The following is a 72,089-nucleotide window of genomic DNA, read 5'->3' on the forward strand; positions in this document are numbered from 1 at the left end:
CGAGGTCTTCGTCCTGAGCAAAAACGAGGGCCAGAAGTGGGAGAGACCCCCAAGCCAAAAAGTGACGGTGACACGAGCGATCTTGTGAGTACCACGGCCACACACCGCCATTTAACCAACGACTAGCCATCCGAAGAATGCCATAGAGGAACTGATCCGGAAGGGAAGCCTCGGCAAGTACGTTGCAAAAGGCCAAAAGACTGACGCCGGCAGTTCGGATAAGAAGTCCGTCTTCGAGCGGATAGGAGTGATTCATGTTGTCATCGGGGGCAACGAGAACGGAGGGTCCGCTCATGGGCACAAACGACACCTAAACGAGCTATATCAGGCCATCAACTTTGTGCCCAACTCAGGGATCCCCTCTGCAAATATCCCCGATATGACCATTGGAAGAAAGGACTACGAAGGGGTCATCGCCCCTCACAGCGACCCGCTTGTAGTCAATTTGGACATATCCAACCACCTGGTCAAAAGGTGCCTGATTGACAGAGGCGCATACACGAACATCATGTTTAGAGAGTGCTTTCTCGGCCTCGGCCAAGATCAAGGACTTGAGCCCCCGCACCAACCCCCCATACGGCTTCTCCGGGGCGGCCTGGTGCCGCTGGGATCAATCAGACTCCCGGTGACGTTCGGCGAAAAGAACGCGGCTAAAAACGTCCTAGCTGAGTTCGTGGTCATTGACGGCTCGTCCGCCTACAACGTTCTCATAGGCCGAGTCACCCTGAGCGAGGCCGACGCAGTGATGTCCATCCGGGCCCTAACACTGATGTACGTCTCGGACCGGGGGGAAGCGCATAAGCTCGTCTCCAAAGACGAGAAGGATGAGGTGATCAACATCCAGATAGCTGCCCGAGGATGCAATATGCAATCCCTCAAAGAGGCAAGGAAGTCCGAAAAAGGAAAAGGTCCGTCCTTACAGCAGGAGGGCGACCTCATGGAGACAACTAGTGGCTGACTGGAGAGGTGTGCCTGTGATGAGCCATTAGGGGGTTGGTAGTCTTGTAAAAATCAATGTAGCGGCGGAGGTGTCCAAAACAGCTGTGGACACCCCGACGCATGCCTTTACCTAATAAAAATCATCCAAACCTTCCATCAGAGTGTAAAATTTTCCCACCAGTTATCTATCAAGAAACCGACGCTCACACACCGTCATACCGACAAGAGCGGCGATCGTTGCTGAAGAAATACAAAAATCGTCGCAGGTCACCCCAAGTAGTAGACGCCACGGCAGCCACCCCAAGAGGTAGACTCCGTCGCAGTCACTCCAAGTGGTAGACGCCACGTAACACGCTATCAAGAAACCGACGCCGCTCACACCGTCATACCGACAAGAGCGGCAGTCGTTGCGAAGAAATACAGCGCCGTCGCAGTCACCCCAAGTAGTAGACGCCACGGCAGTCACCCCAAGAGGTAGACTCCGTCGCAGTCACTCCAAGTGGTAGACGCCACGTAACACGCTATCAAGAAACCGACGCCGCTCACACCGTCATACCGACAAGAGCGGCAATCGTTGCGAAGAAATACAGCGCCGTCGCATTCACCCCAAGTAGTAGACGCCACGCAGCGATCACCCCAAGGGGTAGACTCCGTCGCAGATCCTCCAAGTGGTAGACGCCACGTAACACGCTATCAAGAAACCGACGCCGCTCACACTTTGTCATACCGACAAGAGCGGCGATCGTTGCGAAGAAATACGACGCCGTCGATCACCCCAAGTAGTAGACGCCACGGCAGTCACCCCAAGAGGTAGACTCCGTCGCAGTCACTCCAAGCGGTAGACGCCACGTAACACGCTATCAAGAAACCGACGCCGGCTCACACTGTCATACCGACAAGAGCGGCAGTCAATAACGAGGAACACTCGCGCCGATACCGTCACACCGGCAAGAATGGCAATCATCCTCAAGAAATAAATACCTCGACGTCGCTACCAAATGCATGTCGATACTATAAAGTGATCAAAACGCCTTAGAAGCGTCGCACAGTTGAGGAACACACTCTAAGACCGCCTCGGCCAAGCCAAGGCGGAAACAGAGGCAAAAAAAAAAAAAAAAAAATAATAAAACAAAAACGCTAAGTACAGATTGAGATGCTCAACTATTAGCACAAGGGAAAGGAAGATGAAATAAAGACCTCGGCCAGGCCGAAGGCGAAAGAAACGAACTATTATTAGAAGATAAGTTACAAGATTACAAGTGAAGAGAATACAGACGACGGCCGTCCCCACAGGGATGAGCCGAAACACAACCTACCAAAGTTGTACAAAAAAAGCAAAAGCTACAATTATGTTCATGTACCAAGAGATAGCGGGGAGGAAGGGCTGAATAATTGGCCCCGAACAGTGGCGACGGTCTGCTGTAAACTTGTTCTCATCAAGCAGCACATGGTAGTATGTGAGGAGCTGAAACAGATCTGCTGTAAACTTGCTCTCCTAAGCCTGTTGCTGCCTGCCATCAGTATCGGTAGCCGCATCTTCTTCAGTAGGCAACCCAGCAGCTTTTCTAGCAGCCTCAGCCTTGGCCTCGGCAGCCTCAGCTGCCCTCATCCTTTCGGCTTCTACCTTAGCCACCCTAGCCTCCTCAGCAAGAGCTGCTTTCTCCGCGGCCGCCTCCCTCTCCATCTTCGCCTTCACCGCCTCCTTGGCCTTCTCCACCGCGGCTTTCTCTTTGGCCTCGAGCTTGTCATCAAGCGGCCACGTCGAACTGCCGCCCCACGGAAAGAACCATCAAGAGGGAAAAGCTCCCCGATAACTTCCCTAGCAGCATCTTCGGCCAAATCCCGGAACTCGGCGCACAGTTTGGGGAGCATGACGGTTTAGAGCATCTCGATGTCCACCTCCTTTTGCTTGATGATGGCCTCTTTGCCCCGAACCACCTCCGCCTGAGCCTTAAACAGGCCCCTGGACTCGTTCCTCTGCTGGAGATAGAGGTCGGCGCGCCCCTGGACAAGGTCACATTTCCTCAGCAGCTTCGCAGCTTCGGCCTCCGCAGCCTCGGCCTTAGCCCTCTCAGCAAGGACCTCCTTTTCAGCGTCCTCCCTAAGTTTTCTCTCAGCCAAGAGCGCCTTCTCGGCTTCTCCCCTAAGCCTCTGCTCATTGAGGAGATCCAGCTTCACCGACGCGACCACACTTAGTGGCGTTACGCTCATGAAACGGCCGAGCCACGGCCTTCTCTTGCTCCATGAGACGAGCACCGGTAACCACGTTCCACCTCGCCGGCTCCTAATTAGCTTCGTGCCTTCCTCTATAAGCTCGGAGACGAAGCCTTCAGGGTGAAGGGACGGTGGTGACAACTTGACCACTAGCCCGCGGCTGGGAGACGAAAGCCTTCTGGGATGAAGGGTCGACGGTGGCGCCTTGGTCACCAACCTGCGCAGAGGACCCCACCGCCTGCTGCCCAACGTGAGCAATAGCCGACTGCGGCTGGTCTGCAGAAATTCAATTAAAACATCAGTATCAACATTGACTTATCGGAAACACCTAATGGCACGGCTAAATTTAAGCGACAAGCTAGATAGGTACCATGTTTGGCCTTTTTGACCGGAGGAGGCACTTCCTTGCCAGCGGTAGAAGCTGTCCCTTTCCTCTTACGGATAAGGGGAGATCCCTCTGCGTCAGAGTCCCCCTCATCGGGAATCTCAACAATCTCCACCTTCTTAGGGGAGGGGATGGGAGTTGGAGCCGGTGTCGACACCGTTGCCGCTGAAAGCTTTGTTTTCCGCGTCCGACGCACTACGCCGCTAACAACCCTCGCTGCGCCTCCTCCTTGCTCAAGACCTTGACCGCTTGTTCCATAAGATCATTCGGCGACGTCCTGCGGTCATGGGCTAGAGCCTTGGGATGCAAGTTAGCAACGGTTTTATCTTTGTGCAGCCCCATTCTCCGAAGGATATCCTCAGATAGGTCCGGTCCGAAGTGATCTGCAAAAGAAACAAAGAGTCAAGTAGAGGAAATAAATCGAGGTTCGAAAAGCAGGAACATTGAGAGCGGTGATGGGCCTCACACCGACCCCACTCACCCCGTGCTAGGGCCGGTATGAGGCCGACATAGCAAAGCGGCTCATCCTGAAGAATGATCTGCGTCGGAGGAATCCATCTCTTCGGCATCCCACTCTTGTCCACCTCAAAGAGCCTCATTGCCGACCTCTCATCCTCCTCTTGAGATGGACCTTGCTGGCATCCATTTTCGATGCTTCCGGTAACCCATCTGTCATGCTCCGCCCTAGTCTCACACCGCAAATTAACTTGGTGCTTTGGAAGGAGCGGGCGTGATAGTCATCCGGCACTTTAACGTACACCCACCGACCTTGCCAGTCCTTGCAAGAAGAAAGTTTGTCAACAGAGACATAACCTGCTCTTTCTGTTTGCACACTGTACCATCCGACGCGGCCAGAGATCGATGGTTTAAGATGATGAAGTCGGCGGAATAAATTCACCGTCGGAGCCTCTCCCTTAAAGAGACAAAGCCGAGACAAAACCGATTATGGTTCTCATAGCCGCGGTGCGGTTGGGCAACGGCAACGTTCATGGCTTTAATTATGGCCATAACGTACCCATTCAGCGGAAACCGGAGCCCGTACTCCAAATGCCGCATGTATACGCCCGATGTGGCCCGGTGGAGGACAACAGACGAATCGACCCTCCCGGGGATAACAATTTCGTATCCCCTACCAAAAAAAAAATGGCCCTCGAAAAATTTCTCGCGGAACAAGCGGCAAGCTTATGGGACCGAGGCACGATCAAGGCGAACCTTACGAGCATCGCCGTGATCCATGACGTACTGTCTCCCCTCACTAGGACGAGACCTTTCCTCCTCCTCACCGAAATCATCACCAAAATCACCATAAGAATCATCATCCTCCCATTCCTCCAGAATTTGAGGATCAACTTGAGAGAAGGAGACCTAGGGCCCCCGACGCGGGTTTACTAGGTCCGATCGGCAGAAGACATGATTCACAACAAATTACTTGCAAGAAAAATAAAAAGTTTGCTTGTTTACCTTAAAGAAAAACACTCGCCGGATCAAATACTCCGAAGGTTAAGAAGACGAAGACAACCCTTGAAAGTTTGGAAAGATGAAGATTTTGGAGAAAATTTTCGAAAATAAAATGGAGGCCAAAATCACGGAATAACGCCTATTTATAGAGAAAAGCCCATGAAGAAGGACCAATCGGGGCACGACCCATAAAGCGTCAACCAATCAGCGAACATACACGTGTCAAGCATGCAACCGCGGGATGTCAATCGTTGCAACAGTTGAATGTCAATCAATGCAACAGTGACCAAGCGTTTTCAACACGCCCATTCACATCTCTTCGACTGTTCATCTCCCTCAACAAATTCCTAGGTATCTAGTCTCCGCCGGCCACCCGATCAACCAAGCTAGGAAGCACCGGCCGGGGGCAATCAAAATCAACCGGCACTCTCAGCCCTGGTCTCGGCCAGCGTCATGTTCTTTTCCACATCGGATACCCTTTACGCATCCATGTGGAGGGGGGATATGGTGTATGATACGGCCTAACAAGAGCCACGCCGATGCACAAGAAGAGGCCGATACAGAAAATTTGTGAAAATTACTTGCACAGAATATACGCTCAAAAGTACATCGGAGCCCATACCACGGCATAGACTACGCTGGGGGCAAATTGATGGGGCATATTCTGCACCGCTGACCAAGTCAACACACTGAGCAAGGTCAAAGATATCCACAGCAAGTCAACGACTTAGACAGCCTAGCCGATGCATCCCATCGGCCTGTCACCCGGGTCTCGGCCTGACAACCTGCCAGCCGGGACACATATCCGCGTACTCACATCCAAGACCCTCGGCCGGCCTGCCATAGGTCCATCGGTCGAGGGTAGAACAGTCTTTCCACCTGATAGCCACTTGGCCACTTGGCCACTACGTGACAAAAGGTGAAAGCCTATAAATACTCCTCAACCTTCTTTGAGGAAAGGATCCCACAACTTAACCTAAATACACTATTCATCTGGTAATATCTCCCTTATCTCTCTACAATACATATCTAGCCAAGTAACACAGCTTAATCCTTTAAGTTTACTGACTTGAGCGTCGGAGTGAGTACGCTTGGCACAAAGCCAAGCCCTCAGTTCGTTCATTGTTGCAGGAGAGGCCGAGAGGGACGATAGAAGCAAGAAGGGTTCAACTCAAGACATTATTCTACAAGCCACGGGTGGTAACGATACTTGCTCTGGAATTACACCCGGAACAGCAATAAATCGAAAGAACAAATAAGCAAGGAGATCTTTATTCGGTGAGTGGCACCACCGGTTGACTGGGTGGTTTTGAATAGCGATGGTGCTTCAAAAGGCAATCTGGGACTATCGGGGGTATGAATTAGGAGGAATTTTCCGTAACTTAGCTGGCCAACTCATTGAGGCGTTTGCTGAAAAATTGGGGATTGCGACTGTCGCAAGAGCAGAGTTTATGGCGTTGAGATGGGATTTAATGATAACAATTGAGCGTAAGATTCCACGACTTATCATTCAAACAGACTCGGTAATTGTTGTTAATATAATGGAGATGGTCCAATCATACCTATAGGCACGTTCACATTCGATGCAAATTTGCAAGGCTTTTATGCGTATCAAAGAATACAGGTGGTATTGTGGAGGATTTCTCCCTCACCAAAAGGCATTCGATGCTATAGTAAGAGAAAGAGAAGGCAAAAGAAAAAAATAAAAGATTTTTTTTCATGCTCGCTACATATCTCTCGTTCGTTCCTTATTTTATTTAAATTAGATACTATGTTTCGTAACAATTTTTAAAGAGACTATGTTCTGCCCCAATTGTCCCTTGTTCCTTTAATCAGATCCCGTTTGTGATGCGTATTTTAAGTTCTATTCTTATTATATTTCATATGAAAAATCTCAAGTGCAAACCTATTTCTTAGTCATCGGGCGGAACAGTACAAAGAGATTAGACTCTCGGATGAGACTAAGCAGCTATCGACCGTTCCGACGCGCCCTTGACCTATCTTGATTAAGACCGAAAACCTATCTAAATGGCAATGAGTAAATTATTCAACCTGTTGTATGTAGTTCTATGATGTAGAATCCGAGCTATGTAGTAAAGTTTTCGAGTTTTGTTTAAAAGAATTTGAGCTATGCTATAAAGTTTTTGAACTCACACAATTAAACATAAAAAAATAAATTCTTACAAAACTCGGAAAAATTATACATAAGCTCAGATTAATGTATAGAGTTGTACAATGCTTAATATACAAATGGTTGTATAGTAGTATTTGTGTCTAAATGGAGCCTAGTCTAAGCTGTCAAACAAATGATAAAAAAAATAAGAATATAAGAATGGCGACGACGGCGTTGACGAGGGTCCATTTTGACGGTTGCTTTCTAGGAGCGGAGGGAAGGGAGGTTGAGAGTTGGTGAGAATGTGAGATGGAAAAGGGAATTTTGGGAGGAGGTGGGGTCTCAGGTGGAGGTAGAAGCCTAGGAGGGAAGATATTCGGCGAGGATTTCGAATGTGATTTTTTTTTCTTAAATTTCGGAAATAATTACATCCATTTTTTATTTTTTATTTTTACGGTGTGATAGGCTCGAAAACTAGAATGCCGAATGCATAGTTTCGCGCGATAAACACTTCACGAGATTACTATTTTGAAGGCTTCAAAGTTGAACCTGACAAGTTTTAACCAATAGGCTTCAACCTTGCGGGCCAGTTAGCAAGTTAGGCAATAGTTTTTTTTTTTTTTTTTACTATTTCATTTATGGATCGATTTTTATTTGGCATTAATAGCTTTTTTTTTCTTTTTTTTTTACTTATGTTTTATGTTTATGTGTGGTGGCTTTAATGTTGGAGAAATTGTAGGGTGTTTAGAAGATAAGAGGTCGTCCCAAGTTGATATATTCACGTTTGTTATACAGTGATTATGGGAGGTTATTAATGCAAAGAAAGTGACAGATCTTTGCAATAAATCGAAAGAACAAATAAGCACGGAGATCTTTATTCGGTGGGTGGCGCCACCGGTTGACTAGGATGGTTTTGAATATCAATGGTGCATTGAAAGGCAATCCGGGGCTATCGAGAGCACGAGGAATTATCCGTAACTCAGCTGGCCAACTCATTGAGGCGTTTGCTGAACAATTGGGGACTGCAACGGTCATAAAAGCGGAGTTTATGGCGTTGAGATGGGGTTTAATGATAGCAATTGAGCGTAAGATTCCACAACTTATCATTCAGACGGACTCGGTAATTGTTGTTAATATAATGGAGACGGTCCAATCATACCCATCGGCACATTCACATTCGATGCAAATTTGCTAGGCTTTTATGCGTATCGAAGAATACAGGTGGTATTGTGGAGGATTTCTCCCTCGCCAAAAGCTAAGGCATTCGATGCTATAGCAAGAGAAAGAGAAGGCAAAAGCAAAAAATTAAGATTTTTTTTCATGCTCGCTACATATATTTCGCTCGTTCGTTCTTTTTTTTATTTAAATTAGATACTATGTTTCGTAACAATTTTTAAAGAGACTATGTTTCGCCTCAATCGTCGCTTGTTCCTCTAATCAGATCCCGTTGGTGATCCGTATTTTAAGATTCTATTCTTATTATATATCATATGAAGAATCTCAAGCGCAAACCTCTTTCATAGTCATCGGGCGGAGCAGTACAAAGAGATTAAACTCTCGGATGAGACTAGGCAGTTACCGACCGTTTCAACGCGCCCCTGACCTATCTTGATTAAGACCGAAAATCTATCTAAAATGGGGCCAAGTCTAAGTTGTCAAACAAATGATAAAAAAAATACGAATATAAGAATGACGACGACGACGTTGACGAGGGTCCATTTTGACGGTTGCTTTCTGGGAGCGGAGGGGAAGGGAGGTTGAGAGTTTGTGAGAATGTGATATGGAAAAGGGAATTTTGGGAGGAGGTGGGGTCTCAGGTGGAGGTAGCAGCCTAGCAGGGAAGATATTCGGTGAGGATTTCGGATGAGATTTTTTTTTTTTTTGGTTAAATTTCGGAAATAATTACATCCATTTTTTATTTTTTATTTTTACGGTATGATAGGCTCGAAAACTAGAATGTTGAATGCATAGCTTCGAGCCATAAACACTTCACAATATTGTTATTTTGAAAGTTTCAAAGTTGAACCAGATAAGTTTTAACCAATAGGCTTCAACCTTGCGGGCCAGTTAGCAAGTTAGGCAATGGTTTTCTTTTTTTGACTATTTGGTTTGTGGATCGATTTTTATTTGACATCAATAGCTTTTTTTTTAACTTATGTTTTATGTTTATGTGTGGTGGCTTTGACGTTGGAGAAATTGTATGGTGTTTAGAAGATAAGAGGTCGTCCCAAGTTGATATGTTCGCGTTTGTTATGCAGTAATTATGGGAGGTTATTAATACAAAGAAAGTGACAAATCTTTGCAATAAATCGAAAGAACAAATAAGGAGGGAGATCTTTATTCGGTGGGTGGCGCCACAGGTTGACTGGGTTGTTTTGAATATCGATGGTGCTTCAAAAGGCAATCCGGGGCTATCGAGAGCAGGGAATTTTCCGTAACTCGGCTTGCCAAGTCATTGAGGCATTTGCTGAACAATTGGGGATTGCAACGGTCACAAGAGCGGAGTTTATGGCGTTGAGATGGGGTTTAATGATAGCAATTGAGTGTAAGATTCCACGACTTATCATTCAGACGAACTCGGTAATTGTTGTTAATATAATGGAGATAGTCCAATCATACCCATCAGTATATTCACATTCGATGCAAATTTGCAAGGCTTTTATGCGTATCACAGAATACATGTGGTATTGGTATTGTGGACGATTTCTCCCTCACCAAAAGGCATTCGATGCTATAGCATGAGAAAGAGAAGGCAAAATAAAAAAATAAAATATTTTTTTTCATGCTCGCTACAAATCTTTCGCTCGTTCGTTCCTTATTTTATTTAAATTAGATACTATGTTTCGTAACAATTTTTAAACAGACTATATGTTTCGCCCCAATCTTCGCTTGTTCCTTTAATCAGATCCCGTTTGTGATCCGTATTTTAAGATTCTATTCTTATTATATTTCATATGAAGAATCTCAAGTGCAAAGCTATTTCTTAGTTATCGGGCGGAGCAGTACAAAGAGATTAGACTCTCGGATAAGACTAAGCAGCTACCGACCGTTACGGCGCGCCCCTGACCTATCTTGATTAAGACCGAAAACCTATGTAAAATGGAGCCTAGTCTAAGATGTCAAACAAATGATAAAAAAAAATAACATAAGAATGGCGACGACGACGTTGACGAGGGTCCATTTTGACGGTTGCTTTTTGGGAGCGGAGGGAAAGAGAGATTGAGAGTTGGTGACAATGTGAGATGGAAAATGGAATTTTGGGAGGAGATGGGTCTCAGGTGAAGGTAGTAGCCTAGCAGGAAAGATATTCAGCAAGGATTTCGGATCAGATTTTTTGTTTTTTTTTTTCTGTTAAATTTCGTAAATAATTACATCCATTTTATATTTTTTATTTTTACGGTGTGATAGGCTCGAAAACTAGAATGCTGAATGCATAGCTTCGAGCGATAAACACTTCACAAGATTGCTATTTTGAAGGCTTCAAAGTTGAACCTCATAAGTTTTTACCAATAGGCTTCAATCTTGCGGGCCAGTTAGCAAGTTAGGCAATGGTTTTCTTTTTTTGACTATTTGGTTTGTGTATCGATTTTTATTTGGCATCAATAGGTTTTTTTTTTTAACTTATGTTTTATGTTTATGTGTGGTGGCTTTGACGTTGGAGAAATTGTAGGGTGTTTAGAAGATAAGAGGTCGTCCCAAGTTGATATGCTCACGTTTGTTATGCAGTGATTATGGGAGGTTATTAATACAAAGAAAGTGACAGATCTTTGCAATAAATCTAAAGAACAAATAAGTAGGGAGATCTTTATTCAGTGGGTGGCGCCACAGGTTGACTCGGTGGTTTTGAATATCGATGATGCATTAAAAGGAAATCCGGGGCTATCGAGAGCAGGACGAATTCTCCGTAACTCAGCTGGCCAAGTCATTGAGGCGTTTGCTGAACAACTAGGGATTGCAACGGTCACAAGAGCGAAGTTTATGGCGTTGAGATGAGGTTTAATGATATCAATTGAGCGTAAGATTCCACGATTTATCATTCACACGGACTCGGTAATTGTTGTTAATATAATGGAGACGGTCCAATCATACCCATCGGCACATTCACATTTGATGCAAATTTGCAAGGCTTTTATCAATGATACGCATTGGCAAATTCGAATTCAACATATATATATATATATATATATATATATATATATATATCGGGAGGCCTACTCTTATACTGATTGGATGGCCAATCTTGGAGTATAGCAACTATATAAGCTATGTCGATTCGATCATACTGTTTTGGTATTTTTTACCGAGTTAGTTGATTTAGGGTTAAAGCGGTCTAATATTGCTAATCATATGGTTGTGACGTGAATAGTAAAGAATATAAATAAAAAGATTTGACACAAGAGATTTGGTGATGTGGAAAAACCCAATGTGGAAAACGAGCGCGGGAAGGAGACGGTATCCTTCCAAGTATTCCACTAGCAAATTATGATTATCAGGTCACACATACAAGGGGACGACAATATTGCTAGTGTTAGGGTTGGTATGTGACTGTGAATGATCGCCCTTTCCTCGTTCTTCCATCTTATATAGGACTAAACCCTGGTAGGGTTTAGGTTGCTTGCTTCTCAAGGTAGCTGTGCTCCTCGTAATAGGCCTTTATTCTGCTACCCGTGGACTCGTGATTGTCCTTCTCCTCATGCTAAGCTAATATATCCACGGACCTATTCCATTTTATCTCCATACCCCAACTATCTTTCTTAGCCCAATATGCAAGATTTGGGCCAAACAGTTTGCCCCTAATTTCTTGCGAGACACACCTCAAAGCGACGAGCAGGAAATTACTCGACTAAATCGTGCGCCACGTTTTGCGTAGCTTCCCGTGTACTCATCATTGCTTCAACCACTCTCCTATTAATTTTCCTACTCCCCTCTATTTACTCCTCTCTCAATCGCCCCTTCTTCTTATTTAAACCACAACACCCCTTTTCTATTTCTTCGATCATTCAAAAACCCTTTCTTTTCCCCCCAAAACCCTTCCCCTTCCCCTTCGTCTTCTTCTTTCTGCACCGTCCATTTCCCGGAGATTACCTTCTTTGCTGGAGTTTCAATCCTTGCTTTTAGGTAACCTATCCCTCTCGTTTGTCGATTTTCTTTACTTCCTCTTTCAATGGGCAAAACTCATGAAGCTTCTCCCTCTTCTAACCCGAATAACTTGAAACCCGACGAATTTTTTTTCCTTCGAAAACCTTTTGAACCCCCCCCCCCCCCCCACAATTGCGACTCTTGCCTCACCACCGTCGACATTACTAGAATCAAGGAATGGTTGGGTTTGGGCGACGTCGTTGAGATCCATATTCATGCGCCTGGTCAGAAGGCCGGCGGTTAAATGAGGGGTTGAGTTTGCATGTACCTATACCCGTTTAAATATGGTCTTTGCTTCCCTCTTCCTGAGATAGTTCAAGAGTTCCTCTCTCTGAATCACCTGCCCGTGGCCCAAGTTTCTCCTAATGCATGGAGGATACTCCTTTTTGCTATGGCCATAAACCAGTCAATGGGAGTTGATATCTGCTTGGGGGACCTTGCTCATAAGTTTGAGGTCAGATCCCTGGGCAAGGGTCAGTATTCCTTCAGAGCTCGGTCGGGCTCTGACGAGTTTCTAAAACCTCAATCCAAATTGAAGGATGATAAATGGTTTGAGGAGTTCTTCTTTGTCAAAGTGGATTCACTGAATGTCCCTTCTGGGTACATCTACGAGATCTGGATTCAGGAGAAGAGTAAGCCATTCCCTTCACACTTCTATTCTCCTTGCCTTACTCACCCTCTTACCTCTTGTTTGTGCGCAAGTCCAAAGAATCCAGAGTTATCTGAGAACGAAGCTATTTCCCTCAGCAAACTACACTGCGTCCTTGCTAAACAAAAGAAGTTCCCTGATCTGCTACCTAGTTTCTCCTCTACCACCTCCTCACACACTACGTCTTTTGGTAAGTCAACGCCCTTCCGTCCCTTGAGTCTGATAATGCCTGGTTGTTTACTACCGACGAAGCCTGCCCCATTTTCTGACACCTGCCGTCTTAAACTTTGCAGGAAGTGCTAAGGGTGACCATTCGAAGCCATTTTGGCAAAAAAGAGGGCCCCTGGTAGTTCTTATGCCTCTGTGCCTGCTAGGGGGAGGGCTCATGTCCCTGCTCCCAAGTTTACTCATGTTGCCCTCAGCTCCCGTGCCACTCGCTCCTCTATCGAACCTATTGATGTTCCCACTCCTCTCGAACTCCCACTTCTATCCTCCATGAAGACATTATTGATGTTGCCACTCCATTCGTCTATAACTAGTTCACAAGTTGTTCTATAAGACCTAGAACTGACTAACTGGTCATTTGGGATGGGTCAATTCAGATTCTTGTTGTTCGGGTTTGCAAGAATTTAGGTCGGGTCGGTTCGGCCATTTATGACTCGAGGCATTTTCGGGTAGGTTGTTTTCAAGTAATTTGGAAATAACGATTAGTCTATGATAATAAACACTCAGGTTTAGTCGAAGTAGGTCGGGTTAATTTAGGGTTTGGGTCGGAATCGAGTCCCTAATTCGGGCATTCGGTTTTACGAGGTCTAATAAGACCAATTTTAGCAAAAGGCTAGCCCATTAGCACAAAACACAACTAAATAAATTAATAAACTTGTAAAAGGATAATTTATTTTGGTAACATAATATTTTATTTTCATAACCTGCATATTTAAATATGTCAATATTCATCATAAAGTATCAGGTAAATAAAATAAAACCAAAATCTTATCTTTATTAAACCAAGAACATTTAAAATAATTTCCTTCACTTACGTCATCATATACAACTTTTCCCCCCAAAAAAATTCAACAAATGTTGGATCCACATTGTTTGCATAACCGAAGAAACTTAGGGCATTAGCAATAGAGGTTTGTCAAAGGGTTTGTAGAATGATGTGTAAATTATTTTAGAGGTTTTTCTACAAACCCTCTATTGTTGGATATGGGTGTTGAGGTTCATGGATGAGAGGGGTTACAATATAGTATATAGGTTTGTGGAGAGAGAATGTGAGAGAAGAAATAGTATAGTGAGCCATATTATGAACCTTAAAGAGGTTTATCTATTGTTGATTTGAGGTTTGTAAGTAAATGAGTTATATATTATCTTATGTGGCATGAGAACAAACCTATTGAAGGTTCATCTATTGCTAATGCCCTTACTACTACCATCCTTATTTCTCATTTTCCCAATTTTTCAAACTCATCAAAATTAATTTGGCTAAAAGTTAATTTCAATGGGTAACATCGCATATAATTGGTGTCCAATTCCAATCAAAAATTGGTTCTTACCAACCAAAGAATTATGATCAAATTAATGTTTTTTTCATGTTTTCTGGAAGTTTTTGTTCGATTTAAGGATTTTGGTGAATTACTTATTTAATATTCCAACTGTACAAAAAGCAAACATTAATGTTGTTTATAATGATTTTGAAATAGGATGCCAATATTTGTACTGTCGTTAAATTATGTGTAAACTTTATTACTTTTCATTCCTATATGATACGAGTATTGGTTAGTACTTTAAAATTTGATTTTGTGGAATTCTGATTTCAATATTTTTGTAACTACGTTAAATTTTTGTAATAACAAATTTAATAACCAAACTCGTGCAATTTTGCACGGGGTAAAACTAGTACTCCCTCCACTTTTTTATATATGACGTTTTGCATTTACGAGGTAAGCCTTTGACTTTAATATTTACAAAAATATATTTGTTCAAAAAATATAAAAATGATACCATTAAATTCCTTACGAAAAACTCTTTCATATGAGTATACATATCATAATATTTAGTCTTATATTTTAAGAGATATTGAAGAGAGAAGGGAGTGTCTCGAAATGTGAGAAAGTCATATATAAAAAAATAGAGGGAGTATGTTTTATAACTAAGGGGGTGTTTGGTTCATTCACTAAAGGTATGAGGTATGAGTTTGGAATGAGCAAACCCATACCAAATGTTTGTTTTGCAAATTTGAAGGTTTCATACTAATACTCAAACTCATGAGGTATGAGTTTCTCATACCCAAGGAGGGAGGTGGGTATGAGATTGATTCCCCATGGGTATCAAACTATAATAAACAAAAATGTAAAAATAAATATTATAACATATTGTAAATGAAATATTTTATATAACTAGTTGATTAAATATTTATTTTCATTATTTATATGTTAAAATTGTTATTTAAAGTATTGGATTTTACATATTCAACTTTAACTCGGTCTCAAACCCATACCGCTTACAATTGAAATAAACACAAGGTATAAGGAATGGTGCTCCAATCCCGTACCACCCAGGTATAATTCGCGATTCCAAACCCATAACCATGCGCGAAACAAACACCCCCAAAGTGTTAATTTTAATTTCAAACTTTTCTCCTTTTTGACGAGTACTAGCAGTAAGTGGACTATACATCTAATGTACTACGGACTACACCAGATGGTATAATTTTTGAGAATTAAGATAAGGTTTTTGAATTTTGTTTTAAAAATTATGAGTTTTATTAGAATTTTTTTGAATTCATTCTTTTAAACATAAAACTAGAAAAATTATAATATAACTCAAAAACATTACATATAAGCTCAAAAAAATTCGAGTTTTAACGTCAAAAACATGTAACTTTTAAACTTTAGAAAACTAAAAAAAAAAAAAAAACTACACAAAAACTCAAATATATATGAAGGATCTGATATTAGACATCCGATTTATAATCCTTTTTCTCGAGTAATAGTATGGTACATAACACTTGGCTTTTAACAATTTTAGCCCATTGGACACAAAAACAAAAGGGCCATAACCCGAACACAACACAATCCGGATCATAAAACCCTAATTTCAACGCACCAATATAAGACACACACACACTTGCAGCCTCCACCTTCCCTTACCTCACAAATTCCGCAGAAATCTTCATATTCACAACTAGCGGAGCTCTATTCAATCAACCTGCAAAAATGGTATGCATTTCATCATTTCACTTTATTTTTCATTACTTCAATTTAATTACTCCCTCGCTCTCAATTATTACGGTTTTTATTCATTGCGAGGTTTATTTTAATCAAAGTAAACAAATGATCGAGACGGAGGGACTGATAAAATTCCTAGTATTAATCATAGTTGATTATTTGGATCAGAAATCGGCGATTTTTTTTTTTTTTTTGTGTTTTGAAATGCTGATTTAACTAATAATTTGAGTATTAGTGAACAGAAAAGCATGTAATTTTTGTTGAAAGGTGTTTAATTTTGCTGAATAATCAAATAATCATAGTTTGTTATACCGAAAAGCATGTAATTTTTGTAGAAATGTGTTTAATTTTGCTGAATAATCAAATAAATCATAGTTTGTTATATCGAAAAGCATGTAATTTTTGTAGAAATGTGTTTAATTTTGCTGAATAATCAAATAAATCATAGTTTGTTATACTGAAAAGCATGTAATTTTTGTAGAAAGGTGTTTAATTTTGCTGAATAATCAAATAAATCATTATAGTTTGTTATACTGACAAGCATGTAATTTTTGTAGAAAGGTGTTTAATTTTGCTGAATAATCAAATAAATCAATAGTTTGTTATACCGAAAAGCATGTATTTTTGTAGAAATGTGTTTAATTTTGCTGAATAATCTAATAAATCATCGTCTGTTATACTGATATCTACCGTGGATTATGTTCGAATTAGTGTGTTTGTGTACTCATCATGTTTTAATTGATTGCTTGATTGACAATTCAGCTGATTTTCGCCATATATGCCAACTGCAGCAAGCAGCCTTTCCCGTTAGGTTTAGTTGCTGCCGTCTTACATGATAATTCTAATTCCGATACATGAATCATTTAGTGCAGTGTACTAACCACAAGTGTGCTGATTTTAAGTATATATTTCAATGCATTGCAACAAGCAACCTTTCTGTTTAGGTCTAGTTACTGTTATCTTACGTGAAAATTCCGGAACATGAACGATTTAGTGCAGCTGTAATCACAATTGCCACAAGTGTGCTGATTTTTGCTCTTTATTCTTTTCCGTTTAGGTTTAGTAGCTTTCTTCTTACACGATAAATCTGAAACCATGAATCATGAATGATTTAGTACATCACTAATCACTACTGGCTCAAATGTGGTCATGCATGATGTTTTTGTTATTAATCTTTTGTTGTTGTGGATCAACAAGTACGTATATGTTGTGTATGTTTGTTTCCTGTATCTGTTCTTCATTTTAAACAGTGAAAACGATATCATCCTGTCAATTTTGGGTTTATGGGATTTTAAAGATTTGAGCTAAGTTATGTGTTGTATCTTGTAGTCTAAGAGAAAGACTAGAGAGCCCAAGGAGGAAACTGTGACCCTCGGTCCTGCTGTGCGGGAAGGCGAGTTTGTGTTTGGTGTTGCCCACATTTTCGCCTCGTTCAATGATACCTTCATTGTAAGTGTTTGCATGATTGTATCTTCATCTTTTTCTGGGATTTTATTTGCTTGCAATGTTCTTTTTATGGTTCTGTCCTAACCATGGTGTTTCCCTACGCAGCATGTTACTGATTTATCTGGCAGGGAGACATTGGTTAGAATTACTGGTAATAATTCAAACTAGCCTGTGATTGCTAAAAATTTTATTGAGTATCTCTATCAAGAATGAACTCTGATTCCTCGTTAACGAACAGGTGGAATGAAGGTTAAAGCTGACAGAGATGAGTCATCTCCGTATGCAGCTATGCTTGCAGCACAAGATGTCTCACAAAGATGCAAGGTATTCTCTCCAATGCTTTAGATTTTTAATGCACATTATAAGACGTACTCCGTATTATTTAATTTTGCATTTAGAAAACGAGTGCTGTATTCTTTAATGGCTAAATGCTGCTCTTGATGTTGCCCAGGAACTAGGCATCACAGCTCTTCACATCAAGCTTCGTGCTACTGGTGGAAACAAGACAAAGACTCCTGGTCCTGGTGCCCAATCTGCCCTTCGAGCTCTTGCTCGTTCTGGAATGAGAATTGGACGCATTGGTAATTCTCCCATCCCTTTTAAGTTTTTCCTTATTGGCATGAATCATTATATTGCAAGTTCATGATCCTAGAAAAGGAGTATACTTGCTTAGATCGCAGGTTTAATTTCGTATGATAAAATCCGAGATCGAATCAGAATTCTGAGAAGAGAGGTTATGAAGGATAGAGACTAGAGAGTGATATTGTCATTCTTGATGCATAACTAGTTATCGCTTTGTTTTTCCTTTACACCCTTGAAACACCTCGTTATTGGGAGGATTTCTCTGCGACACCAGGATTTCTCCATTTAAATACTTATGTTACGATTCTCGTAGTTTCTAGTTATGAACTGCATGGTACTACACCGAGAAAAGTAAGATAGCATTTCTTATACTTTCCAGTTTTGAAATGCATCCTACCATCCTCGCCTCCCCGGTGTCTTGAAACACTAGCGTAAAAGCTGGAGTTAATGTTGTTTATGACTTTTGATTGATTTTCTTATCGAGCGCTCATAATTAATCCACATTGCAGAGGATGTGACACCAATCCCCACCGACAGCACCAGAAGAAAGGGTGGACGAAGAGGAAGAAGGCTCTAGGAAGTCTCCGCAACAAGATCTTCCCTTTTGCTCAGAAACGTTATGCTCCAATTCACTGTTTGCTGTTTTACCTCTCTATCAGGACAATTATGAAGTATGTTTATTAGTTACTCGTAGCTTATCTGTCCGACTTGAATTTGAAGTACTCAACTTTTGTCCTTCGAATATGTTTTGTAGCAATGACCAGGATTTTGTTTTTTCCTTTCCCTCCGTTTAAGTAATCTATAAACACCTTTTCATTCGAGCACTCGTTGATCACCGTGCACAAACCGATGCCAGTAAGTCCAGTGCAATAGTTTATCCAGGAAGGTTTGACGTGTCACGTGGATTATAAATAGTTTTAGGCCTAAGCCTTTGTGGTCACAAGGCACTTGGATTTTTTTTGTCCTTACCCGTATTTTTGAAACCGTGTTTTCTACTGTCGGTATTTATGTTATTATACCATCACAAAATCGAAATTAAGTCCGTTATATGGTGTATAACTACCCAATTTTATGATAGCCATAGTAATTATGTTCCATACAATGTTTTTGCACTAATTTGCAATTTCTTTTTTTGAGGCGAGTACCCAATTTTATGATAGCCATAGTAATTATATTGTTCCATACAATGTTTTTGCACTAATTTGCAATTTCTTTTTTTTGAGGCGAGTATGTCGTTTTGAAATAAGAAATGGATCAAATAGTTATCACTTTTGTAGAGCCGACTACCTAGAGGCTAGTAAAAGTTTGCTGCTACCATCACATTAAGTGGATTATACATCTGATGTACTCAGATAATATAGTTTTTGAGCATAATATAAAAGTTTTTGAGTTTTAATTTAAAATTTTTGAGTTTTATTATAAAGTTTTTGAGTTCATTTATTTAACATTAATTTCAAAATGTTCCATTATAACTCAAAAAAATTATATCTAAGCTCAGAAAAATTTAATTTTTGACGTCATAAAACTAAAACCTAATATATAAAGTCTATAGAACTCAAAAAAAAAAAATACTCCGTACACAAAAACTTGAAAACGCATTAAGTGTGAGGTATTACATCTGATGTACAATCCTTTTTCTCCTACTATCATTAGGTGCTAGTAGTAAAATCCGTTTTAATGGGAAAACGGATATGAACCTACTAAGTAGAACTAGTTACTAATTACTACTCCCTCCGTTCAGGTCAATGATTTACATTTGTTTTAGGATAAATTGACAACTTATACCCAGAATAACACACGTTTTCAAACTTTATACCTAAGATAACTTTATTTCAAAACTTATACTTAAAACCCTAATTTTTCTAAAACTTGATACCAAATCTCTAAAAAAGATTTGAATTGACTGTTTTGCCCTTAACTAATTAACCTATCACACCCTTTCCCCACAACAATATCCTTTAAACCTTCAACCACCTAATAAACCACCACCACCACAACTCAATTATCCCCTCTCCGGCACCACCATAGTTTCAAACTGCCACCGCAAGTCCTCACTCCAACAAACAATCCCTGACAAATCCATCTCATTGAACACCCACAACCAAAGCATCCACAACCCACCAAACCCAAACCCAAACCCAAACTCACAACATCTCACCGTCATTGACATAAACAATATAACAACCATACAAATGGGAAAATGATGATGAATATAAGAAGGGTGAAAAGGGATTAATTTGAATTGATTGTAAAATAAAAAGAAGACAGTGATGATTGTTGACGAAGTACAATAACAGTGGTACTACACACACAAGGCAAGTGATCGAAAGACAACCAAATAATTGTAGTTTATAGGAAGTATGACCTTTAAGATGGGTAAGGGAATTTCAGTGGTGGAGGGCTTTTTTTATTAGGGGCGGTGGTTAGGATTTAGGGGTTTGACGGGATGAGGTGACATTAAGAGCCGTAGCCGGACGGAGGATATGTGGGGCAGCGACGCCGGCGAGAGCGCACCTGCAGTGGCAGTCGACACCAGTGGTGTTGGCGGGGGAAGAGGTGAGTTATGGTGAAGGTGGTGAATGTGGGTGTTAATGAGTTAATATGGTGGTCATAGGAAATGAGATAGGAATTTGGTAATTAATAAGGGTAAAATGGTCAATTCGTGCAATTTGGTATTGATTATGAATAAAATAAGGATTTTATGTATAAGTTTTGAAATAAAATTATCTTAGGTATAATATTTGAAAAAACGCATTATAGTAGGTATAAGTTATCAATTTACCATTTGTTTTATTTTATCATATGAAGAGTCGCGATATTGATAGCTTAGAATAATTAAACATAATAATTAACAGCTAAGCTGATAGTTCCATTAATAATTAAACACAGTTTGTTTACTGCTAGAGTTCGTCAACTTATATTTTTATAATGTTCGACCAACTCCTTGAATAATTTGTGAAAATAACAGGCATTGAATCTAATGAACTGCAAAAAAATCAAAGATTACGACAAATAAATCGACAAATCTGTATAATATCCAATAATTCATCTCAGAATCATATAATCGACAACGAAAGAATTACATCAATAATAATATTACCCCAGTACCTCAACGTCCCTCAAATATTCTCGTCTATGGCGTCTGAGGGAACCGTTTCAATGGAAACACGAAAGAATGAAGTATACATTTTCATAAATCAAATTTTAAACACAAAAATGGCGAAATATATATGAACTATCAATCTTAGTTCAGCTTGCTGCAAACCTTCCTGATATTACCGGCATCACCAATAAGAACTTTAAAAGCCTGAAGCTTAATCATAGCCTTGGCTAATGCAGCATTGAACGCGGCATTATCAAGCGCAAATTTGTCGACAATGTCAGTAGTTAAAGGGTCTCGTGCGAGTAATTGATCAAGGGCAAGAATTCCTCTGTTCTTATTGAGCTGATTGTAGAAACTATTGTCAACTGTGTTGTTATTTTTCGGGTCTTGGTTTAGAAAAACCGTGTTCACTGAATTCGTTCCCTCAGGACATCGACTAGTTAGCACGGTACGTAGGGCCGAGTCCATCAGCGGGTCATACAGAGCGCCGGACTTGTATACCCTGTCCTCAACCTGCTTACAGTGTGTTACTCCGACACTGTGACAACCTGTTTAAAAATAAAGATTTAATAATCGGAGGTTCAGTACCTGTAATAACAAAGGGGACGCGATTATTAATCTATGGTTGTTTCGGTTCTTACCTAGAAGAACAACCATTTCTTCTAAAGTGAAGTTTCTGGCTGCAAAAAAGGCAGAACTCTCGGCGATTGTCATTGTAGGAGACGGAAGGTCAACATCGTCTTTGTTCGAGACAAGTCCGTCCTTTCGCCCGGTTTCCACAGCATAAGTTGGTCCTCCACCCTACATGAAACAATTCATATAAATTTCTACGAGAGTCGGATGCATTGATGCAGTACCATATTAGTCTGTACTTGTATACGATGGTTTTATATAAACAGCGCTTTAAAATCCTATGTTGTTAGTTGTTACCCTATAAGATAAGATAGGGATGCGAGATAGTTCTTGTCACAAGGGTGATTTTGATGCTGACGGGTTTTGAACCAGGTCATGAGCAAAAGCAAAACCTGCCTCTTATGACTTTACCAACTAAACTAGTTGACATCTGCAATAGTTCTTCTATTCTGGTATTTGAGTAAAATAACTAGTAGTTTTACGATCTTTTTTGCAGGTGATGTATGTAAATCGGTTTCAATTCCTAATGATAACTGGGAAAATGAATATACAAGTAGGAGAAAACAAAGATGTATAACAAATTTACCAGCTGAAGGATAAATCCGGTAGCAAGGGCAGTAATGTCAGCGCATGAGACGACACCAGGGCATTCGGCTTCTACAGCAGTCTTTATCGCCTCTATAACATCATATCCTCTTACGCTACCATTAGGATCGGCTGCTTGTTCTGTTGTTGGTCCGGATATCAAAAGAGATGCATCACAACCCTGCATGACATAAAACAACAGTACGTAAATGATATTAATCAAATTTTAATAATAATAATCCATATAAAAAGAAAGGCAAGAGACTTACGTAGACGAAACAATCATGAAATTGTAGACGAAGAAGAGCCGGAAGAAGGGTAGGATCCTTGATAAAAGCTTGTTGGGTTTTAGCCAAGACGATCGCCTCAACATCAACCACACTGTTGCATTTCCCTTTGTAGTAACCAACTTGTAGTCCAGAGGACGATACATAAGGCGCAGATGACGGTCCAGGACCTGGAGCCGGAGCTGGAGCTGGAGTTGGAGACGGTGAAGGGCTTATAGGTTGGCTTGAAATGACATGAGCCGATACCAATATAAGCTCGATAATTAGTAAGCTAGAAATAAAATTGGACTTCATAATTTAATTTTTTTTGTTTTCTTTTATATAAATTATATTTTTTTTTTTGGGTTTTTGTTATGAATGGAGCAGAGATATATGATATGTTGTAATAAAGTGTTGCATTTATATACAAAGTAAGAAGTAGTACATAGAAAGAACATAGAAAGGGAAATATGAAGGCATGTTGTACAAACTTGTAAGCACGACTTTGATTCCATTTTGTAGACGTGCTGCCGTCTATAACACAAGTAGGCCATCGCCCATCGGTGATTTTTGGGACAAAAAGGTATTTTAAGGTTAAGGGGGTCGGTAATGTCTAAACTGAAATGTATTCCGTCACTTGCTATGTGAGACCGGATCGACTCGGACTGGCCAGTCCGGTCCGATCTAGACCGAATACAATTCGGTCCGATCTCCAGGTCCTATAAATATTGTGACCAGAGCCTCCGGTCTGGTCCGGTCCAAGCAAAAAAAAAATCACCTCAAATTACCTTTAAAAATAGAACCGGTCAAGTCCAAACCCGGAAAAAACCGGACCTAAAGGGTTCCGGTCCAGTCTGGTCCGGGTTCCCACCTAACCGGTCCGGTCTCCGGGTTTGGGATATGGGGTTGTCCGGTTTGCGGGTTTATTATACGGTTTGTGTAATACATGATCAAATTGAAGCTACATTGTGGTACTAGTTAGTTTTTTTTTACTCCGTGTCAGTATAAGCCAAGTCGAGTGATAATTAGTTAAATTGAAAAAGAAAAAATATCATTTGAACATTATGCATCTTAATTGTATTTTGTAGTCGCATGTATAGCTGAATTTATGATTTTCTTAAAGCAGAGGAACGACGATCATTTCATCTCATAGGAAAACAGCATTAGGAGTAATTAGGAGCACATAAAAGACTAGTAGTCGAACTAGGAGTCGCGACTCGACCGACATGAAAAGGAAGAAATATCTATTTTAGATACACAAATACGTGATAGCCCTTCTCTTACAAGAATAATAATATGATTTGAGATTTGTTAAGACATTACAATCTGCGATAATTAAGTTTCCCTCCAAAAACTAAGACACCTATTGATTTGTATTATTATTTTACGAAATCGCGTCAATTTTGAGAGAATATATAATTATAGAAGAGCATGATGGAACACATATTCTTTGTGACGACATTCTCTTGATCTGGACCTCCATAGACAATTAGACATGGTCAACGTCGTCCATAGCCTGCTATGGTGGCTTAATTAAATTATAATTGACCTATGTAACTTGGCAACAATTGTGTGTTGAAGTTAGTCGGACGGTTTTAAACAAATACGGAGTACCATGTAAATTGGATACGATTTACAATATGCTAATGTAAGGTCACCTCTGTGTTAATGTGTTCGTATAATAAGATCATCTGTTTGCATTTAAATGCAGATCAGAGGTGGATGGTTCTGAAGTTCCTGGGATGGTTTTGGTTTCTGTAGGGCATGCTAAGTCCTATCTCTCTCAGCTGGCAAAAAAGGTGTGTGTCTCTGATGTGAGGGATTCTCCTGCATTGTGTGCTTTCCATATCAAAATTGGTGATGAAGATGGTATGAGTTCAAGTGAAGATTCTGCTCTTGCTCGTGAGGTAGGTGTTGCGGAGGTTGGCCTTAATCAACCTTCTCATGCACCATGAATGGTCTCTTATGGAATTGTAGGGGGCTTAATAACGCGCTCTCCCCTATAATTCCGAAGCTTAGGGCGCTTATTAGTAATAAAAGTTATGAATTTCTGTTTTTATGTGAAACAAAATGTACTGTCGATCTAGTTAATTCTCATTTCAGAGGTGCGGGTTTTGTTGAGTCTGTGGGTGTTAATGCCGTAGGCAGTGCTGGTGGCTTATGGTGTGGTTGGAAAGAGGTGTGATGATGGATTGTGTAACTACTTGTAATAATTTCATCATCCTTAAGAATAAAATGAATGCTGTTTTGCCTTGGTATCTTGTCTTGTTTTATGGTGAACCTGATATCTCCCTCCGTATGGGCGTGCTGGAACATTTAAGTTTATGGCTTAACTCACTTGAGCATCCGTTCATTATTGTGGGAGACTTTAATCAAGTCGAGTTCAGTTGCGATAAATTGAGTAAGAACAAAGGTTGTATAAGTGGTGCCTTGGGTTTTCACAAATGGAGAGTGGTTCATGAGCTTGTTGATATTCCGTTCAAAGGGCCACGTTTCACGTGGTGTAATAATAGGAAGGGGTTTAATAGGGTTTATGAAAGAATTGATAAGGCTTATGGGTCTAAGGACTGGTTTCTGGTTTTTCCAAATACGGGGGTTAAGCATTTCCCTATACAAATTTCTGATCATGCACCTATCGAGCTCGACTTTAATCTTGTAAGAAACGTGTCAAAGAAGCCGTATAAGATCGAATCATGGAGTTTGAATAACGAAGAGTGCTTATCTATTATTCAGAAGAGCTGGATGACTAATTTTGTGGGATCTTCACCGTTCCGCCTGGTTAGGAAACTATCTTTTATTAGAAATATTTTGAAACGATGGTCCCTGGACAGACGGAAGGCCTGGAGTATGAAATGGGATATTTTTGATGAGCGTCTTGAGAAAGCTATGGACTGTACAATTAATTCTGGAAATGAGGAAACTTATGTTCAAGTTAATAATGAAGTTACTGAGTTTGCCAAGGCTGCGACCTTATATTGGAAACAGCGTGCTAAACTGAAATGGACAATTAATGGCGATACATGTACGAAATTCTTTTTTAACTGGGTGAAGGGGCGTGCGGGCCGTAATTTTATTCTGAGCATTAAGGATAACTCAGGGGAGTGGATTTTTGATCCGGACAGCATTGGGTCTCTCTTCTATTCCTATTTCTGTAATCTGTATAATCCTACGATTTCTACTGATCCTATTGCTACGGTTGACACCAATGATCCTTCTTTTTCGGCTAATCCTATTGCCGTAAGTACTGCGGATGGACCTGTTTTCTCTTTTCAAAAGGTAAACGTCAAAGTTACAGATGACGATGCGGATTTCCTTTCAAAGCCTTTCTCTCTCAAAGAGGTTAGGCGTGCAGTTTTTCAACTAGGTGCCTTGAAATCCCCGGGACCTGATGGCTTTCCGGCCATTTTTTTCCAGAGATGCTGGCATACTGTTAAAGGGGATGTCACTTCCGCTGTATTGAGTATTCTCAATAATGGCATGGTATTAAAAGAGCTTAATAGGACTTTTATCACACTAGTTCCGAAGTGTGATAGTCCGGAGAAAGTGGAAGATTTTCGTCCAATTAGTCTCTGCAATGTGGTTATGAAAGTGGTTACTAGATGTATTACTAATAGGCTTGCTAAGGTGATGAGTTATTTGGTGGGTGATCAGCAAAATGCTTTCGTAGCTGGTCGTCATATTGGTGACAATATCTTGCTTGCGCACGAGGCAATTCAGAACATCAATAAGCATACTTCTGGTAGGTGTGGGAGATTTGCCTTCAAAGCTGATATGAGTAAAGCTTACGATCGTATTAGATGGGATTTCCTTCAACAAACTCTTCATTGTTTCGGCTTTCCGCCTAATCTGATTAATCTTATTATGAGTTGCGTTACTACGGTTTCATATGAGGTTCTTTTTAATGGGGCTCCTTTGAAGCAGTTTCAGCCTAGTTGCAGGTTGCGCCAGGGCGACCCACTTTCTCCGTATCTCTTTATTCTCTGTACGGAGGTTCTTTCTCATAACATCCAGGCGGCCCAATCTAATGGTATGCTTCATGGAATTGTTTTGTCTAGGGCTGCCCCGCCTATTTCGCATCTATTTTTTGCAGATGATTCGGTCTTTTTTCTGCTTGATAAAGATAATGCTTTTTCGAGGCTAAAGGGAATTCTTGACTCTTATTGTCGTGCTTCAGGTCAGATATTGAATGAAAATAAATCGGGCATAATTTTTAGCCCGAGTACTACTATGCGTTCGGTCAAAAATGGTTTGAATACCCTTCGTATTATGGATAATAAGGGTATTGGTAAGTATCTGGGAATTGAGACGGACTTTGGGTCGTCTAAACGGGTTATTTTTAATGATCTTATTGAGAAGGTTAAACGACGTCTTTCCTCTTGGAATGGAATTTTTCTTTCACCAGCTGGCCGTCTGACTTTGATTTCTTCTGTTTTGTCTACCTTATCAAATTATGTTCTATCGGTATTTAAAGTACCGGTAAGTGTGGCTAATAAGATTAATTCCTTGTTGTCGCATTTTTGGTGGGCTGGAACGAAATCTAAGGCTACTATCCATTGGTGTAGTAAGAATTTCATTAGTTTACCCAAGTCGGAAGGGGGTCTGGGTATTCGGAACATTAAATGTATGAACCAGGCACTTCTTGGAAAATTGGCATGGAAAGTCCTCCATTCGAAGGATTCTTTGCTTAGTCGAGTGTTTTATAAAAAGCTTATTCGTAATGATAACATGGTCTTCCCGAATGCATTGAAAAAGAGCTCTCATTTGTCTTGGGATGTAAAAGTATTTCTTATGGCATGGAGTTGGTTATGCGAGGTCTTGGATGAAAATTCGGAATTAAGTCGGAATTAAATGTTTGGAATGCTAATTGGGTTAATGGATCTCCTCCTGCTAATATTACCAGTTTTGGGTTCCCTCCGCCCCCCACGATGGCTGATATGATGATTAAGGACCTTATTTTACCCTCTTTGCATTGGAATACTGATCTTATTAATGTCCTGTTTGACGGTGAGTGGGCTAGGAAAATTTGTGCTATGCCTATTTGTGTCTCTACTTCTAATGACTATGTCTTTTGGAAGCACACGCCTTCTAGGATTTATTCGGTGAAGAGTGGGTATGCTATTTGTCTATCAACACACCTTAGTAGGTATAGTACTCCAAAAGATTTGAACCGAATCAACTATCCTGTAAAGGCTTTCTGTAAACGAAAGCTATGGCATCTTCCCGGTCCTCAGGTATGGAAAATCCTTCTTTGGAAAATTATTACTGACTCTCTTTCGGTGGGAGCAGAATTTGCTCGAAGAAATATTGTCATGGATCAGATGTGCCCTTTGTGTTGCGTTCCCGACTCCATTGAGACTCTTGATCACCTTTTCCGTGATTGTGTTTTGGTGAAGCGTTTATGGGCTTGCTCCTCTCTTGGTATTTCCACGAACTTCACTGACTGTATCTGTCTACGGGATTGGATTATTAATTGGATCTTGTTTTTCGATTCAAAGGAGAACTCGTCATCCTCTATAATTCTCTTCCTCTCTATGGTATGGAGTATTTGGCGTGTTCGAAATGAGGTAATTTTTTCAGGTAAGACGTTCTCGGTGGACTATTTTTATAACCTTCAAGCTTGTGTGGCTAAAGCTGCTTTAGAGGCCGAGGAGTTCGCTACTTCTAAGGCTTCGCGTCTGGGGCAGTCTTCCTTTAATCCTTTGGACACCATTAGAAGTGATATTAGAAATCACTTTCCTTTTTTCATGGTGGGGGAAAAAGGTGCTTGTAAGTGTTTTCGTGCAAAAGTTGATGCTAGTTGGGTTGATTTTTCTCGAGCTTCTTTGGGGTGGGTGGTATATTCGCCTGAGGGAGTTCGGTACTGCACTTTTGCTCGTAGTTTTGTCGCCGAGTCTGCTATCCAAGCCGAAGCTATGGGAATTCGAGATCTTATCACATGGGCTTTGGGTCATAACATCCTGTATTTGGACATCTCCTCTGACTGTCTTCAACTTCTTCTTCAACTTGCGGGGGTGGAATTGCCTCACCACTTGACTAAGGGATTGTTGCAGGACATCGAGCACTTTTTTACGTTTTTTCATTGTCTTTGTTTCACTTTCTTACCTCGCCATCTTAATATGGTTGCCCATAACTTAGCTAGAGCTGAATTGGGTTTGTAAGGCCTCTTTTTCACCGCTGCCAAAAAAAAAAAAAAAAAAAAAAATCTCGTAGTAACACTTAAAACAAGTGAAACAGGCTAACCATAGCAACACCAAGATTTCATCGTAAAATCAATTAGTATGCAGCTATTCAGCTAGACGATAATTACAAAAAGTATGGTACTATCCTAATTAACCCTTTTTTTTTTGGGTGTAAACCAAGGTGTCCACCGTCGACAACAGTGTATACAGTGTATAATCCCATCACTGCGGGTGCTCTCACGAAGAGGTAAACAGCTGGCCAAAGAGTTTGCTCCATTCCCATGGGCAGGGGATCGAACCCCTGACCTCATGGTTAAGGGATGAGGTGAGCAACCACCACACCAAACACATTTGGTTAAATTAACCTTATTAATGTATTTTAGTTGATTAACATCCACTTGATTACTCTAAATTATAAGTAATTAATCAATGATTAGAGAATGCAACGAATATTTGATTAGCTAGACGTTTTATGCAGATTGTGGACATTATATAGCTGTTAAGCCGCGTAATTGCATAGACCGTAGATTTATTCCCATACATGTAGTCGTATTTGAAGAACATAATAAAATTAGAGAGGCATTATTAAGGATCACAAATTCTTGTTTCAGACGGATACTTTTGGTCTTATTTGTCAGACGGATAAAATGTTGTCATTTTTTAAGAAAATGTAACCAATTAATTCACAAAATGTTATGACTAGAGGTGTCATTTTTTACCCTGAAAATGATGTGAACAATAATGGTAACGTGTTATCAGAAAATAACAACATTTTATTGTAAAATGATGACATGTTACCCGTCTTATTTCAAACCAAAAGTAATGGTCTTAAGAAAAACGGACTGATTAAGGATACATTCATTAGTTAGGAATTCAACATCAAATGAGAAGGGACGCTCGCCCCTGATTGGAGGATGAGAATTTCAAAGTCTTGCTTATATTTTTTGAACCTTGTTAGACCTATAAGTCTTAATTGTATGTTGTCAAAAAAAAAAAAAGTCTTAGTTGTATATAATTTGATGATGTCAAGTAATGTCTTATGAAAATGTACTTATCACATAGCATATAATTACGGACTCTTACGAATGAAAAAAAAAAAGTTGGCTAGTGTGAGTGGTAAGGGTTCTCATTTCTTAAATAAGTGGTCAGAGATTTGTTTCCTGACTTCAGAAAAGTCAACCTATTAAATTGCCTTCAGTACCTCGAAGGAGATTGCCCCAACTTGATAGATTAAACAAAGTTATTATGATGTGAGTGTCGTGTGATGAGTTGATTGATTGATTGATAAAACTTATGATAAAGAGGAATAAACTTGCTAGTTGAATGGAAAACGTGCCGCCAAGGATGTAAGCAATGTTACAGACTAACTAAAGCTTTTACTTTATACTTTCTCCATTTCATTCAATTCTATACATTTGCTTTTTGGCACTATTCATAAGTGAAGAGAATCTTCGATAAACTGCTAATATATAGCATAAAATACAATCATGTGAGATCTTGTTTAAATTGTTTTACCCAGTACATTGTGAATATCAATTTTTTATACTTTTTATTAATATGTAGCTAAAGATACGAACAAAAGAAAACGAGCATTGATATACGTGTATATAGAAAATGTATAGAATTGAATAGAAATATATAATGGAGGAAGTATATGTTATATGTATGTACAGAACGTCTCCCTTCATACACTCATTTTTGTCCGAAGGCTTTAGAAGAGCCATATGTAACCTATTTACAGCCAAATGTGACAACTATTGTGGACAAAAAGTCACCTGAACAACACACACTAGTTACAACATTTTATTATTAAATGATCACAATTTAGCATAAAAATGATCACATAAAATCGTCTGAAACTTTCAAACAGAATAATTCGTCTAAAATGGAAATTAGTAATGTATGACTGACTGATTGTCAATCCACTAAAATGTAGGCCGATGAGTATATATTTCATAACAAAGATATTGGGCCCCCAAGATTCAGGGACTCTATCCGCCCACACGGTTGAACACCCGTTTGGTTGGGCCTTGGACCTTGGTGAACAACTTGAATTGGTAAACTATAAAATTTTCAAGTTGAGAGCATTGCACACTTACTTAGGCCTCACAAACGAGTTAATCGGGTCGGGTTCAGGACGCGCCAGTTTAATTTTGGGTTTGCTGGTTTCGGGCCGTGTTCGAGGTTGGATCGGGTTATTTCGGGTCAACTATTATCAAGTTATTCGTGGATAATAATTCGTTTGCAACAATAAACATTCGGGTCGGGTTACATAGTGGGTTGTATCAATTCAGGTTTCGAGTCAAACTCGGGTCTTGAGTTTGAGCGTCAGGTCGGATTAATTCTGCCCGGCCTAACACTACTCCATATAAAAGTAGAGCCCAAAATACATATTCCGTACTACTTTATAACTAGGTGGACTACTTTTCCTATCACTAATTAGGGTTAAGATGAAACTTCGCTTACTTGTGGGTTGTTCTCTTACACCTATTTTTATAAGCCCGTAACGAAGGCCTCAATACGAACAATATTCAATCCGTCTGATCTGTTTGACAAATTTTGATGGACAGTTATAGTCGATGACATTTGCGAACATAAAACTATGCGGAGTCCGTCTTGCTTAAGACCGCCTTATTTCAGATCGCAATAAGACCTCTCATAAGTGAGAAGCACATGGATGGTGGGACACCCCCATGTGCTTTCCCACTTACACCCTAAATGGGTTTTTTGTGAGAGGAAATGGTATCCGTCTGACCATTTCAGACGGATATGACGGTCTGAAATAAGAATTTGTGAACTATGCGTGCTCAAGGTGGAAACGAGAAAGTAAGATATAGTCAATGGACTTATGGAATATTCTATGCCATTATTCACGATTGAGCATGTCGTTATACTATGACATTACTAAAGGGAGCTAGTAATGGCGGTCGCTCCCTATTAGAAAAAATCGTTTTATATAAGATCATTTGTTTGTAGAATTGAACAAACTTCGATTGTAACTCCTACGCGTAATTATTTGAATTTTTTTTACGGTTGACAATTAATTAATTTGCGGACGTAATTATGCGTGTTTTCCTAAGGAAGGTAACAAGGAAGAAACTAATATTCTTGACTCCAATAAAACTGTGTTTTTTTTTGTGTTGACTGAAAGTATCCTCCCCTACCGACAATGAAAGGGCAATCTCCTTCTTCATCGAAGGCAATTTAATGGGTTGACCCCTCCCAAGTTTGGCTTTTTCATTCGCAAGAGTCAGGAATCGAACCCCTAACCACTTGTTTAAGAGATGAGAGCCCTTACCACTCACACCAGCCAACTTTGGTAAAACTGTGTTTTAAAATGCGTTCCTAAAGAAGGTAACAAAGAAGAACAAATAATCTCGAATCCATTAAATTTGTAATGCGTAATTATATTCGACCGCATATCTAATACATATTCTTTTCTTTATATAAATACTCCCTTCGTTCCGGTCATTTGTTGTCCTTTGATTTTGGCACAAAGACCAAGGAAAGGAGAAAGAGGCCAATTACTAAATGACATGTGGAATAATTGAATGTGAATGATCAAATTACTCATCAAATTCATTCTTAAAATAGAAATGACAACAAATGACTGAGAGACCCAAAAATGGAAAAGGACAACAAATGACCGGGACAGAGGGATTATAATATAATATATAAATAATACTCCGTAGTACTTAAACAAGAATCAAGAAACTCTCAACGAGTTAAGTAACAATCAACATATAAATCAAATGGTAGGTAACAATTAAGGACGTACATTTATATATAAAACAAGAAACAAGAATCAAGAAACTCTTAAAGAGTTACTTATAATATAACAATCAACATATAAATCAAATGGTATGTAACAATTAAGGACAATTATTGTCACAAATACTCGTGTGAGACGGTTTTACATAAATTTATCATAAAACAGATATATTAGTGTAAAACCGCCTTACACAAGACTAACTGTTGTTGTAATAATTTGTCATGCATTAGCGAACTTTTGTGCAAGTTCCCAACCGAACCTCTCCGTTAAGAATAACTCCGATCTTAGCCATTTTACGCATCGCCGGACCAATTTTAGCTCCGAATAATGTAGGGTTGTATGCCAAACTTTGGACGATTTTGGTGGTTTGAGGATCATATGCCATGGCTTGATCAATTTTCAAAGTACCTTTGCCCTCCAAAATTCGTTTAAAGAAACCATTGTCCATGACGAATTCGCTTCCCTTAGTTTGATCCAAGAATGCTTGATTGTTGGAACCGCGAGGGCATGTCTTCTTTAGTAGAGAAAGAAAGGTCGGGTTTATGGTTGGGTCGGATCTTCCATTTGCGCCGTTGTAGTAGTATAAACGGTCCTCGAAGCTGGGACAATGTGCTGTTCCGACTGTGTGACAACCTGTGTTGGTATGTCAAGGCAAGTAGTTAATCAACCTTGTATCAAAACTCGGATGAGACCAGGGCTGTCTTGGAGATTTGGGGGCCCCTGTGCGAAGATAAAAAACGAGGCCCTATATTTGTAAAAAGTGGAAATTTTCTAAGTTTTATGTAAATCTACTTCGTATATTTTATTATTACAAAGTCGATCTAGGATACCAAATAAAATAGGAGTAATAAATTAAATCCCACGTAAAAATATAAAATGCAAATTCTCATTTCCGCGGGGCACTTTTTCGTCACAAATTGTGACGGACCCAAATATAACTATTTTAATGAGAAAATATGACCATAATTTAATAGTTAACATTTTATGAGTGATTACTTTTCATCTTAAAGTGGTCACATTTAGAGCCGTCACAAGAGAGACGAACTGAATATAAAATTATATTAGTTACTTAATTTTATGAGCCAAACTGAAAGTCGTCTCCCACTATTTTTAGGTCATTACTTAATAGAAATTATTTTAAATTGGGTTGAGCTTTTTGGAGGTAAACATATTTTGCTCTAATACTTAAGTTATAAGGGTCTCATTTGTTAGAAATAAGAATAAGATGGAAAAAATACAATTATAAGGCCTGACCATTAAATGCAAGAAAAAAAAAAAATGGAAAATATATGAGCAATTGGAGAGTCGAACATGGGGAGATAGGAATGGAAAGCAAATGTCTAGCCACTGAGACACTATGCTTTTCAAATATTTTTTTGCGCTAGATTGATATATGTTTAGTAAGTTGGGGTTTTTGGGCTTAAATTTTTGGGGCCCTGTGCAGCCGCACGGGCTCAAAGACGGGCCTGGATGAGACAGTTTAAATAATACGAAGTATACCTTTTTAAATATTTCATTCGTCCCAAACATTATTTATTACCTTTGATTAATATATATATACTCCGTATATTTTAATTTAAGACAATAACAATTAATTACAAGTTGAAAATGCATGTATTAGCTAGTAGGCTATATGATGTATATATGGTAGGATAAGAATGCCGGACAACTTCAATTATTAGTAGACTTCATATATTAAAATTTCAAGTTGAGAACTTGAGACAAATTATGAAAAAGAACGTCTTATAACAGCAAGTCTCATTGAAGACGGGCATATCCGTCGCAAGCTGAATACGAATCTAGTAATATCTAGACCTATACTCGGGCCGGGCTAGGGTTGAGCCGGGCTGGCCAGGGAGCGGGTCAGGCTCTCCTGATCAGACCCGGGACAGGCCAGGAGAGGAGCGGGCTTGGCCGGGCCCGGGCCGGGCTGGGATATGCTTGACCCGGACCAGGACCCGAGGCGGGCTAAGGGCGGGCCGGCCTGACCCATTTTATTTTTTATTTTTGCTAAAATGGCGGGCCAGGGTGGAATTTCAGGACCCGGGCCAGGCCAGGGTTAACGCCGGGCTAAGGCCGGGTCGGGTCGGGTCAGGCCAAGTTGCATAAAATAACGGTTCAAGGCGGGCCGGGTCCGGGCCGTGTCAGCCCTTGCTGATGGCCAGCTCTAGTAATATCCAAGTAGATAGATAAGATAAAAGCAGAATGCCTAGAGAGTAGCATTCTGCTTTTGTCTTATTTATTCACTTGGGTATTACTTGACTCGTCTTCAGCTTGTGACGGATATGCCCGTCTTCAATGAGAATTAGAGTCTTATAATGTGAGTTTGTCATTCTATTGGTTAAAACATTTGGACGATCTTACACAATAAATAAGGCACATTATTAAGGCCAAAACTAAAGTGCGAGTTTAGTAATTTTACCTAGAAGGACAACAAAGTCCTCAGTATTAAGACCATATTGAGCAAAGAGTTTGATGGCACTTCCGACTGGAATATTTGGTCCAGGAAGTGCATTTTGAGCTTCACTTGCACTCGAGATTCGACCGTCTTTTCTTCCTGTTTCGACATCGTACCATTTTGCTCCACCCTACAAGTATTAGACATTAGACATGCATGTAACTAAATATTTATAGGCAAGTTTATTAGCTTTAAATAAAATAAAACATAAACAAATAATTGGGACAGAAGGATTACGTTTTATTGAAGATTTCAATTACATACCAAGTAAACAGCAGATCTTGCAGCTAGGACAATGATATCAGCACATGAAACAACTCCGGGACAATATTTATCGAGTGTGACTTTAATTTCCTCTACGACGTCCAATCCAGCTATAGTCGCGTCTTTGGCTGATGCCAACTCTGCTGTTCGGCCTTGTAGTAGAATCGATGCATCACATCCCTAATTATAATTATTACGAGAGAATATATAATTAGTACGAGATTGACTAATTAAATAAACGTTATTATAGGTTAAACGAGCCATGCATATTACTTACCCTAACAAAGCAGTCATGGAATTGAAGGCGAACAAGATCAGCAACGGTATCTTTCTCCTCGATATAATGTTCCTTGACGATATAGAAAACAGCTTCCTCGACATTAACCTTACCACACTTACTTGTGTAGTAATTTAGTCGTAGTTCACCATAGCAATTGGCAACAAGGGTCATTAGTAGGAACCCTAGGGCTAAAATTGAAGTTGATGAACTTGCTCTAACCATTTTAAGCTCCTTAATTAATTGATAAATTAATTAATTTATAAGTTTTATGATTTAATGATAATTGTTGTGGATGAAGAACAAACATTCCAAAGTATTTATAGGAGATTATTGCTAGTAATAATGGTATGCTTGAAGACCATTTCGTAATAATTCTAACTTGTTTGCACGTTTAGTTAGAGAATTGAATTGATTTGGCATCTTATAACGTCTTCTCAACAACCCAAATGGCCTTTTAATCTTCATCCAATTGACTTAATAATTAGTCTACAAAGACTCATAACATTTGATCAAGATCAATATGAAAAAATCGAGTAATAATTGATGCAGGAGCATTAACAAATAATGAGTTATTGATAAGTCAGGATATTTCAAAGATTCCGCCTTTTCTTTCTACGTCCTTCGGGCGTAAGTGCACTTTGTTCTCCCTCGTTGGGTCAAGGGGTTCGTTGGTTTCTTGATGACGCTTATCACAGCCAAGGAGATGAATCTCCAAGACGCTTCTTTGGGTCTTGTTGTAGGTACTTCTTTAAAGCTGTTCCGTTTAAGACGAGTAAAGACGAGATTATGGGGGCTCTTTGGTCTACTGAGGAAGTATATCACAGCCAAGGAGATGAATCTCCGAGACTCTTCATTGGGTTTTGTTGTAGGTATTTCTCCGAAGCTTCATCAATCCAAACAAACAAAGATGGATGTCTTCCTTTGGCCAACGTTGCTCGTCTATCGAAGAGTGTAAAGGATGTTTTTGAAGTGCAAGTCTGTGGACTGACTGCCGTCGTACGCCACCAACACATTATTGCCAGCCGATGCATTTACCTTGTTGTTTTAGATTATGTTATTAGTAGCTACTTCGTGTTTTATGTTGTTGTTTATAGGTATGGTTTAGTGAGCCGTACCACCACAATGTAAAACACTTTCTTCACCGTTGCCAAAAAAAAAGAAAAAAAAAAAAGAAGGATATTTCAAAGATTATTAAAGGATTTAAGATTGATTCGAGACAAGCAAACATGGTAATTTGGGAAGAAATCAGTCAGAACCGAAAACAGATCAATGAACACTCATCGGGATTGTTCAATATACTCTAGCATTGTTCACATGTTTACTTGGCATCCAAGGCAGAGATGTCGAGACTTCTACTCTAAGGAGTCATATCCTAGTATAATTATATTTATACTTTGAGTACAAATAGAGTAGTTTTTATTTCATTAGGAAAGTTTATTTTTATTTTTAGGAGTCTTTGGTCATTCTATTTAGTATTGTTCCGGGTCTGATTACGGAGCAGTGTTGTTACCACGTAAGCTTGTTGAATGATGACTTTGCTTGACTCTTCCTTTCGGCCTCTCCTGAAACAATGAACAAACTGAGGGCTCGGCTTGGTACCGAGCGTACTCACTCCGACGCTCAAGTCAGTAAACTTAAAGGGATTAAGTTGTGTGTTACTTGGCAAAGTATATTGTAGAGAGATAAGGGAGTTTATACCAGATTGTGAGGTACTTAGGTTATATTTCGGATCCTTTTCTCGTTGAGAGAAGTGGAGTATTTATAGACTTTCACCTTTTGTCACGTAGTGGCCAAGTGACCAAGTGACAGAGCAGGTGGAAAAGACTGTCTTACCCTCGGCCGAGGGGCCCATGGCAGGCCGGCAGGCCTGGTTGACTCCATGCCGAGGGGTCTTGGATATGAGTACGCGGATATGTCTCTCGGCTGGCTGGTTGCCTAGCCGAGACCCAAGTGACAGACCGACAGGCTGCGTCGGATAGGCTGTCTAATATGTTGACTTGCTGTCTTTTGTCTTTGACCTTCCTCAATGTGTTGACTCGGTCAGCGGGTGCAGAATATGCCCCATCAATTTGCCCCCAGCGTAGTCTATGCCGTGGTATGGATCTTCGATGAGTGTTAAGCGTATATTCTGCGCATGTTGAAATTCTCCTTCGGCTTCTTCTTCACCGGCTTGGTTCTGTTCAGGCCGTACCATATCCCCCCTCCACATGGTTGTGTAATGGACAGCCGATGTGGAAAAAGAAAAAGGCGCTGGCCGAGACCAAGGTTGAGAGTGCTGGCTGCTTTTGATTGCCCCCGGCCGGTGCTGCCAAGCTTGGTTGAACAGCGGGCCGTTTGGCAAGTAGATACCAAGGAGTGTGTTGAAGAAGATACGTCGATTGGCATTCTGTCAAGGAGCGTGTTGAAGAAGATACGTCGATTGGCATTCTGTGGCTGCATGCTTGACACGTGGCTCGGTGTTGATTGGTTGACGCTTCATGGGCCTTGCTCTGATTGGTCCGTTTCATGGGTTTTGCTCTATAAATAGAGCAGTTACCCTCCGATTTTGGCCACCAAAGATTCATTTCCTCAAAAAAAATTTCCTCTCTTAGCTTTCTTTGACGAAACTTCTCTCTAGTCTTCGAACCGTTACTCGGCGTAACACTTTTCCAAGGTAAACAAACAAATTTTCAACTTTTATTTGTCAAGTTTTTGTTGTCATTATGTCTTCTGCTGATGCCGGACCTAGTACTTCTGCGCCGGGGGGCTCCCCGTCGCGTCCTGATGAAGAGGAGGCATTAGTTGTCACCCCAATAGGGTTTGGGGGTTCTAAGTCGCCGTCTCCCGAAGTTGATCCACAAGTTTTGGAGGATTGGGAGGATGATGATGATGAGGTGACTGATTCTGATGGTGAGAGGCCGCAGCTCTTGCATCACGGCGAGGCCTGCTCGATCAGTCCTGATTGTGCTTGGATAAACAAGTTCGCCGCTTGTTCCGGGCCTGATCTTTTTGAAAACCATTTCTTCTTCGGCGGGGGGTATGGAATAGTTGTCCCTCAGGAGGGTCAGTCGGTCTGTTGTCCTCGCAAGGGCCATATCGGTGTGTACATCAGACACCTGGAGTATGGGCTCCGGTTTCCTCTGAATGTACACGTCGCCGCCATTATTAAAGCTATGAACGTCGCCGTGGCCCAACTGCATCCGTTGGCCATCAGGACGATTGTGAGCTTTGTATGGGTTTGTTTGTTCAAAGGGGAGGTTCCTATGGTTAACCTATTCCGCCGGCTTCATCATCTTCGGCCGTCCACCCAAGGTAGCACGGGGTGGTACAGCGTGCAGACGGAGCCGGGTTATGTTACCGTGTCCAAAATTACATCTTGTAAGGACTGGAAGGGGCGGTGGGTATACGTCGAGATGCCGGAGGACTATCCGCTGCCCCGGTCCTTCCAAAGCCGCGTCAACTTGCGGTGCGAGAACAGGGGGGAGCGTGAAAAGTATGTCTTCCGGAGTAAGCTTAAGATGGATGCCAGCAGGGTCTATCTTAATGAGGATGAGAAGCGGGCAATGCAGCTGTTTGAGGCTGAGAAGGGATGGATGCCCCCGACGCAGATCATTCTTCAGGATGAGCTGCTCTGCCGCGTCGGCCTCATACAGGCCCTCAACCAGGGTGAGTAGGGTCGGTGTGAGGCCCATCTTTGCTTGTTATGCTTCTGTTTTTTGAGCTTTGCTTTACTTCTTTTATTTAACCCTTGTCTGGTTTCTTGCAGACCGGTTTGGCCAGGATCTGTCTGTGGAGATCCTGAAGAAGTTAGGGCTTGATAAGGACGGGAAGGTTGTTCAGCGGCTTCCTAAGGCTGATACGCGTGATCGTAGACCGACCCCCAACGACCTAATGGAGGAGAAGTTGAAGGCACTGGACGTGACAGCGGCTCAAGCGCGGGTAGCTGGTAACGTGCCGAAGCGCAAAGCAAAGACAACGTCCATGGCGGCGACGACGTCAACTCCGGCTCAGTCTGCAATCCCTGTGGTCCAAAAGTAGCAGGTGGTGGTAGTCGATATTACCGTTGAGGAGGTCCTCATTGCGAAGGGTCCTCCTCCTTCGAAGAAGAGAAAAGAACCAATGCCTGCTACCACCGTCACCGAGGCAGGTCCAGACTCAGCCGACCTTTCATTTAAGAAGGTCCAGACTGGTACGGATCTAACCCACAGCTCGGATTTAGGTGGTTCTTTAGGCATTCATGATGATAGGCTATCTGACATGTCAATGACTGTTGACATGGATGCTCTGTCTGAATATTTTGCAGATCCGCCGACGGCAGCCGCTGTTCTCACTGAACGGCAATTGGAGAAGCGGCCAGTGCAGGCGGGCAGTCTGAATGTCGTCGTCGACTCCTCCTCCGTGAAGCCTTCCCCTGCTCAGCTTGTGGTGGAAGGCACAAGGTTGTGCAAGAAGCTGGCTAAGTGGAATGAACTAGCCGGCGCTCATATTTTGGAGCAAGAAGCGGTCATGGCTCGAGCTACCCCTGCGCTTGAACGGCTTAAGCTTGAGCTAGCCGCTGCCAAGAAGGAGGCCGAGAGAGCCAAGGCTGAGGCTGCGGTGGCTGCGCAAAAGCTTAGGGAGGACGCTGAAAAGGCGGTCCTAGCCGAGAGAGCCAAGACTGAGGCTGCGGTGGCTGACGCTGCTAAGCTGCTGGAGGAGAAAGCCAAATTTCAGAGTGCCTTCGACGCTGCAGTTCTTAAGAGGGAAGAATGGAAGTCTCTGTATTCGGCAGCGGCGGAGGGACACAGGAACACAAAGGCTATCCTCGCTCAGAGGGAGGAGGACATTGAGAGGCTGCAAACCGTTGTCATCCCTAACATGTGTGCCCAGTTCCGGGACCAAGCTGAAGAGGCTACCAGGGAGGCAATCAAGAAGCTCGTTCCTGAAGGCTCCTTCCCGTGGCAAGAATTTGACCAGCTTCTGGATGAGATGGCCGATGCTGCGGAGAAAGCGGTTGCGGAGAAGGCGGAGGCGGCGAAGGCCGCTCAGGTAGCTGAGGCCAAGGCGGCCTATGATGCAAAGGTGAAGGAGGCCAGAGAGGAGGCTGAAAGGGCAAAGGCACGTGAAACTGCCAAGCCTTCTTCTGGGTCGGCCACCAAAGATGATGCTGCTGCCCCTGATGGAGGGCAGCAACAAGCATAGGGAGACGGGCGGTCGTCACCAGACTCACCTGGCCCTTCGGATAGCTTCAGCTGTTCGGGGGCCAACTTTTGAGCCTTTTCTCCCTGCCATCCTTTTGGCGCTTCATTGTCTCAATGTGATACTTTTTGTTGTTCCTTCTTCCTTTTTTGTAAAACTTTGGTAGGTTGAGTTTAGGCTATCCTTATTGGGACGGCCGTCGACTTCTTTCTTGTATTACCTGTAAACATTTTAATAAGAGTTTGCTTACTTTGCCTCCGGCTTGGCCGAGGTCTTCATCTCATTTTTGTCTGAGTTGTCTTCTTACGTTATTAGTTGAGCGCTTTTTTTTTCTTTTCGCTTTTACCCTCGGCTTGGCCGAGGCAGCTAGAATGCGTATCTCAACTGTATTTAACGGTTTTTTTAAACATGTTGGCATGTTGGTCGCTTCCTCCACCACCTCCGGCTTCAGCCGAGGCAGTCAGATTTGTTATCCCAACCACCGTTGTGAACATCTTACGAATCAGTCGTTGTGTCCCCGTCATTCTTCGGGGTAACGGCCGAGGTGTTCGTATCTGTAGACGTGTTGACCGCTTCCTCTTTCACTCTCGGTCTAGCCGAGGCGTCCGATTTGCGTCTCAACAGTGCTTATACGTTCCTAAGCAAGCTGGTCGTTGTGGCGAGTAACAACTTGCTGTTGGCAAGTCGTGTTTCCTAATAAGGATGGACTGCGCTCCGTATCTATAGACATATTGACCGCTTCCTCCGCCACTCCCGGATTGGCCGGGGCAGTCAGATTTGCGTCTCAACAGTGCTCATACGCTTTTTGTGCTTTGGTAGTGACTGCCTGGCTTAGTTTGCGGCGTCTACTTTGGCACGACTTATGGAGGGGACAAGTACTTTGATGGAAATCTTGGATTATATTTTTTTTTTCATAAGGTATAATCATGCGTTGGGGTGTCCACAACGGTTTTGGACACCTCCGCCACTATACGAAGTATTTCCTTAGATTGTCCGTGTTCCAATGGCTCATTAGAGGAATACCCTCCATGTCTGTCAGCCGGTATGTACCCGGCCTCATTTCTTCAACCACTTTGTAGGGTCCTTCCCAGTTGGCCGTCATTTTACCATGGATGTTTCCTTTGTTGGTTGCGGCTGACTTTCTTAGGACTAGATCTCCGACTCTTAAGTCTCTTTTGTGGACCCTACGGTTGTATGCTCTTCTCATTCGGTTTTGATATACTGCCAGATTAGGCCGTGCCGTGTCCCGACTTTCTTCGACCAGGTCTAGGGAGGCTCTCAGGCCTTCCTCATTTTCGGCTGGGTCAAAGGTTTGCGTTCTGTATGTCGGCACCGCTGCTTCAATTGGCAGGATGGCTTCAGACCCATAGACTAGGTGGAATGGACTGTACCCCGTTGCTTCTTTCTCCGTGGTTCTAAGGGACCACAGGACGCCGGGTAGTTCATCAGCCCATCTTCCTTTCAGATCTTCAACCTTCTTTTTCAATCCGTTCAGTATCGTTTTATTGGCTGCTTCCGCCTGCCCATTGCTCTGAGGGTGGCAGACGGAGGAGTATGCAAACTTGATACCGAGCTCTTCTAGCCAGTTCATCACCATGTCACTCCAAAATTCTCGGCCGTGGTCAAACACCATGACTTGGGGTAGCCCAAAACGAGTTATGACATTCTCCCAAATCACTTTTCTTACGGCCGCCGTGGTCTTGGCAGGTACCGCGACAGCTTCAACCCATTTGGTGAAGTAGTCGACGACGACGATCAGGAACTTTCTTCCTCCGGAGGCCGTTGGAAATGGCCCTAATAGATCCATCCCCCACTGTGCAAAAGGAAGGGGACTAAGCACCGGTTGCAGGTCTCGGGAAGGAGCATGTATCACCGGAGCATGCATTTGACAGTTCTTACACTTCTTGGTCTTAGTTCTGGAATCCTCAAGCATGGTGGGCCAGAAGTAGCCGGCTCGGAGAGCTTTGTGGGCTAGCGTTCTTGCCCCCATGTGATGTCCACGATGCCTTCGTGAATTTCTGTCAGTATTAGCTCCGCGTCGGCCGGGCCGACACATTTCAAGAGTGGTCTTATTACGGACCTTCTGTATAATTCTCCTTCAAACACCAAGTACCTGGCGGCGATCCTTCTTATCTTCTGAGACAGACTGCGGTCCTCCGGCAACTCATTTGTTAGTTTGTATTTCATTATCGGAGTCATCCACGTCGTCTCGGCTTCTATGTCGCCCACCGTGCAGAGTGTGTTAGTAATGCTTTTAGCATTCCTGATATCCACTAGCACGGTTCGGCTGACATTCTTGATGGTTGAACTGGAAAGTTTTGAGAGAGAGTCGGCTCGGTTGTTCTCAGACCTGGGGACGCATTGGATTTGGAAAGTTTTCAGTTTTGCTGTGTCAGCTTTTACCCTTTCCAGGTATCTTATCATTCCGTCGTCTCGAGCCTCATACTCTCCTCTGATTTGGTTAGTAACCAATAGTGAGTCTGTGTTCAACACAATGTGTTCTGCTCTGGCAGCTCTAGCTAGCTCGACTCCAGTTATCACCGCCTCGTATTCGGATTCGTTGTTTGAGGCCGAGAAGGTAAATTTCAAGGCATACTCAAACTCGTCCCCGTTTGGGCTGATGATAAGGATGCCGGCTCCTGAGCTGTTCGTCGTGGAGGATCCGTCGGTGTATACTTCCCATACTCCGGGATTTGGTTCTTCTTTATATGTGCACTCGGCCAGGAAGTCTACAAGTGCCTGCCCTTTTATCGAGGGCCTCGGCTTGTATTGAATGCCGAAGCCGGATAGCTCTACTGCCCATTTGATGAGCCTGCCGGATTTTTCGAATTTTTCCAATGCTTTCTCCAATGGTTGGTCGGTTAGGACCGTCACGGGATGTGCGTCGAAGTAAGGTTTTAGTTTCCTTGCGGCAACGACGACAGCAAAGGCTGCTTTTTCGATCAGTGGGTAATTGCTTTCGGCGGCCAGCAGTGTATGGCTGACAAAGTAGATTGGGTGTTGCTGCTTGTCTTCTTCTCTGACTATTACGGCACTGACTGTGGCCGAGGTAACGGCTATGTATAGATATAGCGTCTCCCCCAGCATCGGCCTAGACAGGGTTGGGAGAGTTTGAAGATGAGCTTTCAGTTGCCTGAAAGCTGTGCTCTGTTCCTCCCCCCAGCTGAAGTCTTTATTCCCCTTCAACACTTTGAAGAATGGGGTGCTTTTATCGGCTGACCGAGAGATGAAACGAGCGAGAGCCGCCATCCTCCCGGTCAACATCATAACCTCATTTCGATTCCTCGGCTCCGGCAGGTCCAGTATTGCTTGGACTTTTTCTGGATTGGCATCAATTCCCCTGGCGCTGACAAGCACGCCGAGGAACTTACCTGCCCGGACACCGAAGTTGCACTTCATTGGGTTAAGTTTCATCTTGTATTTCCTTAGTGAGCAAAATGTTTCGCTCAAGTCGGCCAAGTGCTCGCTGTCAGACTTGCTTTTTACAATAGCATCGTCGACGTAAGCCTCGATGTTTCGCCCTTTTTGATCTTGAAACACTTTGTCCACCAGCCTAGTGTAAGTTGCGCCAGCGTTTTTCAAACCGAACGGCATCATTTTGTACATGTATGTGCCGTGTATGGTGATGAATGCGCACTTAGGCATGTCTTCTTCGGCCATGAATACCTGATGGTACCCTGAGAAGGCGTCGAGCAGGCTTAGCATAGTGTAGCCTGCTGTTGCGTCTATTAAGCTATCTATTCGAGGCAAGGGATAACAATCTTTAGGGCATGCTTTATTAAGATTTGTAAAATCAACACACATCCTCCACCCCCCCTGGTGACTTCTTCACCATTACAACATTAGCTAGCCACTCAGGGTAAGTACAAGGCATGATAAAGCCTGCCTCTAACAATTTGTCTACCTCGGCCTTGATGGCCTCATCTTTATCGGCCGAGGAGTTCCTCATCTTCTGCTTGACAGGGCGAGCGTTGGAGAGCACGTTCAGCTTGTGAACGATCACCTCTCGGCTCACGTCTGACATCTCGGCGGCTGAGTACGCGAAGACGTCTTTGTTCTTCCTCAGCAGGTCAAGGAGATCGGCTCTGAATTTTGGCTCCAGGCCGACACCGACAATTACGGTGCGTCCTGGGTCAATTTCCACTTGCTCGGTCTCGGCCCCCTCGACCATGCTGAAGTTGTTGGTGCTCATCGGATCACCCTCCTGTTGTAAGGATGGGCTCTTCCCCTTCTCTGATTTCTTTGCCACTTTGAAGGATTGCATGTTACACCCTCTGGCAGATACTTGGACATTGACAATTTCGTCTCTCTCGTTCTTTGAGACGAGCTTTTGCGCCTCCCCCCGGTCCGAGACATACATCAATGTCAGGGCCCGGATGGACATGACAGCATCGGCTTCGCTCAAAGTAATCCGGCCTATCAGAACATTGTAGGCGGACGAACCATCAATAACCACGAACTCAGACCAGACATTTTTAGCCGCCTCGGCTTGGCCGAACATCACCGGCAGTTTGATTGACCCCAGGGGTACCAGGCCGGCCCCGGAGAAGCTGTATAGTGGGTTGGTGCAGGGGCTCAGGTCCTCAATCTTCAGACCGAGATTGAGGAAGCATTCCCTGAACATGATGTTCGTGTAGGCGCCTGTATCAATTAGGCACCTCTTGACCAAGTGGTTGGCTATGTCCAGGTGGACCACCAGCGGATCGCTGTGTGGGGCTACGACTCCTTCGTAGTCTTTCTTGCTGAGGGTTATATCGGGGATGGTGGAAGCGGGGGCCGCTGTGGTGGGCACAAAGTTGATGGCCTGATAAAGCTCATTCAGGTGCCGTTTGTGCCCATTAGCTGACCCACCGTTCTCGTTTCCTCCGATAACCACCTGGATCACTCCCATCCTCTGGAATACTGATTTATTATTCGCCCCGTCGGAGCTCGTTTCCGGGGCCCCAACCACATACTTGCTGAGGGCCCCCTTTCGGATCAGCTCCTCGATGGCGTTCTTCAGATGCCGACAGTCGTCGGTCTTATGGCCGGGCTGGCCGTGGTAATCGCAAAATTGGTTTGCGTCGCCCTCCGCCTTTGTCTTGGGGGGGTCTTTGTAACACCCCCATACTCCAAGTGCCTTACCAGGACCACTCAGGTATAAGGATACTACCATCTCGGTTGCCCGAGGTACTGAATATCATAAGACAATAAAGAAACGTACTTTTAAAGTAATTATAGATTAAGTGATTACATGTTCAAACCAAAACTAATAAAAGGAATTACAAGGTTCTCATACGGTCTACGACTAAAACTATCAAAGCTACTAGACTTCGTCGACACAAATGGAAGACTTCTAACGCCACGTGATGACTCATCCTGGCTATCCCATACGCGTCATATCACACCCGCTCAATAATCGCTCACCACCCCCGAATGGATCACCACGAGTTTTAAAACATTTAAACGGGTCGACTAATCACACAATTCAATACATATATCAACAATAAGATAAACAGACAGCTGAACTGTCACACACACACACACACACACACACCACCAACTCCCATCGTCTCAATACTTGACCGTCCACTTTGGACCCATTACGCCATGGGGGACCGCAGCCGTTCCCACCTAAGCCCCGCTCATCATACGAGCGATAACCCCGTCCCATTAATGTGCACATCCCCTTCCGTGGCGGGTTCCACGAAGGGCGAAACTAGGGCGTGAGATCACTCCCGCAAGTGACCCCACTCACCCCGAACGCATCTCGAGAACCATCAACAAACACAACCACAATCACAATCACAATCACAATCACAATCATCATATCAAACAACTAACTACAGCACATCACCAATATCCCATTATGGGACTAATACTGAGTAGGAAATCCTACCTGGAAAGCACAACACGCAGACGGTATTTACAGCTGTATCAAAACGGCTCCTCTACGAATTCTCCTCCTATCATACATCACATAAAGACTACACATCACAAACTACACACCAAAACCCCCAATTCCTAAATTAGGGTTTCACTAATCTTAACAAAACATTATATCAATTACATTAAAAGCTTACCCTCGACGCAAGGAATCCAACGACACAAACTACGATGCAAACCGGCCGTCTGAACTCCGGGAATTGTCAAGAACGCGATTAGGAAGAAGACAAGTTGCTTTCTCTCTTAAACAGGTTTTAGGTTTTGTAAAAAGTGATTTAGAACAAAGACGAATTGGTTTAAATACCTTAATCGCGTAATTAACAAAACCCGAGAAAACTCCCCCGTAAAACCGGACACTCGATCGAGTACCCAAGGTACTCGATCGAGTACCCCCCTACTCGATCGAGTATCCCAGCTACTCGATCGAGTACCCAACAGGTCAGAAACTATTTTATTTCGCAACTTGCCCTTACTCGACAGAGTAAGGGCTACTCGATAGAGTACCCCAAGACTTATAAATACGGAGTATTACAGTCTTCCCTCCTTAAAAGGAACTTCGTCCCCGAAGTTCAACCCATACATAAAAACAACCATACTGACTCGACCAAGACACAACAACTTAGCTAAGGACTCGAGAACTCGACCGAACATAGAACATGAACTCTTAACCCCCATTCTACCAGCTATGTTTACTTCCACAACATGACTCACTATATCGTATCTACCACATATATATCTTTCACGACACCAACTCCATACATAACCAACTACCATCCTCTAATGCTGCTAGCTCCATAATATCATCAACTATCAAATCCAATACCAAGACACTCATAGACATCAAACGGGATGTTACATTCTACCACCCTTAAAAGGAACTTCGTCCTCGAAGTTTACTCACACTCGTAACCTCATCATCCAACTGTCAATACTAGCGAAATATTCTCACACTCCTAAACATCACGCTACTACAAGCACGGTCATGACCTTTAATAAAATCACCCACAATCACGAATCGATCTTTTATTCTACATCAAGACTCAACTTCCGAATATATTACCATATGTACAACCATCAAAATCTGTTTTATCGCATCCTACTCCTCTTAAGACAAATGTTACGTCCTCGTAACTCACTAATACCAAACCATATCTATATCTCATTACCCTCTGTACCACCACATGTCAAAGATAACCGTCTATAAACCAAACACTCACCATTCTTATATCCAAGGCTCCCATACATAAACATTTCCCATTCCTCAACTCATTCGGCAACAAGACCTAACCTATACCATAAACTCGTAGCAAATCACCATACCCACTCTTCATTATTACTGCCAAACAACATACCTCTCTACGTAAGGCACTTATCTCCCAGAAGCATAACTCACGGTCCGCACTCGTTACGTACACGCACACTAGATCCTCAAGTTCTTTCTTTCATTACCGCAAAATTCATACACAACTTAACATGACACTAATTTCCCCAACACCCCACACTCACTGTCTCAACAAAAGATTATGAACTACCTGCCGCTTTCAGCTCATTACAACACATGATCCACGAATCATTTCCCATTACCATGTCTACCGATGTCTCATCTGAAAACAAGATCAACATTACCGTAACAACCTCTCACAACCGCGTCCCATCAACAGATTATCACTATCCCATGACAACAACGAAACATATACAACTCTATTTCACATCATACTCTACCTCATTCCCAACTTAACCTAGTAAAGAAAACATAAATAAGCAAGACAACTGTCTATCAGCACAAACTGAAACTCGTAGAGAGCAACATCAAACAAAACAACAATCTATGTATAACTGGTATGTACTTTCGAAACTCGAATCATAATCACCCCGCCTACTCCACCACAACCGGTGACGGCATCACAACGCCGCCACCAACAGCCACACCGTAGTGCGAAAATACCCGCATCACAACACTAAATATCGAGCCCGGATCACCACCCGAGGCACCACAACCACATCGATAGACATCACAACTACATACGATTCCATAAATACTGCCTCGGAAATAACCTTTCGGACAAGGAAACTTACTCCAATCCACTTTACTCTATCACTGACACGCCTGTCGTTGACCTGTCAAAAATAAAACCTAACGGTCTCAACTAAATATGTAGTAGAGGCAGTCGAGTATCGAATCCTCAGGGAGGTAATGCAACTACAGCTATCTATCTCTAATCCTATGGTAACAATGGGGTTGATTGAATTTTTGGTTCTAAACTACGGAGTTAAAAGAAGAGAAATAAGGTAAGAGCAGTAAAGCAAGAAATACGAATTAACTATCAATAAGAGGGGGACATGTCGGGAACTCGGTTCACTACGGTAGTTTAACAACTCAGCAGTAAATGACTCAGACGAACTAACGCGAGACGGATATTAGAAGGTCCTTTCGGTCCACTTCCCACCCTAAAATACCACTAACTTAACTTTCGTCCTCATTAGGGCAGTCTACTGTTTATAGCAGGCCTATTTAATCCAATCTTTCGATCCAGGACTAATTGTAGCCAGTTTAATGGGTGACATAGAAGCGTGCACTCAACTAGGTCGATAATTACAGTTATATTGCTATAGTGACAGAGTCTCTTTAACCAATTCGTCTAATTCATTTACTACGTCGTCATTATTCTACCGCAGATCCCCTAATCCCAACATGAAGGAGAATTAGCTACTCATATTCATAACTGATCTAACAGCACATAATATTCCAGCAGAAGACATAACGAAATAATAATTATAAAGCGCAATAACAGAAATTAGGGCGAGAAATAATGATAACATAAAACAAGAATTAAGGCAACAAAGGGTTAATTATTATTAAGAGAAGGAGGAAATTACAATCTAAGCAATCCGGCGTAAAGAACGACGAAATCCGAGTGCAATAATCCCCAAAGTGAAAGCAACGTCAAAGTAACAGTAGGTTCTTCTAAAATGAATGATAGTAAAAGAGATAGTCTAAGAGTAAAAAGTGATGCCTAATTAACCTAGTAATCCTTGGTTAAATAGGAAAAGTCTAAGTGTTTATGCGGAAATACTAAAACACGGACTGATTAAGCCCACGAAGTCAAAAGTCTCTCGATCGAGTAGATTAGACTACTCGATCGACCATCAGCTCAGGGGAAACTCCTCGATCGACCTTCAGGGAACTCGATCGAGGACTGGTCATGTGTGGATCACTCGATCGAGTAAGCAGTAGCTCGATCGAGTCTTGGGAAGCTTAGGAATCACTCGATAGACCACCAAACAGCTCGATAGACCACCTGGGTCTTCAATTCAGCTCACGTCTTCACCAAAATGCCTCGTAAGGCGTGCAACGACACTTCTAAGTGCAACATCTCACTCTGGGATGGTCCCGTCTCCTCTAAATGCATGCAAAAGGGCAGAAAAGAGCATGGTTCCGCTACTTTTGCGATCATTCCTACAAAAAGGACAAAATACAACAAAGTAGCCAATTCGGGGCAAAATACTATAAAAACAAAGATATAAATGCATAAAAATACGTCTTTGAAATAGGCCAAAAAGACTATACATTAGGCACGTATCAAATCTCCCCAAACCAAACCTTTACTCGCCCTCGAGTAAACTCAAAACTAAACTAATGGAACGGAAATGATAACTCAGAGCTAGCCTAACTTGTCCACTTGAACCACTTTAATGCAACAGAAATTAACAGTTAAAGCTAGATAGTCAATACGCAAACGAATTAAAAGCTGTTCAGAAATAAAGCTGACCTATCGACCTTGCAAGACCAACAAAACCGGACTCTCACGTGGTCACTCTTCTCTCATGAAGCAAAGGGCAAATGTTATATGTAAAAGAGAGAAGAAAAACAGTCACTCACCTAACTGCGACCTACATAGCATGCATGCAACAAAAATGAAAGACAATTCAAGTACTAATGCACACACTCCAACCAAAAATGTCCGTCACAGCCGAGGGTTTGCAAATAATATGGGAATAGTGAGGTTCAGGTGAGAAAAGGCTAAACAAGTTATGGAAATGTGGAGGTAAAAGCGTCAAGCTAGTTCCTAACAGGACCATAATAAACCATCCGGATCTCAACTGTCTGAAAGACTAACACAGGTGCCCTTCACTTGGCACAAAACTCACTAGACTGAAACACAATCTCCTCAAAAAATGTAAAATAAGAGTGGAGGAGTCAGACGGTCACAAAGTTCCCTTTTTTAAACACCGTCTGAGACAACTAACTGAAACAACCAACCCTCTTGTCGATTGTACATCTTCGAGCATCTTCTCAACTCTGACAAGAGGGTACAACTTTTTTCACAATCTATCTCTTCTTTTTTTTTTCGTGAATCACATCATTTTTTCATTTTCTTCTTTTTCTTTTTTTTCTTTCTTCACGTTTTTCTTCCTTTTTCAATACTTTTTTTTTTCTCTTTTTTTTTTTTTCACTTCCTCCTTCCTCAATTCAAACACCAACTCCAAATGAGAATTACGGACCAAACTGCAACTGAAAACATACCACAAAAGGACAGACTAACTAGCTTGACTAGGCAGGCTTAGTTTGGAATGTGGCTAATGGGTCAAAAAGGCAAGTTTTGGTCAATGTGGAGCTAAATGGGTGAAGAATGTAAAGAAAGGGAAATTGCAAGACCCTCCCTGCATGTGACACCAACCGCAGACCCGAATATGTGCATTTGACGAGAAATTGAATGTCCTAAATGTGCAAATGAGACGAACATGCTATGCAAGGAGTACTACTCAAAATTCCTAATGAACTGGTCATGAATGTCACCAGTTATTGGCTCTAAAAACTCAGAATTTTTAAGTAGTTTGCCAGTTTATCAGGTCAAGTCTAAACAGTCAGCTATTATTTGAACAGAAATTCGTAGACTATGCGTATGACAAAGCTAAAAACCATCAATAAAGTGCAAGGCTCAAGTGAATTGACAAGTTAAGTGCAATATCATCACGGGAATCTACCGTTCCGACTCAACCTAAATGCAAAAATAAACGTGAAATTTTTGAATTTTTAACATTTTCTAATTTTTTTTTGGATTTTTTTGATTTTTAATGAAAATAAACAACAAATGCAAACTGAAAAATTAAACGTGAATGCAAAACAAATGCAGATGCAGACTCAAAAGGATGCAATACCCTCCCCAAACCAAAACGGACAACGCCCTCGTTGTCCTCCAAAGATACACCAAAGAAAAAATGGGGGATGGGAGTATACAACCAATAAAAAGAAAAATAAAGGAGACGAAAAATAAAAAGAGTGAGAGGACATACAAAACACGAACTTCCCCAAACCAACCCGTAAAACGGGGAAGTGAGTAGACCAAGAGCTACTCGTCGTCGGCACCGCTATCTCTCGATACTCCGACTCAACAAACCCGTCTCCCAAACCAAGAACGAACAAGGGGGAGACTCGGTCGTCATCTCCAGTGATCATCCGGACCGGTACGAACGGAGGGTCACTCGCATCCTCTCTCGGCGGCTCTCGCGGCCCGCTGCTCTCGCCCGTAAATCGCACCTCTCGTTCTACCGCCTCTCCTCCTTCTCCTCATCCGAGTCGAGGATAGTGGAGGGTACCCGTCCGCTGGGTATCGGTAGAAGGAAGGATGCGGCCACCCCTCCGGAATCGGTCGCGGCCCGGATGTGGAACTCGTAGAGAGGAATACGGCTAAAGCCATATCCCGTCTCATCTCGATGCAAGGTACCCGCACAACTCCGGAGGCAAGGCATCACGACGCCCTTGGTCTCGTGACCGCGGCGCCTCTAAAGCGGGAGGGCAAACAAAATTGGCCGGGAAAACCGGACCAGAAGATGATGACTGAGTAGGTGTGGGCTGAGGCTGAGGCGTGGGTGTCGGTCCAGCCTGGGAGCTAGAAGATGCTCCGGCCTCGCGCTTCCTCTTCTTCGTGGAAGAAGAGGGAGGGGTGAAGGTAAGGTGGTAGGTAGGTGGAGGTGGCCTCGCTCCCTCATCAGCAGTAGGGAGCGGCGAAAGTGGGGGAAGGGTAGAGCACGGCAAGGTAACAGACGTGGAACTGCAGATCTTCCACGTCCTCGCGCTCCCCTTCGCCCGGGAAACCAGTCAAGGTAGCCATGGCATCCAGGTCAAGGTAAGCCACCTCGTCGGGTACACCGAGTCCCGGCTCGGTGGGGTAAAGGTGGCGGGCAATCCTAGTCACCAGCCCGCCGCATGAGACAATCGGTCTTAACCCGAGTCCCAATACCGTTCCAATGCTGAGCTACCAGAAAGGCAATGTTCAGAACAAACGGGGTACCGTAGTCAATGTTGAGGTACCCCGCGAGAATGGCTAGCTCAGTGTTGGTAACGTTATTGGGCTCAGGGCGCCCAAAGATGGTCTCTGCTAATAGACGCAAGTAGTAACGGGCGCGGTAGATGCACATGAGCTCCCTTCCGTGTCCGGAAGGGAGTGTGAGAGAGAGCAGACCCAGTAGTAGCCGAAGGGGGCTCTCTAGGTGGGGCAGTGGGACCATCACTAACTAGTCCCAAAACCTCCCCAAACTTGGCCAATGTCCAGTGATGTGACTCATTACGGAGTCGGAAGTGAATGCAGGCACTGGAGTGGTCAGCCTGGTAGGTGTCGGTGTCAAAGGAATAGGAGCTAAAGAACTCGTACGTAAGGGTACGAATGGTAGCCTCCTGCATGGCAATCAAACCCGACATACCCGTCCCGTTCAATAAACTACAGACCTCCTCATAGATGCCTAAGGTCTCTAAGTCAGCTCGTGCAAGGAAACGGGTGGAGGAGAGGGGGCAACGAAGTAAAGCGACTAACCGGTTCCGGTGAGCCTCTGAAGTGAAACGTACCGTGGGCAGCTTCGGTACAGGTGTGAGAGCGCCCTCTCCCGTAACAACAGCCTCGGACGGGCTGGAAGTGAGGGCTAGCTGGCTAGCCTGCTGGTGTAGTCTCGGTGGCAGCATACCAGGTTGCTGGAAACGGGGTGTCCGTCCACAGTCCAGTAGAGAGAAAGGCCTGGTGGGAGTGAGGGTGATGGCCTGTGAAGCCTGAACCGAGCTCCCGGCTGTGCTAGCCGCGGAGTAAACTGTCCCTGCAGCTGAGACAAGTAAAACAGGTGCTGCAGTGGTGACCAAGGTAGAGCTAGTGGCAGCAGCAGGGGCCACTTGCTCGCTCGCAGAAGAGCTGGAGGACGTACTAGTAGAAGAAGGAGAGCTCGCGTCCATCCTGCAAAGTGTCAAAAGAGCATGAATAAGAGAGTATGCTGCTAACCGTGGTTAAAACAACCCGCTAACCAACATGTGACAGCAAATGTGAGGCCCTATCAGTCGAAACAATCGACTCACAGCATACAAAACCGACAATTCCTCAATAATTTTCGAAAACAGCATGTGAGTGATGATAAAATGATAAAACAGTGACTGCCAAAGGGGGAAAAACAGCATGAAAACCAGAATTGGGGCATGTATGACTCTGGGCAGCCGAGAATAATCGCTCACAGCGCGAGATTTCCAATGATTCAAAGCATATAATGGCGATAGGGGACGGGAAAGCAGTTAACAGCGGTTAATAAAGTAACAATTAGGCGATAACCGCAGATAACAAAGCATGGAAGCAAAACAGCCGTCTGACAGTCGAAATTTCGACTTACAGGAACCCTAGTCGCGGAAATCGCGCAAAATTCGAATTGATCATGCAAAAACAGCGAGGGATTGCTAATAGATCATCATCAAGCTAAGCAAGGGCAATTAAACACAATTTAATCGAATAAATTCGACTATACATGGAATTTTCGAACCCTAATGCAAAATCATCTCAAAAATTCGAAATAAATCAAGAGAAATTGCAAGGAGTGTGATAGAAATACTTACTTGATGATGATGAACCTACAATGTGCAATTAAACTTCAAAAACGAGCAAGCAAGGCGGATTTTTAATCAAAAACCCGCGAACCCTAATCCCTTTAAAAACCGCAAAAACGAGCAAGAAAGAGGGGGAAAATAAGGGGTTATGGAAGAATAATTGACTAACAAGAGAATGTAGGTGGTAGATTTGATGATTTTGGGCAAGAAATGGGGATTTGGGGAAAAATCAATCGCAATTAGGGTAGAGGTTAGACGGAAATTAAGGGTTAAAACAATTTAGAAATGAAAACTGAAAATAAAAAGGAGTTAAGTATAGAAAGACTCCCGTCCACTGTTCATTTCACTCGATCGAGTGATTTTAAATCACTCGATCGAGGTCTTTTCTGTTCCCCTTGCTCGATCGGGTAAGGACCCCTCGATCGACCTGTTTCCTTTTGGTCTTCCTCGATCGAGTAACCAGCCAGCTCGATCGACCCAATATCCATTCGATCGAGTACAAAAATACTCGATCGAGGACTTCCTCGTGTATATTTCCTTGAATTTCTACCTTTACTCCCTCGAAATGCGTGCATTTCCCCAAACCTGCATAAAACAATTCCAAACATATCCCAAATACCAAATACGCAGCAAAACAGTCTATAGTCTCAGTCTACGCTAAAAATTGTCTAATCTAATTGTCCTAATAAAAACGTAATAAAAAGAATTCAAAAGTAAATTCAAAACTTGTCTATTACACTTTGTTACACGGGGCATTTCCCCGTTTAATTCCCATCAGCTGTCAGTAGCCCCTTCGTGGGCTTCGATGAGGACGTCACTTCAGCAATACTGACCGTCCTTTTTGACTTCCATGAACTCGAATTTCTGAGAGGAGGAGGAACATAATTCCAATCTACGTAGGTTCGAACTGTCTTCGTCGTCGCTCCTCTGTCATCTTCCTTGACATCCTTTGCTCCAGATTGATTGATAATGGTCTTACCACGTCCTTTGACAGCTCCTTTCTTGCCTTCATCTGTACCTGCAGTAAGGGAAACAGACGGATCTTCCTCCTTTTTGCTCTCAGTATGAGGCGGAGGGTTAGCAACAATAGCAATATTCTCCAAAATTGGAGTGTCAATAATAGGGTCAACAGAAGAGAGGGCATTGCAAGGCTGAGCTTGCATGGGAGCCCTCCGGAACTTGGACTGATGAAAGGTCAGCTCCTCATCCCCTACCTGGAAGGTCAAAGTCTTCCCCCCGACATCTATCACTGCACGGGCAGTGGACAAAAATGGTCTCCCTAAAATGATAGGGGTATGCACATCTTCGGGGATATCTAGGACGACAAAGTCAACGGGAATAAAGAACTTCCCGATCCTAACAGGTACGTCTTCCGCTACACCTAGTGGCCGTGATAGACTACGGTCGGCCATCTGGACAGTCATATTGGTGCAACTCAGTTTGGTCACACCAAGTCTCTTAGCTAGAGACAAAGGTAAAACACTTACGCTAGCGCCTAAATCGCATAGCGCATTATCAATCAACTGCATTCCTATGTGACATGGGATCGAAAAACTACCCGGGTCTGATTGCTTAAGAGGTAGCTTATTTTGAGACAGGGTTGACCCCATCTCAGTCAAAGCTACAGTCTCACTATCATTAATGGTCCTCTTACGTGCTAAAATATCTTTCATAAATCGTAAATAAGAGGGTACCTTCATAAGCAACTCGAGAACGGCACGAAACTTCCAAACTCTTCAACAGTTCAACAAATTTGCTAAATTGTTGATTAATCCTGGTATTCTGCAGCCGCCTCGGGAAGGGAACAGTAATTGGAATCTCAAGTCCCTTATTTCTTGCCTCCAAAGTGTCTTCCGGCGCAAGTTCGGTGTCCTTTGGGCGCTTCTTACCTCTCGAACGAGGTCTTTCTGGTAATTCCTCGCTTAAACGAGCACTAGCAGGCTCTCGAATAAGCTTCCCGTCAATAATATCAGGCGATCGAGCAATGGGTCCACTCGATCGACCTGTTTCTGCATCAACTTTAGTCGATCGAGCAACAGTACCACTCGATCGACCATCTTCAATTTCCAGTTCACTCGATCGAGCAGAGTGACTACTCGATCGAGGGCCTTCCTCACCAATTCCACTCGATCGAACTGTTTCAGCACCAGACTTCAGTCGATCGAGTAACTCTTGTGTCGTGAGTCCTTTCTTCTTACCAGAACACTGTTCATTATCAGTTACAGCAGCTTCCAGGTCTGATTTCGTCATTTCTGGTCCTTCATAAGAACGACCGCTTCTCAACTCTATCAAATGTACCGTCTCATTTGGGTTCTTGTCATTTTGAGTCGGTAAATGACCTGGCTTCCTCGAGGATTGATTCGCGGCGAGTTGGGCAACTTGAGTCTCAAGTGCCTTTATGGTCGCGTCTCGCTGTTGATCACTTGTGCTTCTTTGTTGATCACTTGCATGGAGCTGCTTTGTAATGGCTTGCATCATAGATTTCAACTCGCCCATTTCACTCACTCCACTTGAAGACGAACCGTGGCTAGGTGGGTTAAAGGACGGAGGCTTCTGATAGCCTTGTTGCTTCTGATGTGGCGGGATATAGGCCGCTCTTCGCCGATTTGGAGGAGCGGTGGGATTGAGTACGTTGCTCTGGTTACTCCACCTCAAATTAGGGTGGATATTCGGCTCGTATCTTGGTTGTTGTTTTGCCTATAATGTTGAAAGGCAAAGACATTGCTCATAGGGACTAGGACAAAATCGAGACATGTCCGTCTACCCCGCATCTCGTACAGACGAAAGGACCGTCTGTCATAGCATTAACCTGGTACATCCCTGGCTTGAAAGCTCCCCCTAGTTCATACTTGTCGAACCTAGCAGTAAGGGCTTCTAATGCAGCTACTGAAGATGACTCAGCAGCTCTCCTTTGGTTTCCCCTCGAATTCCCGTATTCGGCCCTGTGAGTGGCTAAATCATCTATGATTTTCCAGCCCTTCGTCGGCCCCAAGTTGTCAGAAAACCGACCGTTGGCTGCTGCATCTAGTATAGCTCTCTGATCATCATATAAACCATTGTAAAAATGGTTACATAGACTCCATTTCTCGAAACCGTGATGCGGTATGGTCCGCACCAGCTTCTTAAAACGAAGCCACGCCTCATGGAAATTCTCGTCGGGCCCTTGTTTGAAGCTAGTTATCTGAGCTCTGATGGCTATGGTTCTCGAAGCAGAGAAATACTTCTTATAAAACGCCAGTGCTAGCGAATTCCAATCTGTTATGCCGTGAACAGCTTTGTCCAAATCCCTGTACCACTCCCTTGCAGCATCGCGGAGTGAGAAGATGAACATAGTCTCTTTGATCTGATCAGCTGTCACACCAGCGGGAGGAGGTATGGAGCAGCAGTAGTCGATGAAGGTCTCCATATGCTGAGCTGCATCTTCTTTCGCAGCTCCCCCGAACTGATTTTTCTCTACCATGCTGATGTAAGAGGGCTTCGGTTCGAACTTTCTGGCATCTCCCGGCAGTTCGAACCCCTTATAAAGATTGTCAGCTGTGGGCTCGGAGTGACTAGCAATGGATGCTTCCTCGGCCATTTCTGGTACTTCTGGAAAAGTGATAGACTCAAGTGAATAGTCGGAAACTGGAGAAGACGGCGGGTTGTCTTCGAAAAGCTCGTTCTCGTAAAAATTGCCGCGAGAACTGGGCTCTTCCTCTTCCTGTTGCTCTCGAAATAGTCTCCTCTTTGCGCGACAGGATCTCTCAATCTCGGGATCAAAAGGTAGCAGTGGACCACCTTGCGACCTGCGCATAAGACGAAACTACAGACAAGATATGAGAATAGTCTAAGGAACGATGTTCCTTAAACTAAAAAGGAGAATTAAAAATAAAACAGCTAGTAATTGGAACAATTGCCTCCCCAAGAATCAACGGCGCCAAAATTTGACACGCCTGTCGTTGACCTGTCAAAAATAAAACCTAACGGTCTCAACTAAATATGTAGTAGAGGCAATCGAGTATCGAATCCTCGGGGAGGTAATGCAACTACAAATTTATCTATCTCTAATCCTATGGTAACAATGGGGTTGATTGAATTTTTGGTTCTAAACTACGGAGTTAAAAGAAGAGAAATAAGGTAAGAGCAAAAAAAGCAAGAAATACGAATTAACTATCAATAAGAGGGGGACATGTCGGGAACTCGGTTCACTACGGTAGTTTAACAACTCAAAGTAAATGACTCGGATTTAACTAACGCGAGACGGATATTAGAAGGTCCTTTCGGTCCACTTCCCACCCTAAAATACCACTAACTTAACTTTCGTCCTCATTAGGGCAAGTCTCATCGTTTATAGCAGGCCTATTTAATCCAATCTTTCGATCCAGACTAATTGTAGCCGCTTAATGGGTGACATAGAAGCGTGCACTCAACTAGGTCGATAATTACGCTTATATTGCTATAGTGACAGAGTCTCTTTAACCAATTCGTCTAATTCATTTACTACGTCGTCATTATTCTACCGCAGATCCCCTAATCCCAACATGAAGGAGAATTAGCTACTCATATTCATAACTGATCTAACAGCACATAATATTCCAGCAGAAGACATAACGAAATAATAATTATAAAGCGCAATAACAGAAATTAGGGCGAGAAATAATGATAACATAAAACAAGAATTAAGGCAACAAAGGGTTAATTATTATTAAGAGAAGGAGGAAATTACAATCTAAGCAATCCGGCGTAAAGAACGACGAAATCCGAGTGCAATAATCCCCAAAGTGAAAGCAACGTCAAAGTAACAGTAGGTTCTTCTAAAATGAATGATAGTAAAAGAGATAGTCTAAGAGTAAAAAGTGATGCCTAATTAACCTAGTAATCCTTGGTTAAATAGGAAAAGTCTAAGTGTTTATGCGGAAATACTAAAACACGGACTGATTAAGCCCACGAAGTCAAAAGTCTCTCGATCGAGTAGATTAGACTACTCGATCGACCATCACTTCAGGGAAACTCCTCGATCGACCTTCGGGAACTCGATCGAGGACTCGGTCATGTGTGGATCACTCGATCGAGTAAGCGAGCTCGATCGAGTCTTGGGAAGCTTAGGAATCACTCGATAGACCACCAAACAGCTCGATAGACCACCTGGGTCTTCAATTCAGCTCACGTCTTCACCAAAATGCCTCGTAAGGCGTGCAACGACACTTCTAAGTGCAACATCTCACTCTGGGATGGTCCCGTCTCCTCTAAATGCATGCAAAAGGGCAGAAAAGAGCATGGTTCCGCTACTTTTGCGATCATTCCTACAAAAAGGACAAAATACAACAAAGTAGCCAATTCGGGGCAAAATACTATAAAAACAGTATATAAATGCATAAAAATACGTGCTGAAATAGGCCAAAAAGACTATACATTAGGCACGTATCAATCACAACGCAACATATTATATGAAATAACAGATAAGCATCTCATGAACATCATCTCTACCATTTCACGGAATACACGTGTGTTATTAATACACATAAAATTATAACTAGCCATGTCAAATTAATCAAATTATTACCTTTTTGGATATCATTCAATTAAACTACCGTGTCCAACATATATATATTACAGAACATTCATAAAATAGCGTTATAATTATCACACCGTACCACTTCTTGTGAGGTCAGAACCTCACACAAACATTTACACATATCATAGACCCGTAATCACAACCAACTAGTCAATCCTGACCACGTAAGTCACCACTCGAAAAAAAATTACCTGCCGCCCAAGTTTAACTCATATGCCCCTCATAACATATTCCTCCATTCGCACAACCATCACTTCCTGCCAAATACAATCACACCTTCACTATTCAACTAATAGCGTCCGCCTCATCTAACCACATCTTATACCCTCTCTCAATCATACACAACAATCAGGTCCCTACCAAATCAACCTCTTTAGAATTGCTACCCTTTCTAATATTCCATCACTCTTAGTCATTAGTGATAACACCACAATGCCACCGCTGCCTGTATATCAAATCTCTTACACTCATATCAAAATAACATGGTTTTTCTACCATTTTTGGTTAACATCCCAAACAACGAACATCGAATCCATGAACAAAATTATCTCAACATTATACCCAATGCTATCTTATTTATATTGTCATCCAACTCTCCACCAAATATCTCGTATCGGGCCAATACTCCACCAACTTCTTACTCCCTTAATTCCTCGAAACTCATTACCAATCATGTTGCCCTGAAACTCCTATATAACTTTTAGCTAACATCCTCGTGATACCATCACATATTTCGATGATTTCTTATCTTTATATCACATAGCTCCGGTGAACATTTTTCCTCAGCTTACTTTTATCCTTCTTTTCTCTTTACACTCAACAATATCAATTAATAGTTCAACTCCTTATTCCTTCTAGCTAGCTCTTTAGAAATCTGGTCACCCCTTCGTTGCTCCAAAACTTAATTCCATTATTTTCTACCGACATCATCTCACTCTTTCTTCCCATGGATCTTCTCTTATTATGCTATCACTCATACTTGCCACTAATCTATCCATAGAACCAACGTTTAATGTTCAAACAATTGCATCTCCCTTTTTACATCTCTAGAAATCAGAGTTCATTTAATACCGTTAATTACCCAAGGAAATCACACCGTAGTTTCATCTTTTAATAAACCAAACCTTCCAAACTCACTTACTGTCCACAAATACACCTCGCAACATGTCTCCACAAGGTTCACTATATATTACTCTTCTCAACTCCTTTAAACGAACTTTCACTACATAAATCCATAACCCACACGACTCCTAACCATTTCCCTCCTTAACTCTTTACACATCTCAAGCTGCCACCATCCACATTCTTACTTTCAATCTTTTCATTCTCACGTTCATTATACTCACATCATCCCTTGTCTATATTCACTTATTTTTACATTACTCAACACACAATCATATCACTCATCCCGTCTCGCAAAACGTGCGCCTTGCCTCAATAAACTATACCAATCTTCCTTTTCCTTTTCCACCATCTATCATAATCACTCATAATTCATGTCCTCCCCACCGAACTCATACTCATCATAGTGCCACTCCTTACATCATAAGATTGGGTAACTTACGCTTCAGGACCAACACATACGTAAAACAATGCATAAAGAAATAATACAACACCTTTGAATTAAACATAATATGCAACGAATGTCAAAAGACAAACATATGACCCGAAATACGCATATGACCTGCACAGACCCCACTCGATCGAGTACCAGAACCTACTCGATCGAGTTGAGGCTACTCGATCGAGTGCCCAACATGCTCGATCGAGTGCCCCGACTCCAGAACCCAAATAGACCTTCTGATCTCTGACTTACTCGACCGAGTAGCCCGGCTACTCGATCGAGTGACCCCACACTCGATCGAGTGCCCTAGGTACTCGATCGAGTGCCCAGAAACACGATTCTGGTCAAAATAACGACAAGTACCCACTCGATCGAATCAAACCCACTCGATCGAGTCATGCAGACTCGTGAATACTACCCGCATGTTATCTCACATACCCTAACGTACTATGCATTCATTATTATTTCAACATTATGATTAGAACTACGCATTCAAATCTGCGCGACTCCTCATACAATCAACAAAATAATCTACTTCGTGTTATTAAGTGCCACGTTATAAACAACCATCATGCTTTTCATCCAATTCGTTATACAAAACACATATCATTGAACCTCTATTCTTCATGTTACTACTTACCAAAAGTCAAACATTACCACCTATCATGCTCATATAACATTCAACTTTCAATCATGTATTACTCGCATGTTTTAAATTTTCATAACTTTTCATAACACAAACCACACCCATACACTACAAATCCTATTTCCATGTTGCTAATACAACAACATTACAAATCCACTTCATCACACATCATCATATACGAACTACTTTCTTTTTCTACCATATCATTCATCATTCTCATATACTTTTCCAACGATTCCAACCAACATGTCAACCAACTATCATGCAACATGCTTTCAACAAACCATATACAAAGACAATTAACATACACGTCGCACATATACACACGGACTCCACGTTCCCATACCATGTGACTGGCTTAAGTATCATGGGGCCAAGATTTTGAAGTGAGGGCGCCTACTCACCCAAAACCTAGCATCAGCCGGGGCTCCCATTACACATACACCAGGTTCATTTTATTAGACTCCCTATGTTCATTATGTTCATTTGTTACAGGTTCCAAGATCGTCGCTCTGATACCATTTGTAACACCCCCATACTCCAAGTGCCTTACCAGGACCACTCAGGTATAAGGATACTACCATCTCGGTTGCCCGAGGTACTGAATATCATAAGACAATAAAGAAACGTACTTTTAAAGTAATTATAGATTAAGTGATTACATGTTCAAACCAAAACTAATAAAAGGAATTACAAGGTTCTCATACGGTCTCAACTAAAACTATCAAAGCTACTAGACTTCGTCGACACGAAAGACTTCTAACCGCCACGTGATGACTCATCCCAGGCTATCCCATACGCGTCATATCACACCTCGCTCAATAATCGCTCACCACCCCCGAATGGATCACCACAGTTTTTAAAACATTTAAACGGGGTCAGTACTAATCACACAATTCAATACATATATCAACAATAAGATAAACAGACAGCTGAACTGTCACACACACACACACACACACACACACCACCAACTCCCATCGTCTCAATACTGACTGTCCACTGGACCAGCCCTGCCAGTGGGGGACCGCAGCCGTTCCCACCTAAGCCCCGCTCATCGTACGAGCGATAACCCTGTCCCATTAATGTGCACATCCCCTTCCGTGGCGGGTTCCACGAAGGGCGAAACTAGGGCGTGAGATCACTCCCGCAAGTGACCCCACTCAGCCGAGAACGCATCTCGAGAACCATCAACAAACACAACCACAATCACAATCACAATCACAATCACAATCATCATATCAAACAACTAACTACAAAGACATCACCAATATCCCATTATGGGACTAATACGAGTAGAAATCCTACCGGAAAGCACAACACGCAGACGGTATTTACAGCTGTATCAAAACGGCTCCTCTACGAATTCTCCTCCTATCATACATCACATAAAGACTACACATCACAAACTACACACCAAAACCCCCAATTCCTAAATTAGGGTTTCACTAATCTTAACAAAACATTATATCAATTACATTAAAAGCTTACCCTCGACGCAAGGAATCCAACGACACAAACTACGATGCAAACCGCTGCCCGAACTCCGGAATTGTCAAGAACGCGATTAGGAAGAAGACAAGTTGCTTTCTCTCTTAAACAGGTTTTAGGTTTTGTAAAAAGTGATTTAGAACAAAGACGAATTGGTTTAAATACCTTAATCGCGTAATTAACAAAACCCGAGAAAACTCCCCCGTAAAACCGGACACTCGATCGAGTACCCAAGGTACTCGATCGAGTACCCCCTACTCGATCGAGTATCCCAAACTCGATCGAGTACCCAACAGGTCAGAAACTATTTTATTTCGCAACTTGCCCTTACTCGACAGAGTAAGGGCTACTCGATAGAGTACCCCAAGACTTATAAATACGGAGTATTACAGTCTTGCCCACTTCTGCCCTTCATTCTTGCTCAGGGCGAAGACCTCGGCCGGAGATTTGACCAGGGGGGTGAGACTGTTGTACCGCCTCGCGGTGTATGGTCCCGAACTCCCCCCGGCGCCCGCCGAGTTCTGTTTCTTATTAAATTTTTCAGGCCGTGACCTATTATTGTCACGGCGTCCTTCCTCTCTGTCATCCCGGCGGCTGCTCTTCTCTGGAGCCCCAGCTTCGCTGTGGCTTACCCAGGTCTTGTGGTAGTCCTCCACTTTTATGGCTTGGTCGGCCATCTTCCTGGCGGTGTCCAGGTCGAGGTCTTCACACTTGATGAGGTCATTTTTGAAATCGCCTCTCGGTAGGCCTTTCATCAGTGCGAAGGCCGCCAGTTCAGTGTTCAGCTCTCGGATCTGCTTAACCTTAGCGTCAAATCTCTTGACGTAGCTCCGGAGGGACTCGTCATCCCCCTGTCAGATAGTCAGGAGATCTGACGTCTCCACGGCCCTTCGCTTGTTGCAAGAGTACTGGGCTATGAAGTTATCTCTTAGGTCGGCATAGCAGTATACCGAGCCATTGGGTAGCCCCTTGTACCAACTTTGAGCCATGCCGTGGAGAGTCGTTGGGAAGACTCGACACCACACCTCATCGGGTTGCTCCCACACCGACATGTACGACTCGAAAGCCTCGGCATGGTCGGTGGGGTCGCTATCCCCTTTGTATGATATGGCCGGCAGCTTCAGCTTAGTTGGCACGGGGACTTCGAGAACAAAGGCGTTGAGGGGCTGTCTGACCACGTGCCGAATGACACGCGGCGATCGGCTCCTCGCAATCCTAGTCCGGCCTCCCTCCCCGTGGCGGGAAGGGCTTCTTGTTCTTCGATTTTGGAAAGTCGGGCTTCTTTCTTCATTTCTTCGGGGGTGGCCTCGTTGATGCCGCGGCGACGCTGTCCTCCCGCGAGTGTGGGAAGGACTCTGGTCGGACACTGACAACACGGGCACCGCTGGCGTTTTGGTACGCCCAACCTCTTGCATCGCTCCGGTTAGGTTGTTCGGAGTCACATTCTGGGCCCTGTTCACCTGTGGATGCGCTGCTGTAACCGTCGTTACGACGGGGTTAGCGGCGTCCTGCCCATCAGGTCCAGGAATAGCTTCAATTTCGCTGCATCGACCACATGTCCCATGGCGGTGATTTGGTCGGCGACGGCGGTGTTTAGCTAATAATATCGGCATCCCGTACGCCAGTTGAATTACTCGGCCGGTGGGGGACTGCCCGATCCCCGAATTAGGGACTGTATCATCTTGGTAGAATTCGGTTTCGTCACTCACAATCATTTCTGGTTGTTTTGACATCTTCGTGGCTTTTTGGGTGGGTTTTGTTTTTGTGTTTTTAAGGGATTTGACTAGCTTTTAGTATCTAATTCCCACAGACGGCGCCAATTGTTCCGGGTGTGATTACGGAGCAGTGTTGTTACCACGTAAGCTTGTTGAATGATGACTTTGCTTGACTCTTCCTTTCGGCCTCTTCTGAAACAATGAACAAACTGAGGGCTCGGCTTGGTACCGAGCGTACTCACTCCGACGCTCAAGTCAGTAAACTTAAAGGGATTAAGTTGTGTGTTACTTGGCAAAGTATATTGTAGAGAGATAAGGGAGTTTATACCAGATTGTGAGGTATTTAGGTTATATTTCGGATCCTTTTCTCGTTGAGAGAAGTGGAGTATTTATAGACTTTCACCTTTTGTCACGTAGTGGCCAAGTGGCAGAGCAGGTGGAAAAGACTGTCTTACCCTCGGCCGAGGGGCCCATGGCAGGCCGGCAGGCCTGGTTGACTCCATGCCGAGGGGTCTTGGATATGAGTACGCGGATATGTCTCTACCGGGTCCGGTGGTTGCCTAGCCGAGACCCAAGTGACAGAATCGGCTGTGCGTCGGTTAAATTTAGGGTCATCTAATATGTTGACTTGCTGTCTTTTGTCTTTGACCTTCCTCAATGTGTTGACTCGGTCAGCGGGTGCAGAATATGCCCCATCAAGTATAAATAGAGGTCGTTGAATTCGGTTTTATTAAAATGGAGTTTGAGAATTAATATAAGAATTTTTTGTTATGTGCTTATTGCTTGCGAGTTATAAGTTTGATTTCTTTCTTGCTGCGAGGGAGAGATTTGAGTGTGATTCAAGCTTTGCGAGGTGAGAGCCATACAAACCAGTTGTGAGTTGTGTGCAATTTACTTCATACTCCTTTACTATTTTCATTGTTTACATATAAAAACGAAAAATATATACTTAAATTCCGCTGCGACATTATCATCGAACAGTTTCAAGGTACTGTTCAATCTTAGTCCGAGTTGTTTTATATCAATAATAATCGTCAAAAATAGGGGTTCACAACTTAAACTTATAAGAGGCCGATTTTATGACATCCTTTTTTTGGAATAGAGGGGTGACAAGGGCAATCACGATGCTGACGTGGTTGAAACCAGCAGGTCATAAGTACTGGTGTATCTCTTAAGACTTTATCAACCAAATTAGTTAATATTTGCAATTTACAGTATGTCATTGTTAGTAATTCAATCATTTGATATTCTAATATATAATTGACCTCTTGTAAGGATTTGTCATGTTTTTGCATCTTGTTTTTAGGTTGTCATACATGACGATCAATTTAGGATACAATGAATGATCGAGTTTAATAAACTAGGCCGTCTTTGGATATTTGCACTACAAATTAAGTGTGTCATACACGATCTTCCACTTTTCTCGTATGATATTCTAATACTTTTTCATTTTTATTATGACTTTGTGATTATTAAGTGACGGTCTTTTTTCCACCTATAATCTTAGCTCTCTCACTTTATACACTAACATGATATACTGTTATATTTTGTGTTATTTTTCGGTACAAAGCCACAAACTAGATTATTACTTGTATGACTTTTGATATATGTATATGTAATAAGATTACTATTTATACGAAATATATTTTAAAACTTTTCTCCTGACTTCACGTCCAAATTTCACCTCAATACTATTGTACAATAATTATCTAGTTAAATATTGCATCCCATTTATAGTACAGTACGTCAATTATACATCCAATATACAACCACCAATTGTAAAATATTACCTTCACGGCTTACAAATTTTCATAATATCAAAGTATAAAAAATCGAGTAATCTCTTCACCCCGGATGCTCTAGGCAAGTTTTATTATTAATGCCTTACATATATTACAAAGGGATAATTCACGTGGTGCCCCTGAGGTTTGGCTTAATTCACGTGGTACCCCTGCGTTTAAGTTTGTGCACATGGTACCCCTCAACTTTCATTTTAGTGCACGATCTACCCTTTTTCATTAACACTGTCAAATATTAAACGACAGTAGGTTTATTGACTTGTTGACCTATTTTGGGGGGAAAGTTTGTTGAAACCCAACAACCTTTTGAATATCCAACTAACTAAAATTTGTAACTAACTACAACTAACTAATATGACTTTCATCAAATACCCCTGAAGTTTGAGCTTTGTGCACCAAATACCCTTGAGGTTTGAGAATTGTGCACCAAAAGCCCTTGTTACCAGAAAGACCTCTAACGGCTAGAAAAGTAGCCGTTGGACTGTAGTTATTGCATATAAAGAGAGTTGATGTTAAAATTTGGAGCAATGACTCTTAAAAACTACTACAAACACATTCCTACTATAATAATGCAATCATCATCTAATTCAAGATCTAATTCAAAAGGGGTGCAAATTGATAACAAAAATTGCCCTAAATGTAAGAAGAGATTCAACATAAGGTCATCTGGACCTTTGGCAGCAAATCCATCAAGATTGTACTACAAATGTGATGAATGTAAATGCTTTCAATGGTGCAAACCCAAAAATGAAGACATGAATGAGTTGGTTGGTGAGGAAGCTGCACAATTTCATGATGCTAATGCTATACAAGAGTTTAAGAAGAAACTGAAGGAACAAACAACTATCATTTGTGACTTAAAAAGAGAAATTGTAGATTTATCTAAAAAGTTTCAATTGAGTTTGAAAATAGGGATAATAATGTATATGTTTTTAGTCTATATTATAATGAAATAAGTGTTCTAGCATTGTGATATAAAAAAAAAAAAAGATTTCAGAAACCTAAAACAAATTCCATGCATTATATAACATCATTGGCATCCAAGAGTTTAACCCAAAAACTTAAATGAATCATCTAGTTCAACAACTAACAACCAACTTACTAACAACCAACTTATCTAAACAGAGTTACCAATTCTTATCCAAGAGTTACCATTTATCTAACCCAAAAAATGAGTAGTTAGAAGTTGGAATTGACATTACAAACACAGTTATAATGTCAATTACAACTCCTACAAAAAGTCAAGTTAAATCCAATGTTTTCAGCAACTAAAATAAAATGTTACCACATTAACTTCTAAATTAGATTGGAGGTTGATTTGTTGAAGTTGAAGCACCATCAGTCCTTCTCTTCTTTGCTGTTGGACCACCTTGGCATGATCTTGCATTGTGGCCTATTGTCTTGCAAATAGAACATCTGATGATGGTGGACCTGCTGCCTCTCTTTTTCTTTTTCTCATCAGGCTTCCTCTTTCTTTGTCTAGCTGGCCTTCCAGCTGATCTTTCTTGTAGTGGTGGCTGGATCATAGGAAACTGAAATTCAGGCCACTGATCCTTATCAGGCATAGGGTGCATGATATTGCTATAAGTTAACTTATAGCACATCCCAGAGAAGTAGCCATTCAAATATTGCATTGGTTCTTCTTTGTTGTGATAGATGACCCTACATGCATGCTTACATGGTATCCCAGTCACCTGCCATGCCCCACACAAACATGTTTCATTCTTCAAATTTACATGAAAGGCAGTTGTGGTACCTTCAACCACCTCAAATTCTCCACCTCCAGCTTTTATCACTTTGCAATGCCTTGAGTCTGAACAATTAGACTCAATAATACCCTTTGCATATGGGTAGGATCATATGGTTGCATAGCCTCAGCTATATCAATTCTTTCTGCTATCTTGTTCATCTGATATTGTCTTATCTCTTCCATCAAAACAAGAACTGGTTTGGCCCTCATGTCATTAATCACAGCATTAAAAGACTCAACAAAGTTTGAGGTATTATGATCACAAGTTGTTAGTGGATCAAATTGATGTCTGGACCATTGTTGAGGAACATTGGACAAGTAAGCAAAAGCTTCTCTAGAAAGTCTAGCTATACCTGCCATTGCTTTGTTGAGACAAATGGTGATGTTGTATTGACAGCCTTCTAAAACAGATCATGATAGCCAGGCCCTGCCCATTTCTCCTTGAAATTTGTGTACAAATGCTGAGCACAAATTCTTCTTGTGGCAGTTGGGAACACATTTGATAAAGCCTTCTCAACACCTTTCATTCTATCACTAATGAAAGTCCAGTCCCACTTAGTACAACCTTCCCTCTGAAATGCCATCTTCAAATTTCTAAAAAAATAACTCCATGACTCAGTTGTCTCCTTACCAACAATAGCATATGCAATGATAAACAAGTTATTGTTGCCATCCAGAGATAATGCAGACAATAACATTCCCTTAAACCTTCCCTTCAGATGACAACCATCAACTCCTATTATTGGCCTACAACCTCTCAGGAATCCTTTTGTCCAGGCAGAAAAGGTAACAAACATTCCCTTAAAATAGGTCAACCTGTCAGTGTAAGGGGAATGCCATGTAATAAGTGCCCATGAACCAGGGTTGGTCTGTTTGATCATCTCAGCATAAGCAGGAAGAAAATTATAACTTTCCTCATGTCCCTCAAACACCTTCTCAACAACTACACTTCTGACCTTGTACATTGTCCTCTTTTTCACAGTAATCCCAAACTTACCCATTAACAAGTCTGCTATGCCCTGAATCGGCATACCAGGATTTGCGATCAATTCATCTTCTAATTTAGAAGCCATCCATTCAGTTGTTGCCATAGGATTGCACTTCAGAAAATGGCATTGGATATATTCACCACTAATTGTCTTGATTGCCCAAGTTAGTTTATCAGGGATTATGGACACATGTATCTTCCAAGTACAATGTTCTCCACTAGACTCAGCTGTGTACCTCACCTTATCGGATTTGCTGACTATAACATTGAACCCATCTTGAATGCAGTAATCAGAGAGCACTGACACAAAGTCACTCTTGGTTTGGAACAGTAACCAGGGCCTCAACTTAATCTCACCCCACCTTTCAGGTACATACATTTTACCATTCTTGTATGCCTTATCCAAAGGGACAGGCACTGGCAGACTTCCTGGCCGAGTGCACATATCAAGAAGAGTCAAACCCCGGAGTATGAGAAGTATTCACCGACGGGTCCTCCACGACGAACAGCGCAGGCGCCGACATCCTTATCATCAGCCCAAACGGGGACGAGTTTGAGTACGCCTTGAAATTTACCTTCTCGGCCTCAAACAACGAATCCGAATACGAGGCGGTGATAACTGGAGTCGAGCTAGCTAGAGCTGCCGGAGCAGAACACATTGTGTTGAAGACAGACTCACTATTAGTGACTAACCAAATCAGAGGAGAGTATGAGGCTCGAGACGATGGGATGATAAGATACCTGGAAAGGGTAAAAGCTGACACAGCAAAACTGAAATCTTTCCAGATCCAATGCGTCCCCAGATCTGAGAACAACCGAGCCGACGCTCTCTCAAAACTTGCCAGTTCAACCATCAAGAATGTCAGCCGAACCGTGCTATTGGATATCAGGAATGCTAAAAGCATCACTGACACACTCTGCATGGTAGGCAACATAGAGGCCGAGACGATGTGGATGACTCCGATAATGAAGTATAAACTGACAAATGAGTTACCGGAGGATCGCAATCTCTCGCAGAAGATAAAGAGGATCGCGGCAAGGTACTTGGTGTTTGAAAAAGAATTATACAGGAGGTCCGTGATAAGGCCACTCTTGAAATGTGTCGGCCCAGCCGACGCGGAGCTAATACTGACAGAAACTCACGAAGGTATCTGTGGTCATCACATGGGGGCAAGAACACTAGCCCACAAAGCTCTCCGAGCCGGCTACTTCTGGCCCACCATGCTTGAGGATTCCAGAGCCAAAACCAAAAAGTGCAACAACTGTCAAATGCATGCTCCGGTGATACACGCACCTTCCCGAGACTCCGCAATGATTACTTAATCCCCTTCCTTTTGCACGAGTGGGGATGGATCTACTAGGGCCATTTCCAACGGCATCCGGAGGAAGAAAGTACTTGATTGTCGCCATTGACTACTTCACCAAATGGATTGAAGCTGTGGCGGTACCTGCGAAGACGACGGCGGCCGTAAGAAAGGTAATCTGGGAAAATGTCATAACTCGTTTTGGGTTACCCCAAGTCATGGTATTTGACCACGGCCGAGAGTTTTGGAGTGACACAATAATGAACTGGTTGGAAGAACTTGGTATAAAATTTGCATACTCCTCCGTCTGCCACCCACAGAGCAACGGACAAAGCGAGGCGACCAATAAAACAATCCTCAACGGTTTGAAGAAGAAGGTTGAAGACCTAAAGGGAAGATGGGCCGATGAACTACCCGGCCCCGTGGTCCCTTCGAACCACGGAGAAAGAAGCAACGGTGTACGATCCATTCCACTTAGTCTACGGTCCAAGCGCCCCGCTAATTGAAGCGGCGGTCATGCCGACATTCGAACGGCCACCTTTAACCCGGTTGAAAATGAGGAAGGTCTGAGAATCTCCCTAGACCTGGTCGAAGAACGCCGAGATACAGCACGCCTTAACTTGGCAGTATACCAAAACCGAATGAG

At 42.5% G+C, this 72,089-nt stretch overlaps 4 protein-coding genes across 4 annotated transcripts; 2 read left to right on the plus strand and 2 right to left on the minus strand.

Annotated features, from left to right (window-relative positions):
* Nucleotides 1–15,999: 15,999 nt before the first annotated feature.
* On the plus strand, nt 16,000–18,934 carry LOC141591645 (small ribosomal subunit protein uS11z). Its single transcript, XM_074412047.1, has 6 exons — nt 16,000–16,118; nt 17,457–17,576; nt 17,679–17,724; nt 17,812–17,897; nt 18,025–18,154; nt 18,665–18,934. The coding sequence occupies exons 1-6, from the start codon at nt 16,116–16,118 to the stop codon at nt 18,730–18,732; spliced, it is 453 nt and encodes a 150-aa protein (XP_074268148.1). The 5' UTR covers nt 16,000–16,115; the 3' UTR covers nt 18,733–18,934.
* A 127-nt stretch (nt 18,935–19,061) lies between these two features.
* LOC141591644 (peroxidase 57-like) lies at nt 19,062–23,226 on the minus strand. The gene is made up of 4 exons (XM_074412046.1): nt 22,746–23,226; nt 22,478–22,657; nt 21,900–22,059; nt 19,062–21,806 (listed from the first exon to the last, which is right to left on the minus strand). Exons 1-4 carry the CDS (start codon nt 23,055–23,057, stop codon nt 21,400–21,402), a joined length of 1,059 nt encoding a protein of 352 aa, XP_074268147.1. The 5' UTR covers nt 23,058–23,226; the 3' UTR covers nt 19,062–21,399.
* A 4,441-nt stretch (nt 23,227–27,667) lies between these two features.
* On the plus strand, nt 27,668–28,900 carry LOC141589680 (uncharacterized). The gene has a single exon (XM_074410311.1). The coding sequence runs from the start codon at nt 27,668–27,670 to the stop codon at nt 28,898–28,900; it is 1,233 nt and encodes a 410-aa protein (XP_074266412.1).
* A 3,960-nt stretch (nt 28,901–32,860) lies between these two features.
* LOC141590868 (peroxidase 57-like) lies at nt 32,861–35,917 on the minus strand. The gene is made up of 4 exons (XM_074411392.1): nt 35,693–35,917; nt 35,416–35,595; nt 35,116–35,281; nt 32,861–33,326 (listed from the first exon to the last, which is right to left on the minus strand). The coding sequence occupies exons 1-4, from the start codon at nt 35,915–35,917 to the stop codon at nt 32,920–32,922; spliced, it is 978 nt and encodes a 325-aa protein (XP_074267493.1). The 3' UTR covers nt 32,861–32,919.
* Nucleotides 35,918–72,089: the final 36,172 nt, after the last annotated feature.

This window comes from Silene latifolia, chromosome 7 (assembly GCF_048544455.1).
Source record: "Silene latifolia isolate original U9 population chromosome 7, ASM4854445v1, whole genome shotgun sequence".
In the NCBI taxonomy this organism is placed as follows: Eukaryota; Viridiplantae; Streptophyta; class Magnoliopsida; order Caryophyllales; family Caryophyllaceae; genus Silene; species Silene latifolia.

Coding starts and splice junctions, on each gene's coding strand:
- LOC141591645 (XM_074412047.1), top strand. Junction 17,725..17,811: donor GACATTGGTTAGAATTACTG/GTAATAATTCAA, acceptor GTTAACGAACAG/GTGGAATGAAGGTTAAAGCT. Junction 17,898..18,024: donor ATGTCTCACAAAGATGCAAG/GTATTCTCTCCA, acceptor GATGTTGCCCAG/GAACTAGGCATCACAGCTCT.
- LOC141591644 (XM_074412046.1), bottom strand. CDS start 23,057: ATGAAGTCCAATTTTATTTCTAGCTTACTAATTATCGAGCTTATATTG. Junction 22,658..22,745: donor TTCATGATTGTTTCGTCTAC/GTAAGTCTCTTG, acceptor TATGTCATGCAG/GGTTGTGATGCATCTCTTTT. Junction 21,807..21,899: donor AGAAATGGTTGTTCTTCTAG/GTAAGAACCGAA, acceptor ATTTTTAAACAG/GTTGTCACAGTGTCGGAGTA.
- LOC141589680 (XM_074410311.1), top strand. CDS start 27,668: ATGGCTGATATGATGATTAAGGACCTTATTTTACCCTCTTTGCATTGG.
- LOC141590868 (XM_074411392.1), bottom strand. CDS start 35,917: ATGGTTAGAGCAAGTTCATCAACTTCAATTTTAGCCCTAGGGTTCCTA. Junction 35,282..35,415: donor CAAGATCTGCTGTTTACTTG/GTATGTAATTGA, acceptor TAATACTTGTAG/GGTGGAGCAAAATGGTACGA. Junction 33,327..35,115: donor GGACTTTGTTGTCCTTCTAG/GTAAAATTACTA, acceptor ATACCAACACAG/GTTGTCACACAGTCGGAACA.